The sequence below is a fragment of the Amborella trichopoda genome, chromosome 3 (genome assembly GCF_054954075.1).
Source record: "Amborella trichopoda isolate Santa Cruz 75 chromosome 3, AtrichopodaSantaCruz75HAP2 v2.0, whole genome shotgun sequence".
NCBI classification, from domain to species: domain Eukaryota; kingdom Viridiplantae; phylum Streptophyta; class Magnoliopsida; order Amborellales; family Amborellaceae; genus Amborella; species Amborella trichopoda.
In genome coordinates, this window is record NC_142338.1 from 4,056,295 (window position 1) to 4,128,257 (window position 71,963).

Here is a 71,963-nt window from a genome sequence, read left to right on the forward strand (position 1 = left end):
CATAGATGCACAATTATTTTTGTCCCTTAATTTCAAAATGGCTGGTTGTAAAAGTACAATTGAATAGATACAAAGTTCTAAAACAAATTTCTTGGACTTATGACAAACCCCAAACCATACAATTTAACATCTAATGAGTGGAAATGATTGTAACCTCTATGTACAAAAGATAAATTGTTTCTTTGTAAACAAACCCTAATAAATATAGATATACATTCATCAATAGATGAAAGCCATGTTGCCATTTGCCCATCAATCTCTAGAATCTTGTACATTGTCTATGTCCAATAATATTTATGCTCTACATCTAAATTTCAAATACGGCAGAAAATAGAAGGAAAATGCATATATAAGGTTGCAACTATATACTATTGAAGTAAGTTGGGCCTAAAAGACCCTATAGAAGAGAGAGTTTCGGTGTTGGAGAACTCTCCAATTGATCATCTCAACCTCGAGATGTATGGACATAAAAACAAAAGATTCCAAGTCCAAGAAATAAGGGAAAACTCTACATAGAACCGAGGCTCTAAAGAATCGAATTAGAGCATACCTCAAAAATATCACTAGAAGAGTTTGTTTTGATACACAAATATCCTCAAATTGATCATCTCGACATCAAGATGCATGGATATGAGAAAAAAATGGATTTCATGTTTTGAAAATAGTGTATTTTGTATTGCATTTTTGAACCGTCAATTTTCAAGATTTTTAAGTTTTCATAGATCTTTTGATTTACAATATTTTTTAAACTTTATAAATAAAGATAGAAAATATATTTTAAGGCTATCACAAAGATTTTTAATGTTGAAACCACATTTCTCGACACTATTTGAAGGTAGGCTTTAATTTGATTGTTTAAAGCCTAGGCTCTATGCAAACCGTATCCAAGAAATAATGCATCTTGTAATAAGTTATCTAGATCGCTCAATTTGTATCAATTTTGAATTTTAAAATTTTAATTAGGGATAAAAATAGATTATGCCTTCATAAAGATTATGACACCTAACGATACAAGAGGTATGGCTTACTTCGGTATAACGAGGTAACCTTCTAGGAACCACACCCAAAATGGTAATGATAAAAACTAATCTAAATTAAGAAATACGGTTAATATTAAATAAATATATACTAATCACCATCTCGTTTTCATCTTTCATTTCATTTAAGAGCTACTGCCAAAACTCTTATCCGAAATCACTATTTTTTAAAATTTTCAAATTGCCATGTGCCCAGCATTGGTTGCTCATTAATTAGAAAGTAAATGACATGCGATTCACGTGTTCTAGGGCAGGATGGATTTTGGCTTTTGTAAATGGGTCTTACTATTTCTACATGAGTAACCTACCCATTCATACCTTCAATGGGGTAATTTTGTATCTCTTTTGCACGCTTAATGCTTCTCAATTTCATTCTAAATTAGAAAATTTTTTTAATTGGATACATTGGATCCGTTCGTTTCATTTTTGTAGTTGTTGTATCATTTTCCAATAATTTTTTTTGAAAGAAAGAAAAAAAAAAATTTAATAAATTCTCTTTCATTCGGAATGATTTTTTTAGTGAGAATTTAATGGTTGGTTCCCATTGTCCTTGTCTCCAAGGCACGTGCACTACAATTAAAACATTTACTAAATGCCATCACAAATGTTTCAAAAAAGAGAGTACACGCCATCAATTTCTTGAGAACTCCAACGACGGAATGTATAGAGTTTGAATAGTTTATATACGGTGTCAAGCTTATACTGTAGAAATAAGGTGCACCTCAAATACCTATTTTATCACAAGAAAATTTTTCAATTGATCATCTTGACCTCGATATACACATACATATGAAAGAAAAGTTATATTTCAAGTCCTAAAAATAGTATATCTTGTAACCCATGATAGAATTTTTTGTAATCCATGATCGAATGTTTTGTAATACATGATCGAAATGTTCGTTTTTTTTTTGTAATCCATGATCGAAATGTTTGTTTTTTTTTTTGTAATCCATGATCGAATTTTTTGTTTTTTGCTTTTTTTGTAACCCATGATAGAGTTTTTTGTAATCCATGATTGAATTTTTTGTAATCCATGATGGAATTGTTTTTTTCTTTTTTTGTAATCCATGATTGAATTTTTTGTTTTTTTTTGTAATCCATGATCGAATTTTATGTAATCCATGATCGAATTTTATGTAATCCATGATCGAATTTTTTGTAATCCTTGATTGAATTTTTTGAAAATTTGTGATTTTTTTTTTTTTAATCCATGATCGAATTTTTTTTTGTAATCCATGATAGAATTTTTTGAAAAATTGTGATTTTTTTTTTTAATCCATGATCGATTTTTTTGAAAATTTGTTTTTTTTTTTTTTTAATCCATATTATTCAAAGAGAAAGTGAGAGAGATGAGGATTCTGAGGCCACCCTATCCCAGCCATATTATTCACATATCGAGTCCCAGCAGGAATAGTATAGGGATGAGCACGACAGTGCAGGTGAGCATGAAGGATGGACAATCTTCGAGCGTGCAGGATGGACAATCACGACAGTGCAGGTGAGCGTGCAGGATGGACAACAAAACACTAACACTCAGGGATTTGGGAATAGTCAGACGCCTGCTAATATCGATGATTCGTTTTTAGATCGAATCAATGAATTGTTAAACGAATTCAATCAATGGCACCAGCGTGACCAAGAAGAACAATAGCGTCGTCTATCATTTTATTTTTAGATCATATGTTACTAATTTTATACTTTATTGTAGTCCATGTATGTTGATATACTTATTCCATGATAATTATATGTTTATCCTTTTGTGTGATGTAAATTAAATGCTGAATGGCGGTTTATGCAGGGAAAAAACATATCAATATTCGCATATTCATTCAAAAACATGAAAATTATTAATGGAGTACCCTCATTTCTTATTGAATTCCTAAAAATAATATCTATAATGAATTTTAATAATTTTTTCGGATTTTTTTTAAGCTTTATTCTGATCGATTCACCAGATTCCCGATCCGGATCGCCGATTCGCCGATCCAGATCGATTTTTTGGAAGCCCGATCCGGGTCACCGATCCGTTTTTTAAACCATTGGTTATCTCATAGCTAAGGATTCACATCGATTGGATAGAAAAAAAAAAAAAAAGTATAAATTTTTTTTTTTTTTTTTTTTTTTATATTCATGATCATCAATAGATCATGGATCTCTCTAAATTTAGATCCAAGATCTCTTTCTATAAAAGAAATAGGTGTAAGAGGGAGCCCACACGAGAATTGTATGAGTAGGGGACTCATAAAAAATGGAGTCATTATCTTCTATCAATTTCTCGAGAACTCCAACGACGGATTGTATATAGTTTGAAAAAGTTTATATAGGGTTTCACCCTTATAATGTAAAAGTATGGTGCACCTCAAAAGTTTGTTTCATTACTAAAAAATTATCTAATTGATTATCTTGACCTTGATATATATGAATATGAAATAAAAGTTAAATTTTTAAGTCTTAAAAATAATGTATTTTATAACACATTATCTAGACTGTCAATTTTCAATATTTTCGAGTTTTCATAGATCCACCAGATTTACACAATTGTTTGAACTTTCAATTTCATTATGGGGTGAAAAATAGATTTTTAAACCATGATAAGAATTTTAACACTAAAAATACATCTTTTAATGAGATTTTAAGATGCACCTTTTGGTTGTTTAAAGTTGATACCTTATACAAACGTTACCCTTTTTTTAATTCTTTATCTTTTGGAAAAGTGTGCCGTGGGTCAGCAGGCTCATTCGCCCATTGACTCACAAACGTCATCTTAAAGATGGAGATGGATCTCCACAACTAAGGATTCCCATTGATTGGATAGGGGGGAAAAAAATTATAAAATTTTATTTTAATTTAATTTTTATATTCATGATCATCAGACCATGGATCTCTAAAAATTTAGATCCAAGATCTATATAAAAAAAATAGGTGTTAGAAGGAACCTACACGAGAATAGTCTGAGTAGGGGACTCATAAAAAACTGACTCATTATCTTTTATCTTCTTCACGTAAAGCATGATCTGGTTTCGTATAACGTGTATCAAGTGACAATCGATTGTCCACTAGGTGTGATTCCCAAAATATTGCGTCATATATCTATTAACATAGTCAGAGTCAAGAAACGATGGGGATAATTTTAACATGGGTTCAGATAGCAGCACAAGTATTTTTTTACTACTACCTGACACTTGAGGGATGGATGAAATTATATGTAAACAAACGCTTTCGTAAAAGACAAAATTGCCATTGCAGTGAAAACATGGGAGAAGTTACTCGAGAAAACCTAGAGAATTGCTTTTGTTTAGGGTTTTTTTGTTTGGGCCAATTTAAGTGATCAAGTAAGAAAAGTGATACAAATACCCCTCCCTCTTGTTTTGACACCGAATTCATAATATGTTTTTTATTCAATAGCAGCTACTGATACGGCTAGGACACACAAATTAAGTTAATGATGAAATTACCTTGCTTGTTCCATATTTAGAACCTTAAAAGTTTATTTTTACATTAAAATCTCTTGTTTTGGACCCAAACTAAGTTGTATTAATATAAACCGGCGAAATTAACAAAGTACAACTTGTTTTGAGTTCCAAACTCGAAGTTAGAGATTTTAATGTAAAAACACATTTTCGCAGTTTCCAAGTCACAACAACAACGACGCACTTAAGTTGAACCATAAACTATCCTAGAGTTGTTGATATTCGAAAAGAAAAATAAAGAATTGTTCCTATTTGCTGCAAATTCCAAATTAAGATCAAGAGATTTTTGTAGGAAAAAACATGCCCCGAGTTTGAAACACATGACAAGAAGGCGCCTAAATGTCGTTTGGCTATGGCCCCTAATTTGGCTATGGCCCCCTAAAATATATAGATTATATTTTTTGAAATGTTTGAATTTATTTTTAATATATATTTTTATTTTTTAAAAAAATTAATTTTGTTTTTATTTCTTTATAGCCTTTTGGTCCGACTGGGCTGAGTAAAGTCCCGTCACATTCGTAGAAAGTGTTAAATGAAAGTAAGATTTGCAAAATGGGTCTCTAGAATCTTAGCATGTAAGAGTACTTATGTAGGCTAACTCTTTTCCCTCTGGTTCCTGAAGAGAGAGAAACGGAGGCAAAGTCAGAAATTAACTCAAAGGTGCTGTTCCCATAGAGATGCATCCGTAGCTGTAGAGGTAAGGTAAGGTGCACATTCAAATTTTATCATGGTATATAATTTTGATGTAAAATATTTTTAGGGTTATCTCAAAATATACTTTTATATCTAATTATAAAATTTTAAATTTTAAAAATGTTTAAAATCAAGTAGATCTATAAACATATAAAAATCTTGAAAATTGACGGTGTAGATAATATGTTGTAAAATGCACTATTTCTGAGACTTAAAATGTTTTTATTTTTCATGGTCATACATCTCAATGTCGAGATGATCAATGGATTTTTGAGGTCCATCCGTAGTTCTATATTATAAAGATGCATCCTTATATAAACTTTTTCTATTAACTCAATAAGTTGAGAGAAAGAGTTCAACATTTCACCTACGGAAGGGCAGCATGGGCGTGTGTAGAAAGATTCTTTGTGTAGCAATAAAATAGGGCTGGCAACTGGCAATTGAGGGTCGAGCCAGTCTTGGCCTTAGCCTGGCCCTAGTCCCTATACAGTTAGCCCGAGTCCGAACTAGGCCGAAGGCCCTAGCCGTGTCCAAACTGAGCAGACTGGAAAAAAAAAATTAAGCAAAAAAAGAACTAGGCTGGGCCAGTTGCATCGTGGCCTTGGCCCAGTCCTAGCCCAACCCTCTGGCGGCCACACCCACTGCAAGCCCCAAGTAAAAACGTTTTTCATATGGAATCTAGGGCGGCTCATTGGTTGCCCTACGTAAAAACATATTTCACATGGATTCTAGGGTTCACACTTGAATTTCTTTTAGAAAATCCACAACCATGCCTCTACCAACCAACCCACGCCTTAAGCGTTTCATGAAATCTCTGTCAATCAATCAATTCCAAACAATGATTTTGATGGAGCGCGTATCCTTCTTTGTGACCACATGGAATGAGACCCTAGGCCAAAAAAGGAGAATACCATGTAATGTTTTCGCTCCCATTTTTTTTTTGGAAAAAGGTTTCTATACTACCTCTACCCCACAGAAACTCTATGTTTTGGCATCAAATTTTGATCAAGAGAGCTACTCACCATTCGATTTTAGATCCGACCTCGTAAAGTATTTTATTTTTAGTTTTCTATACAAATTGTATGAATATTAAATTTGGTAAGTGCTATTTTCTCATTGGGACGCACCTATAAAAAATATTAAAAATAATTTTTTGATAAAATATAATGACCAAAATATCCCTTGAATCTTTCAGGGGTATTTTGGTCATTTTATATTATTGAAAATATTTTTTTTATATTTTTAGCTAGTGCGAGTTTAATAGAGGATTCGATGTACAAAATTTAGTATTAAAATAGTATGTAGAAAAATAATTAAAAATAAAATAATGTAGAGATGTGACATTGTGATTAGGACAATCTCAGCCCTTCATTCAGAATGGACAGTTAGATAAAGGGAAGCATATAAGTTTTATATCGTAAGGGAAGTATAGAAACCTCGTCCTCTTTTTTTTTTTCTTTTTTTTTTTTTTCATTCATGATTTTGATGGAGCGCACGTAGGGTGTACCCTCCTTAGTGGTGGGTCACATGGAATGCTACCCTTGGCCAATCCATATCTCTCTTATATCTTGAGAGAGGAAAAGAAGAATAACATGTTATGTGTTTGCTGCTTTTTTATTTTATTTTTTATTTTTATGTTTTAAAAAGATTTTAGGTCGTACATAAAGCTCAAAACTACCCTAAAGATTGAAAAATATTTTGACGCCCACATGGTGATATACACTAACGCCCAAAAAAGAAATATGAGCTAGACGCGTAGAGCAGCACGGGTGTGATCAATGCGCAGCATGCATGAGTCAGCTGAGTGTGATTAAAAAATTGTTTTAAGAAGAGTTTTAGGTTTAGGGGGTAGCCCCACTTGTGTCCCGCTAAAAGTCTAGGTTTCTATTTTCACGGTAAGAATTGCTAACGATTTAAAAAATGTGTAAGGGCTCATCATCCTCACTGAATTACCCATTAAAAAAATATTGTGATTTTCAAGTCCATTTATAAGGAAAAACTTCATCAAATATTTTAGTCGACAAGATTGTTTTCATACTAGAAAATCATAATCTTAACCTCCTCCAAGTACAAGGATTGAAATTTTTTTGAAAATACTTGAAGTAGTGTATCTCGCATAATATAAATGGTGGAAGGGCGTGAAAGGACTTGTATGATCTAACAGGAGTATATGTGAATGATTTCATGCAACGGTTGTATAGTAGTATAATACAATCATCTTCAAAAACCATGTTAAAGACATATGTTTGACATGAATTTTTAAATGTACACTCTTTTCATTTATTGGAAAAACTTCATTTAATAGTCCAATCAAGAAGGTTGTTTTGATACTATAAAATCATTGCATTAATCTGAATGTGCATGGATGTGAAAAACTTTTTGAAAATACTGCAATTAGTGCATCTTGCAACACATTAGATATACGAGAAAGCCTCCCCTCCACATAATATGGATGAACAATGGTTTAGATTAAACATAGCCACATCCAATGGGCATAACAGAGTTTCGTATTCCATATTTTATTTTTATTTAAGAATAATATTCATTCAAAATTTTATTTGTTGATGTATTTCTATGTGCTAAGTGTTTAAAACACCCTTAAATTATTTTAGAGTGTGTGTTGGTCATTTTTTGTTCAAAATATTTTTCATTCTTTGAATTAGGTTCTCCGTATAGAAATAAATTCATATCTAAATTCTCAACAAGTATCATTTATAAACAAAAATAAAAAATAAAATGTGAAACTCTTTTTGAACCATTGGATGTATGTGGTTCAATCTCAACCATTGCCGCCCTATATAACAGAGAGGAGAGAGATGCATCTTGTGTACGTGAGAGAGAGATGCCTATGTATAACCAGAAGATGAAACGATAAGGAGATTATAAGTACAGCAAACATATAATGCAATAGGATGACACAAACCATACTACATAACACTTGAATAATAGCTGGGCGTTATCAGGTACGTAGTTTGTGGACCAAAAGCCACTTATTCGAACAAACATTAGAGATAGAGCATAGTACTAGAAAGACAGAAAGGAAAGCAAGAGCAAGCAAGGGCACAAAGCATTGCAAATTTGCCACAATGAGTAGCTTATTTGGATTTTTTGAAGTCTGCAACCTCAATCACAGGCTTGTCCAACTTCATGAAATTGCTGGTCCTCCTTGACACAAAGTATTCCCCCCATTTGTATTCACCATAATGTGCAGGGTTTTTGTCTTCATCAACCAGCTCTTCTAATGGTTTCACAACGGCATTGTAGGAAGGCACAACCCCAAGGATGGCTGAGAACCTCTCGACTTGAGAGTTCACCACAACTCTGTGGACTAAGCTATCATAAAGGTCGTTGCTCAATACCTGTGAAGGTCATAAAACATTATCACTCCCACAAAGAGATGTAAAGGAAAATAAATAAGCATACTACATCTCCTCTATAGACCCTATCGTCTAGTTTTTCTTCTCTCTCTCTCTCTCTAGACCTATATCGTCTTCTTTTTTACCCCCCTCTCTCTCTCTCAACATCTTGACATCTCTCTATGAGTAAATGATATGTTGTTGCCAAAAGATTTCATGCTCCAGTGGGAGTATATTGTTTATTTACTCTCTCGAGTTAAACTCAATCTAAAAGCACTACTAGTACAAATCCAAATTTGGGGATGTAAGTCTCTTAGGTTAACTTCAATTAAAAAAAAAAAAAACAAAAAAAATTTAAATAACACTATTGGTGGCCTTGAAAAAAGTAATGTTTGAAAATGAAATATAAACTATCCATTTTTTTGAAGGTGAGATCAAGGTGTTAGTGAACTCGAAATTAATAATTTTTTTCTTTTGAAATAATTATCTAGTAATTATTAGATGGTTCTGAAAACTTCATATTATAAGAAAAAAAAAAAAAAATTCCTACCTAGCAGAGAAAGTTTATAGGATATGCTCATTTAAAAGCATGGTATGCAAAAACCTGCACCTCAAAACTCATGTAAAGTTTCTAGCGTCAGATAAGCTTCAAGTCAATCATCTCCGCCATGACCATTATGGCCATGAAAAAAAAAATTATTTCAAACCCTAAAAATAGTTAATACAAAGTCTAAACCATCAATTTTTAAGTGCTCATAAATCTGCAAGATCTGCACTATTTTTGAGCTACAATTTTCATAATCGGTAGTGGAGCTTGGTTTTAGAGTAATCATAGAAATTTCCCTTGTCCAAAGTTGGTGAGGCTTTCCTTGAAGGCCTTATAGAAACTGCATCCATACCTGAAGCACGTCACCGGCAACAATAATGTAAGAGTTGGGTATGGGCCTGAGCCTTAGCCACTGACCGTCCGATTTTCGTTGAGCCTCCAATCCACCGACCTCATCAGTGGTTAAAAGGGTAAATGCACTTGGATCTCTGTGAGCTCCTTTGCCTAAAACCAACTCTGGGTTATTGCACGATGAGTAGTGATTAGTGCGAACATAGCTTAAGCTCTCTTCGAAATAAGGGTGCAATCGATGAGATGGGAGACCCAAGCTGAGAGAAATGACTTCCATCAATTGAGACATCAACTTTAAGCACCCTTGGGCGAAGTCGTGGCATATTTTCCTGTGGGAGAGGGAATAGTGAGTGAAATCTCCTCTATCTTTTCTCTTTTTTAGGGACCAAAAACAAAAAAAATCCAACCCCCCTCCCCCAAAAGAGGATGAGATCCGAGTCCTTGGAAAATAAAAAAGAGAGAAATCTCCTCTTTTGCTCTGAAGCTTTTGGTGATCTAGCAGTACAAGTGCACAATAAGCATTGACATCAAGAGGATATGGGAAAGAGAGAAGCACACTTAAAATGTTCTAGCTTACAAGAAAGCACAGACAACCTAGAGGGAGAGCGACAATGGAGTCGAAAATCTAAGAGAGAGTGAGAGGATGAGCATATCAGAGAGAGAGAGAGAGAGAGAGAGAGAGAGAGAGAGAGAGAGAGAATCCATTACTTGTAATCCTCTGGCTTTTCCGGCCACATGTTTTTTATAATCCTGGTCTCCTTGCAGTCTGCATCCAGGTTCTCTGGTAACTCGAGCTCGTCTCTTTCTGCCATATAGTCGAACACTTCACACCAATCTCTGATATTCTTGGTGAAGTCTTCATCATGGTAACCCCAAGGGTTCTTTACATCTCTAGCCGCCTTCTTCTTCTCCTCATATGGCAAAGCTGAGAAACCAGCGATAGCCTTCTTCAGATTAGACCAGAGATCAGGCGACACACCATGGTTAACTGCGACAAAGAAGCCCCACTCTTTGAAGGCATTGTGCACTTGCTTTGCAATGCTAGCCTTGGCCTCATCCGTGGAGGAATTCTGGGGCAATTGAAGTGGTGCTAGGTCGATTATTGGGACATTTTCTAAGTATTTGATTGAACCTATGGATGGACGAGTCTCTACGGGTTGAATTTGAGATGGATCAATAGAGGGAGCCATTTTATCTTGATGCTCGGTCTCTTGATTCATGGCGAACCCGGCTCACCTCTTTATAGTCTCTCAGGCTCTCTTTTTACCACTTGGAAACGTACCACGTGCCCCCGCTGTCGTTTTTAATTACTTGGACGTGTAACACGTGCTAGGATTTTGATTTGAACGGAATATACGACGATCAAAATTAGGGCTGCCATCGGGTCGGGTTTGACGAAGACCTGCCCTAAAAAAGCCTGAAAATTTTGGCATGCTGGAAACGGTCTAGCTCGGAAATCATGTTTTGGGCCATGATATGGCTTGGACCAGAAATATTTTTCTTAAGTCCGGCCCTGGCCGCCATTGGCCTGAAAATAATTATAGAGAACAAACTTTTTTTCCTAAATGTGCTCATTTAGGAGCACTAAATTTTTTTCCCAAATGACATTGCCTATATATATATATATATCAGTGTGTGCGTGTGTTAAGGGTAAGATTTCTCTCTTGAAATTTTCCACTCACAAAAAAAAGTGATTTTCAATGAAAAACATTATATCAAAGTATTTTTTTTCCAAGAGTTCTCTTTAAGAGTATCAAACCCTAATAAAATCTAGGGTCAAATATGGAAACCTCCCTCAAAAATGAATTTTATAGACATGCTAAACCCCTCTACTTTTAGTATCACACCCATGATCTAGTTACTGTTTTTTCTTGGTTTTATCCTCTTATCAAAAAATCGTTGCCTACCCATTAAATCTCTCTCTCTACATGCCCTCTCCTCATTCTCTCTACCCTCTCTTTCTATCTCTTTCTATTGGGTAGAGGGAGAAAGAGAGGGAGAAGAGAGAGAGATTTAATGAGTAGGGTCAAGGAAAGATGTGATAGTTTACACTTTAAAACAATGTCTTTTTTAATTGATGGAAAAAAGTAAGAAAAAAATAATAATTGGTTCATGGGTGTGTTACCAAAAGTATTGGGGTTAGAATGTCTATGAAGTTCGGTTTGTAAGGTATCCATAATTTTCCCTAACATATAACAAATAAATTTGATTTTCGAAAATATAAAAAAAGCTTCCGAGAAGTTTGGAATCACGTGGTTTGCAACCACTAAATGCCCATCACTTTCCTCCCTCGAAAAATACTTTTTGGAAACCTAAAAAGGCATTGGGGAGTATGTTGGAGGTAGTCACCCAACCATTAAATGCCCCCCCATGGTTTGAGCCCCTAGCCCCTTTCCTCTCTCTCTTCATCTCAAGTCTCTTATTTCTTTCTTCTTGTTAGAATTCGTGGGAGCATACATGTACAGACATTGAATGGAGCGATAAGAAGAGAGAACACAATATTTATGCGGTTCAGGCCGAAGCCTTACATCCACGGATCCAAAGCACAACTGGCTACATCTTCATAATTTTTGACGATTGTTTACATCAATATGTTCCTCCATATCTAGAGAACAATCACACGATTACATGAGATAAATATTATATGATAACTTGATGACCAAGTAACTTGGTCTCTATCTTCTATATAACTAACCTAATCTTATCACGAGGTATATACATATACATCCATAATGATGTATATCAATATGAATCTAAGATATCTATATCCCAATACTCCCCCTTAAACTCAAGATGCTTTGACACAAAATAGTTGGAGTTTGAAAAATACTAAGCTGCCAAAAAAAACGAGTAGTGATCAAATCCATGTTCGCAAGTTACCATAGTTTTTTAAGAAACAACCTTTCTTGAGCTCTCTACTTTCTTTAGAGACTTTCTCTCTTTAGGATCATATAAGAAAGTTCTTTTCTTGGGCTCTCTACTTTTTCTCTCTAGGATCTTCTTCTCTGAGAATCCTATCACTCTCAGAGGCTTCTTTTCTTTGTAGAGGCTTTTTCTCTCTAAAAGAAAAGGATCATCACACAGGATGGAGCAACAGAAAACTCTATCATCCAATATGATTGAGTAACGAAAAACTTAATCATTGAAACATACGCATCTGGAACAAATAGGATCGAGTAGACTCGATCACCACACAGGATGGAGCAACTGAAAACTCCATCATCAAATGTGATCAAGTAACGAAAAACTTGATCATCAACCATGATCGAGAAATTCAATCATCTTCATCTCCTCATCTGGAGATGAAACTCTTGATCACCAACCAAGATCGAAAACTTCGATCATCTTCATCTCCTCCTCTGAAGACAAAACTCTTTATCATCAACCATAACTTCCCTTTGCACAGTAGTTGGACTGATCCAGTATCTAGATTTTCTTGTCCACATAGCGGCTACATTAGAGATGTTGACTTCATCTCTACTAATCTCATCTCCATATCTCCTATACTCTCTCCCTCAAGTTGGGTGTGGATGCGAAGAAACACCCTACTTGCAAAATACATATTTTTTTTTTCTTTCACCACCGCCAAACACTAGCCTCGTTTTATTTTTCTTCTCTACTTCTTCAATATATATATATATATATATATATATATATATATATATATATATATATATATATATATATATATATATATATATATTTCTTTTAACCATAAAATCCCAAGTCAATCTGTCTCTCTCTTTAAAAACCACCACAAACGGAAACGGATATACGAACTAACCGATCAACTGGATTTGTGAAGACTGATTTTTTGTAGCAAACTGGTTTTGCACATCGTGAAGACTGAATTTCCATTATTTGTTGCAAACTATTGAGTGGACCACTGTTGCAAAGCAAAGGTATTGACTCTGCAAACTAATTTGGCATTGAGCGGATGTCTCTCTTGTAAAAGAAAGGTTGTGTTCATTGCTTCCGCCATTGTTATCGGCAATGCTGTCGTCTTTAGCCAAACATGAAAGACGCACGGTTTCCCTGCTAGTGCTCAAAGACCAAACATGAAAGAGGCACGGTAGCCCTACTCGTGCAAGTAAGATTTGTGGCCTAAAGGTACAAGATGGTGGCACTTTCTTACATGCTTGCATATACATCTAACCTTATCAAGAGGTATATGCATATACATCTATAATGATGTATATCAATATGAACCCAAGATATCCATATCCCAACACTTCTCACCATGAACCTTTATCTCGCCAAGAGTAACACACCTGGTACCAACGCCAACCCCATAATTTATGTTTTCTCTCTCTCACTACCTCTGTTTTTTGTGATCAGCGCAGAGCTCAATTTGGTTTTATATACAAAAGGGAGAGAAGCTTTGAAAGCTCGGTTGATTGCATGTGCAGCATTGAGAATCACTATTTTCTTCTTAGCTTTACAGTGGAGCTTCTCGTGCAAAATGGTGTGTCGAGTTTTATTTCTCCAGTACCAGATAAAGAATACTAGCAGAATAACAAAAATTAGTAGATGAAAAAGAAGAAAAATGAGAAAATGAGAGAGAAATAGAGAAGTTTTAAAGTGGGGAAGCTGGAGATAATAAAAAAGAAAATGTTGAGTCGCAGTTGGTGTTTTGTAAATCAAGTTTGGAAATCAAACTTTGTTTCTATGCTTTCTCTCTCTTTCTTTCTCATTATTTTAACTTCTCTTTGAAGCCATAATCAATAGGGATCCACGACACCAACCAGTGGATTCTCTCTGTGTGAGAGATTAGGGAAGTTTGGATAAGAGAGAGAAGATGGAGGCAAGAGAGGGAGAGGGAGAGTAGATCGTGGGTGCAAAGAAATTAGGAGGTTTAAGAGAGAGAGAGATTGGATTTTAGCGGGAGAGAGAGAGAGGGCTATCTTCAAGCTTTCAGGCCGATTACGAGCCAATTTTACACGGCCTGGCTCAAAACATAATGGCCGCTAATGGCCTGGCCCGAACCCAAACCAAAAGCCAGATACAATAGATTCAACCAATATGGACTTTTCTCCCTATAAACTAGTGTTCTAAAAAATCCCGGCCGATGCCTAAGCAGGCCAAGGGGTCTAGACCATCCAACGCTTGGGCAGCCTTGGTTCAATAAGGGAAAGGGACGTGTTCACCAATCTTGTTTTACCTCAAGATTTTGTATTAAAAATGCATATTCATACATATTTTATAATCCAAATTAAAAAATACAAAAAACTACCCCAATCCATGGGTATATTTGCACCTACGAAGGTGCAATCCGCTAGGGCTGCCTAGGCAGTGTACTAACGGGCGCCCAAAGACAACCTGCCTAGTTGGTCCTCCCAGGCCCCTTAAGGTTGCCTAAGCCTTATGTGGGCTGCTTTTTGGATCAATGCTCGAAACTAAGAGCACCATTACAGAGAAGAGTTAAGTCAAACTATAAAAAAAGGTCGTTGCAAATTGTGTTCATCCATATTCTCCAAATTCTACTAAATAAGTATTTTGCATGGAAGAGTAAATATAGTGTCATCCCCTGAGTACAATGCTTGCATTGTCTTCTTTTTTTTGACAGTATTTGAATAATTCTATTAATCAATCAACATGTTAGTAAATGCTTTTTCTCGCCATTACTGAAATTTCATCAAATATTTGGTGAAACGATTTCTGCATGGGAGTGCCACATGTTGGTGTATCCAGCCAACTCCAACTTATTTAAATTTTTTTTGCCAATGTGAAACAATGAGGTTTTGAAAAATACATAAAGTCTTCATATGAACTGACTAATATACATGATTACTAGCCACCAAACTTGGCTTCACACTCTTTTTGAAACAAAATGCAATTCTAATTGGTACTTTTACAAATCCCAAACATGAACTATAGCCAAACATAACACAATTTTCAAATAGTCAACTCCTAATGTATATAACACTATATAAGATATATACTCAAAATTTCTCATCACGTACGAATTACCACATACTCAAACTTTCTCATCATTTATGAATTACATCAAACACTTCAAGACCAATATCCACCCAATGGTTTGTCTCGTTCTCTATCTAAATTCATAAGATGATCTTTTAAGTTAGAATGATCCTTATGTTGTACTTATATTAAGTGATAAGTTGTAAAGTGACCGTAGCCCTTGGTGTTCTTGATCTATGGCACATGAGAGGCCATGATCCTATCCACTCATCTCAATCCAACTATCAAGATGTAGAGATGAGATTTTGATACCATTATCACCCCCTTTAAACCCTAGGTTGAACCTTTTACGCTGTGGTCCTTGTCCTACAAAAAAATTCACTTAAGTCTATTGTAAAGATTCCATAAAAGCCCTTAGGTTTTAATAAAATCAATAGAGTACTATATGGACAAGGGTGTGTCTTTTTAGTCAATGAACATCCAATGGAATTTCAACGACCAACATTCTTCACAAGGCTCGGGCCTATAGGTCACATGAGAGATTCAGACATGCCAAAATATCTCATATGGATAAGGATTTTTAATTCAAAATATTTCACATATAAACTTGGCATCACACATGCCAAAAGGGTCACATTTGTGTGAAATAAGCATGTGAAAATTTAATAAAAAACTTAATGATACTAAATCACATATTACACAACACAACGTTAAATAACAAATACTGCAATTCCATAAAAGGTGCATCTAATTAAAATATTTAAAAATATTCAAAATTATAAATTAACCAAAATACCTCAAAACATTTTAGGGGTATTTTAGTCCATTTGATTTGTCTAAATTATTATTATTAGATAGTTTTATTAGATTCGCCTATTTCTTTATACTAGACACTCCAAATTTTAAGTGATTTGGGCTAGTGAGCTAACTTCTACCTCTGAAAGAGCGAGAATGACTGCAAATTTTTTTATTTATATATATATATATATATATATATATATATATATATATATATATATAAAAGAGGGTATGTGAGAGCGAGAGTGACTGCAAATTATATTTATATAGAAGAGAGAGCGACTGGAGATGACGGTGATGAGATGAGAAATGAGTACAAAACATTTAAAACAAATGAGAATGGCTCAGTAGAGAGAAAAGGTTTCGTTTCTCAAAAGACAGGCAATTATAATATATTTTTGGGTAGGTAATGATAATTGACGCGAAAGGGCAAAATGCAATTCTAATGGGTCCTTCTACAAATCCCAAACTTGAACTATAGCCAAACATAGCACAATTCTCAAATAGTCAACTCCTCATGTATATAACATTATATAAGATATATACTCAAAATTTCTCATCACGTATGAATTACGACATACTCAAACTTTCTCATCATTCATGAATTACATCAAACACTTCAAGACCAATATCCACCCAATGGTCTGTCTCTTTCTCTATCTAAGTTCAAAAGATGATCTTTTAAGTTAGAATGATCCTTTTGTTGTACTTATATTAAGTGATAAGTTGTAAAGTGATCTTAGCCCTTGGTGCTCTTGATCTATGGCACATGAGAGGCCATGATCCTATCCACTCATCTCAATCCAACTATCAAGATGTAGAGATGAGATTTTGATACCATTATCACCCCCTTTAAACCCTAGGTTGAACCTTTTACGCTGTTGTCCTTATCCTATAAAAATTTTCACTTAAGTCTATTGTAAAGATTCCATAAAAGCCCTTAGGTTTTAATAAAATCAATAGAGTACTATATGGACAAGGGTGTATCTTTTTAGTCAATGAAAACCCACATGTGCGAAAATAATATTTTATGACACATCCAATGTAATTTCAACGACCAACATTCATCACAAGGCTCAGGCCTATAGGACCAAGTCACATGAGAGATTCAGACATCCCAGATAAGGATTTTTAATTCAAAATATTTCACAAATAAACTTGGCATCACACATGCCAAAAGGGTCACATATGTGTGAAATATGCATGTAAAAATTTAATAAAAAACTTAATGGAATTAAATCACATATTACACAACACAACGTTAAATAACAAATACTGCAATTCCATAAAAGGTGCATCTAATTAAAATATTTAAAAATATTCAAACATGTAAATTAACCAAAATACCTCAAAAACCTTTAGCAGTATTTTAGTCCATTTGATTTGTCTAAATTATTATTATTTGATAGTTTTATTAGATTCGCATATTTCTTTATATTAGACACTCCAAATTTTAAGTGATTTGGGCTAGTGAGCTAACCTCTCTCTCTGAAAGAGCGAAAATGATTGCAAATAATATATATATATATATATATATATATATATATATAAAAGAGATTCTCTCTCCGAGAGAGAGAGACTGTGGGAGCGAGAGTGACTGCAAATTATATTTATATAGAAGAGAGAGCGATTGCAGATGACGGTGATGAGATGAGAAATGAGTCCAAAACATTTAAAACAAATGAGAATGGCTCAGTAGAGAGAAAAGGTTTCGTTTCTCAAAAGACAGGCAATTATAATATTTTTTTGGGTAGGTAATGATAATTGAAGCGAAGGGGCGAAAGGATCCAACACGTGAGGTCCGTTTTTATTTGTTTTTTTTGCTGAAAGGTAACCTATAATTTAAGCTTTAGTGAGGTTAATCGAAGCACACCTCAGGTCTTTGACAAGTTAGGTCGATATCTTCGGGAGGAATTGTTAGTTGGGAGATGACCGCACCAATCTTGAAATATTGATTAGACGAAGTTCAGGGTTTAAGTACAATAATTTAGACCACTACATGATGAACCTGAAATAATTATAGGATTTGGACCTTAAAAAATAATATTTTAATTTGGGTTTGGTTTGTATGTGGTTGCAACGTTGGACAATCAAAGTAAGGTGCACTTCCAAACTTTGTCATAAGACGTAATTTTAGGTAATTTTAGTGTCGAAAATTTTTAGAATGACTCAAGAATCTATTGTCACATCTAAGTATTAAAGTTTAAACTTCAAAAATGTTCCAAATCAAGCAAATGTATAAATACATGAAAATATTGAAAATAATCAGTTTAGATAATGTATTACAATATATACCATTTTTAGGTATTAAAATCTTTTTTTTTTTATATCAATATTTTTCATAATTTCAATGTCAAGATGATCAATTAGATGATTTTCCAACATCAAAATAACCTTTTTTGATGGATTTTTGAGGCACATCTTAATTTTATAATTTAAAGCGTCAACCTTATGAAAACTTGTCCTTTTAAGTTTTGTTTTTAGACGGTTTATATTGGTTTTGTACTAGCATCACATCTATTTTTGAGCAAAAATAATAGATCTAAAGTGGAAATGCATCTACGGTTATTTAAGGTGCATTTCACATCCTAATCTATCTCTAAGATGAATTTTGTAAAGCATGAAAAATAGATAAGGGTTACTACAACATCATGGAAGAGTACGAGTAAAGAAGCTAGTCCAAGAGAATCGGATTCGTCTAGCCACATGGAATGTAAAACCACTTGCAGGTACGGAGTAAGTAGATACAATGTGACGAATGAGGGTAAACATAGTCTGTCTATAAAAAACTAAATGGAAAGGAGAAAAAGCTAAATAAGTAGATGAGTATAAACTCTGGTAGACAAGAAAGGATAATAATAGAAATGGAGGAGGCAAAATAGTAGACAAAGGTTTAAAAGAAAAAAGTAGTTAATGTCAAAAGAATAGGTGATTGGATTTTATTAATTAAATTTATATTAGAGGAAGAGATAATTACCATAATTAATGCTTACGCACTACAAGTAGGATTATATGATAGAATTAAGAGAAAATTTAGGGAAGACATAGATAGAATAGTCTAAGACATACCAAATGGAGAGATGAACTTTTTAGGAGGGGACTTAAATAGTCATGTAGGAAAGGATAGTAAAAGATATGAAGGGTACATGGGGTATATGGGTTTTGGAAAAAAAATGTAATGGGTGAGACTATTTTAGATTTACTAAGGCCTACGACTTAGCAATAGCTAATATTTACCTTAAAAAGTTAAATGAACATTTAATAACTTATAAAAGTTGATCACATAAAACTCTGATAGACCTCTTCCTAATTAAGAAGGTAGATCATCCATCGTGTAAAGACTGTAAGCTTATCCCAGGAGAGAGTTTTACTACTTAACATAGGCTCGTGGTCACGGACGTTTGCATAAAGACATAGAAAATAAGGGGCAATGTAATAGGCATCCCAGAACTAAGTAGTGGAATTTAAAAAATGAGAAAATATAATTATTTACAGATAAAATAGTTGAATAAGGAAAATAGAACTTTGAAAATGATGTCAATGTAATATGGAATGAGATGACAGATTGTATCAAGAAAGTGACAAAAGAAATTTTAGGAGAATTTAAAGGAAAAAGTAACTCTGATAAAGAAACTTGCTGGTGGAATGATGAGGTTAAAAAAGTCATTAGAAAAAAATGATCAAGTTATAGAAGTTGGTAGTGTAATAGAAATGATAAAAACTTATAAAAATATAAAAATGCTATGAAAAATACTAAACAACTAGTAAGTAAAGCTAAACTAAAGGCATATGATAATCTATACAATAAACTGAGAACAAGAGAAGGTGATAATCTATACAATAATCTATACAATAAATCTATACAATAATCTATACAATAATCTATACAATAATCTATACAATAAATTCGAAAAAATAAAAGTGAAAAAGTGTAGGAATCTAAACAATATTAAATGCATTGGAAGTGACGATTTTAGTGAAGGATGACGACTTCAACGAAAGGTGGAGAGTTTATTTTCAAAAATTATGAAATGACAAATACAATAGGAACCTAGCAATAGAATGAACTATTGGTACGAATGAGAGTGGAGGTCATAGATACATTCGTAGGATTATGATGTCGAAAAAAAGCTTTGAAAAGAATAAAGATACGAAAGGCTTAAGGACTAGATGATATCCTGATAGAGATTTGAAAGTGAATGGGGGACTGACATTGGCTGGTGGACGATGTTGTTCAACAAGTTGTTGAGAACAAAGAAAATGCCAGACGAATGGAGGAAAATATTGTCTATTTACAAGGACAAATGATACATACATAATTACACAAACTATCAAGGGATCAAGCTTATGAGTCATACTATGAAGCTTTGAGAGAGAGTGAGTGAGCAATGACTAAGGCATGAAACGAGTGCATTTGGAAACCAATTTGGTTTTATGCTAGGAAGGTCAATAACGAGGATATTTTCCTACTTAGGCTACTTATTAAAAAGTTTAGGGCAAAGGGAAAAGATACAAATATTCATTATTGATCTAAAAAATGCTTATGATAGAGTTCCTTCATATTTGATTTGGCAGGTTTTGAAAAAGAAGTGAGTCTCCAGACGCTACATCGACTTGGTGAGAGATATGTATGATGGAGCGCTAACTAGTGTATGAACAATTAGTGGAGGGATGAGTGAGTTTTCAGCGATAATAAGTGGAGGGATAACTAGTGTGCGAACAATTAGTGGAGAGATGAGTAAGTTTTCAGTGAAAATAGATATACATCAAGGATCAACATCGAGCATGTACGTCTTTGTCTTAGTTATGAGCTGACCTAACTAGGCACTTACAGGAAGAGGTACCATGATGCATGTTATTCGCAAATATTAGTTTTGGTCAATGAGACCCGAAACGATGTCAACCCAATGTTAGAACTTTGGAGCGATGCTTTAGAATCCAAAGGTTTCAAAATTACCCGGACTAAGACAGAGTATATGAAATACAAGTTTAATAAGAATAGGAGCAGAAGCGAGGAAGTAGTTAAGATTGACGGTCGGGAAGTACAAAAGAGATTGCACTTTTGTTAACTTGGGTAGTTAATCAATGAAAATGGAGAAATTGAGGTAGAGGTTCCACACAAAATTAGAGTTGGGTGGGTAAAATAGAGATGTGTAATTGGAATTTTTTATGATTGCAGCATTCAAATAAAACTGAAAAGCAAGTTCTATAGGACAGCGGTAAGACCAGCTTTGTTCATATAGGATAGTATGTCGAGCGGACGAAAAATAATATACCCATAGAATGAGAGTAGCAGAGATGCGAATGTTGAGATAGATGAATGACAAGACAAGAAGGGATAGAATTTCAAATAAATCCATTCGGAAGAATTTAGGTGTGATACTAATATGCGATAAGATAAGAGATAGTAGATTTAAGTGGGTTGGCCATGTATGGCACCGACCAAGTACAACACCTGTAAGGAGGTGCGAATTAGTTAAAACGGAAGGACAGAAAAGGGCAAGGGATAGGCTCAATAGGACGTAGTTCGAAATAATCCGAAAAGATATAGGGATTTATGGCCTCACTATGGCCATGGCCTTTAATAAACTAAATGACGGATCAAGGTTCGTGTAGCAAACCCTAATTAATTGGAAAAAGGCTATGTTGATGTTGATGTTCCACATTTGTATATGACCTCATGTAAGTGTCTCAAAATGAGTAAACTAAAGATTTAGGTGCGTCTACTGTAGTGAGTCGCCGCTGAAAAATAGTTAGTAATGGAATCTCAAACTCCACAATTCTATAATAAATTTGAGGGGAGTTTAAGCTAATATTCTGTATGTTTTTCAGGACCCAATTGTCTTAATTTATGCTCATATCCCCCCTTTTTTTTTTCTTTTTTTTTTCCCCAAAATGCCATTGGTTGAGACCTTAAAAATCCTAACCAAAGCTATTAACATATCGTTTCAGAAATTGAAATTCCAAATGAGTTTAGTGAATCTATGACAAGTGAGGTCCATATCTTCGGGAGAAATTGGAGGGAATCCTACCTTGACACAAATATAAAACAGTGCATCAAAAGGACATTAAGTCGTCACTTGTTTTTTGGGCGATGACCGTATCAAGAATGTAAGTATTGATTAGATAAAGGTTAGGGTTTCAGTAAAATAATTTGGACCACTAAACCATGAACCTGACATAATTATAAGACTTAAAAGAGAATATTCTAAGTTGGGTTTGGTTTGTAGGAGGTTATAAGGTTATAAAAAATTTGAGGGAAGTTTATGCTAATATTTTGTATGTTTTTAGGCAGTAAAATCTATCCCCAAAGTGTCTTAATTTACGCTAATTTCCCTATCTTTATTTTTTTATTTCCCCCAGAATACCATAGGTTGAGACTTTCAAATCCTAACCAAAACCATTAACATATCGTTTGAGAAATTGAAATTCCAAATGAATTTAGTGAAACTACCAGTTCAGATTTTCATAATTTTAACGGTTTTATTTGAGTTTTGGATTCGGATTTTCAAAATCCGACTCCCCATCCTCTCCTACTTAACTCAATTCTTTCTCCACCAGATTTTCAAAATATGAATACTAGTAGGTTTACAAAAAAACCCATTCGGATTTTCAATTTCCAAACTGACATGTTAGTAGTTTTGGTTCGGATTTTGAAATTTTGAACCAATAGCATTTTGGGTGGAAAAAAAAAATGAAAACATGGAAATGAGCGTAAATTACAATGGCCATGGATTTTTAGTTTGGAAAAGAATGGGCATAAACGTCCCTCTATTTTATGCAAGGAAAATATTTCTATGTGACCCCAACAACGTATAAATTATAGGGAAATATTTCTATACTTCCCCTACAGCATAGAAGATCCATACTTCCCCTACCATCCAGCCGTCCAATTGTGATCAAGAGATCCACTCACCGTTTGATCTTAGATCCGACGTCTCAAAGTATTTTATTTTTAGTTATTTTAATACAAATTGTATGATTATGAAATTTGGTACGTACCATCTTCTAATTAGGGCGCACCTATAAAAAATATTACAAATATGTTTTCGAAAAAAATATAATGACAAAAATACCCCTTGAAACTTTCAGGGGTATTTTGATTATTTTTATTTTATTGAAAATATATTTTTTTATATTTTTTGCTAGTGCAAGCTTAATAGGAAAGTGGATGTCCAAAATTTGGTGTCAAAATAGTTTATAGAAACAAAATAAAAATAAAACAGCGTAGAGACGTGTCATTATGATTGGAGCAATCTTAGCCATCCATTCAGAATGGACGGTTGGATAAGGGGAAGTATATAAGTTTTATGTTGTAGGGGAAGCATAGAAATCTTGCCCTAAGTTATATGTGACCCCACTTTTTAGCCTTTCGATTCAAAATCGACAGCTACAATTGTTCATGCCACAATGTTATACTTAATTTTTCATTTTTTTTTTACAGAACATTTTTAGATAGTTTTTGGTGTCCCATCATAAAATTAGGGTGAACCTGAAAAAATAAAAAACAAATATTTTCTATAAAACTAAATGATAAAAATGCCCATGAAATTTTCAGGGGTATTCTAGTAATGTTTTTCCACCAAAAATATTTGTTTATTATATTTATCATGTGCGCCCCTGTCACATCTATGTATGCCCCAAATTTTGTTTCAAAATTATTTGTAGAATAAATATAAAAAAAATAAAAAACTATGAGCCGTCCAACCAAGATACGATGGTTACGACCCAATTTGTGACATTGTGATTCAAACCATCTCAACCATTTACTCAATTCTGACGGCTAAGATCAGGAGTCACATATATAGTTTATGTGGGTGGCGTTACATTAAAGGCTCTCCCTTATCTACTTTTGTTGTTTCTTCTAAATGGTTCATCTTTACTGAAAAGATATCATATTTGCACAGCCTTTCAAGCTCCTGAAAAGATATCATATTTTCACTGCCTTTCAAGCACCAAATTCATCCATGAGAATTTGAGAAATGTTTCAAGTCTAAAACCTTGACAATCAGAGCACATGAATGAGTTGACCGACTCAACCAACACCTTTTCCAAAAATAGTGTACAATCGTATATGCTAAGAAGGCAATATCTTCACTAGAAATTGTCATCTTCTATCTCAGATCTCCACCAAATCTGGAGAATTTTGAATGAAACAAAAACAAACGAAGCAAGGTGATATATGAACAGGTATGGAAGCGATATATAATTTTGTTGTAAACCACGATCGAATCTATGGAAGCATTGGTGTATACAATCCTGTTGGTATCGACTTTAGGAATAATTTTTTTTGCTATCTTTCTTCGAGAACAGGCTAAGGTTCCGAATAAAAAAATGAAATGATTTTTCATTATCTCAATTTTAATAATGAACCTCCTGGACTTTGCACCTTCCTATCCACTTATAAAAGGAGGAGGCATTGGGCAAAATGCACACATTGATCATAGGAAACCAGTGCTTCAGTAAAGAGCTACTGAGAGAATACTTTCAAGTGCTTATGAGAAGTTTCTTGAATGTGAAGTTCTTATTTTTTTTCTCTCCTTTTATCTTTTCCCTCTTTTTATCTCCAGTCCTTTAGGCTTCAGCTTAATGGTAGGCATTTCGTGTATCTGCTGCTTAGTGGTAGATATATCGGGTTTGTGTGAAGAATGTCTAGGGTTCGAAACCTTATAACTTGTCCTAAAACACCAAACGTGCAATGCAGGCTGCTTTTTAATAGAAATTAGCCTATTGGGCAAGATATTACTGAAAAAAAATCTATTAGGACAAATTTCTAGTAATAAAAAGTTATTAGAAAAAATCCAGAGGCAGAAAACACCTTAGGAAGAAAGAGAAGATGCCTACAGCCGTCGACTCAACCGTCATGCTCCCACCACCCATTGAGGCCTCTACCATGGTACCACCTCACCTCCGGCCAAAGCCCGACGCTGTAAAATACTTAGAAGACGTTCCTGTAATTGACCTTTCACCACTCCAGACGCCAAATTCTCATGACTTGGCGGACATTGTCGCTCAAGTACACAAATCTTTAAAGGAATGGGGCATCTTTGTGGTTGTAAACCACGGAGTGGCGCCAGGCCTTTGGCCCGAAGTTATAAGAGTTATGTCTGAGTTTTCAAAACTTTCATTCGAGGAGAAGCGAAAGGTTGCCAGAAACCCGAACATGCCATGGGGTTACAACGAAAGTGACCACACGAACAACATAAGGGACTGGGCCGAGATTTTCGACTTCATGTTGAAAGAAGAACTTTCGATCCCAGCATCGTTGGAGCCAGATTGCCAAGAGACATCGACTCTCCACAACCAGTGGCCAGAAAACCCGGCAGATTTTCGGTATCTGAGAAGCCCATTCTCTCTCACACACACCCCCACACACACTTCCACACAAGAACATATACAAAACTCCTTATCTCTTCCTCAATTCCATTATCTATCCTACCATCTTTATAACCGAAGGTTCTATTAAAAATTTAAGCTTCATTTTAGGGATGACTAGGATATTTTGTTTAGGATAAAATAGGATTCAAATGTTCCACAAAATGGAGGCAACTTTTTTTTGAGCATTCAAAATGGAGGCAACTTATAAACTAACATTAAGATCAGCTGTAAAGCTCGAATAAAGAGCTCATCTATGCTGCATACTAACTGCCTGATTGTGTGTTTGTGGATCGACAGAGAAAGGATATTTGCTTTAAAGAGTGATGTGACCCCGTATCCTCTCTCTTTATTTTCTCTTTATTTTTTCCTTTTCATGGAGATTGGCTCATATGTGCTTTTTTCTTAGGAAGAATTCTCGTCTTAAAAGTATCGAGTATTGACTAATTTTTATTGCTCTCTCTCATTACCATAGAAGAAGTTGGGTGCAGTTTATACAAGGTATCAACCTTAAACAGCCAAAGTAAGAGCAAAAGCAGTTTTGGTCCCAGATTCCTTGAAAATCTATTCCTACTATGAATTATGAAATGAAACATCTACGTGGGGATCAGTTTTTTTCCCCTTTATTACAATATGCTCCACATTATTCCAAACTTACATGGAGCTCCTTTCCCCCCGTCGACTGTTCGCCTTTTTTAATTTTTTATAATTTTACCCCCCATCCAATATTTCCAACATCGGATAGGTGGGAAATTGGCTTTTTAATTTTTTTTTTATTTTCATTGGCTCGTTAAATATCATTGTACCCTTATTTCTTAGTCTATTCAATATTGATGATGTTGGACCATCCTAAAACATACGTTGTGTTCAACATTTGTGATATTGGATATCTCCAAATCTTTGCCTTTGGGCTATTTGATATTTGCAACAGCATATGTTGTTTTCAACGCTTGTCATATTGGACATCTCCAAATCTTTGTCTTTGGGCTATCTAATATTTGCAACAACGGCCATGTCTCATACCTAGGATTGAGATGTTCGGTGCTAGCAACATCTGACATTCTAACATGTTTAAATCCCTGGCTATGGGCTGTCTGATATTTTCAACGTTGGACACGTCTCTTAACAACAGACGAGGTGTCTAGTATTAGCAACATCAGACAACCTAACATCTCCAAATCCTTGCCTTTGGACCGTTTGATATTTTCAACATCGGATAGGTCTCTTGCCTTGGACAAGGTGTTCGATGTTAGTAACTTCAGACATCCCAAAGCCAAGGATTTTGAGATGTCCATTATCACTGACATATAAGCTTGATCATATATATATATATATATATATATATATATATATATATATATATATATATATATATATATATATATATATATATATATATATATATATATATATATATATATAAACACTTTTTTTTATAGCTATTGACCTCAAGATTGAAATAACCAATGGGAAGTTTTTTCAGCACCAGAACAATTTTTTCCAATGGGCTTTTTGGCATTGGCCTTACTTTTTATAATTTAAGGTTGATGCCATATATAAACCTTCTGGAAGAACTTTGTTCCTACTCCTTAGATTTCTATATACTTAACTATTTTTGAGGATCTGCGTAGTTTTTCAATCATCAATAGAGTTCCAATATTTAAAGTCCACATATGGGAATGCGATTTCATACAACAATAGAGTTCCAATATTTAAAGTCCACATATGGGAATGCGATTTCATACAACAATAAGTATGAAATCATTTTCCCATACTAGAGAAAGAATTTTCCCATTAGCGGTCTGCTTTCCTATGAATCAAACATGCGAAAGCAGTGGTCTGCCGGGATTCTCTTTCAAATAGAGATTTCCTACGAACGAAGCTTGCCCATAGACTAGGTTTGGTTTTCGTTCTTATTACTTATATAAATTTGGGATTTGATCCATGATGTTCCATATTGGTGAGTTTTCACATTTTTATCATATGTGATTTTGGGATTGCTAATTTTGTCTTTTATTTGAGTTTAAAAATATTTTTTCCTTTTTCTTAAAATGAATTCCAGGTCCTTTACGGTATAAAGTTGTGCACATTTTCTTTTCTTTTTTTTCATCAAGGGTGTGGTTTCTATATATTTGGAACCTTCAACAATCCAATTAAGGCGCAACTCCAAATTTTATTGTAATACGAAATTTTTGTGTAAAAAATTTTTAGGATTATCTGAAAATCTATTTTCATATCTAATTATAAAATTTTAAATACTAAAAATGTTAAAATCAAGTAGATCTATAAATATATGAAAATCTTGAAAATGGACGGGCTAGATAATGTGTTGCAAGATGCACTATTTTTGGGATTCAAAATAATTTTTTTTTCTTTTTTCATATTAACGCATCTCGATGTCGAGATGATCAATTAGAGGGTTTTTCAACATTAAAATAACATGTTCCGATGGATTTTTGAGGTGCATCTTTAATTCTACATGTTAAGGTTGCAACCTTATACAAACTTTTTCCTTTAATAAATTAGATGGAAAGTATAGTATCCTGAACATTTAAAGGGTACATGGAACTCTCCCAGCATTTCATATTTAAAAAAGCATTTCATACTAAAAAAAAAAAAGAAAAGAAAAGAAAATGGGCAGTCATAATTATTTCTGCAAGTATGTTTAATTTGAATTTAAAGGAACTACGAGGCTCATTCAGGAACACTTAAAAATTGACCAAAATACTCTTAAATGTTTCAAAGATATTTTGATCAATTTTTATTTTTTAAATAATTTTATATTTTTTAGTTGAGCCTAAGGGGCGCACAAACACCTTTAATATTTCCTGTCAATCCAATTTGTAGAGAAAGCTATTATCTAAGTTTTGTCACACAACCAGGACATCTATTTTTTTCTCTCTTTTTTTTTTCCTTAAAATACCAAGAACCTCATAAGGTTTTACACCTATTTCTCCATAAATAGCATAAATTTTGAATTTTTTCCATGACAGGAAAGTCTGCAAGGAATTTACTCAGGCTGCTTCAAAATTGATGTGCCAATTGCTAGAGCTCATCGCCCTCAGCCTAGGCTTACCAGCTGATGGCTTCAACCGTTACCTTGAGAACCACATGAACTACTCTTGAATCAACTATTTTCCAATATGCCCTTCTCCCGAATTAGTTTTAGGCAAAGGAGCTCACAAGGACCATGCTATCTTGACCCTCCTGACCACAAATGAAGTCAGTGGGCTCGAGGTGAAGCAAAATCGGACGGTGAATGACTCCGACTGAGACCCATTCCTGATTCAGTGGTGGTCATCATGGCAGGTGTTCTACAGGTATTAGACAAAAAATACATGCGTAGTTAGCTAGACCTTCCTTTAGTGGTTTGGGAGGAAATGCATAACAAAACATCCAAAGGTTAAAACTAATCTAGCCTTCAGTAAATAGGAATGGACATAAGGCATAGCAGTCAGGGTAATTGGTGCCACAACATGAAATCTTCTGTTTCATTCTGTTTCATTCCTACCATGAGTAGTGAATTGTTTCCCCTATGATCTGACCCAACCCCGTCCCCCTTAGCCTTTCCCAAAAATGAAGAATGGGACAATGGATGAATCGGTTATAAATTATAAAAAGAGTTGTTAAAATTTTATGTGTTTATTATGAGATCATTACACGCTCTCATAATTACCAAATTGTTCCTTTAGATTAAAATGAACCCACTATCCATTTAGTACCAAAATATATTGGATCAGGGTTTACATCGAGGTTTTCATGGTTGCAAACATGTAATTTACTCTATGAAGGTTCAACTATTTTGGACACTCATATACCCTTATTTTATAGCACAATTTTTTTATAGTAAGGGCATTTTTTGTTATTAGGAACAGTATGATAAATATTTCTATAAAAAAGTAATTGCATTTACTGCTGGTAAAAAAACAATCATTGCTCCATGTGGGTGATGTCATCCTGCACTATAAGTAATAAATGCTCTTATTTTTATCTAAAAGTTCGATTTTACTTATGTTTAATAACCTAAAATACCCCTAGGCAAAAAGGTTACTATGTGGAGTAAGAGTATTGAGTGTCAAAAAATAGTGAATAGATTAAGTTAATATGTATAAGTACCTTAATATAACCCTTACATGTAAAACTATACTTTAAGCGTGAAATTAACATAATTATAGAAGTAGCTCTTATAAATATATGTGAATATCTATTTTGGATCTTGTTTGGTTGTTCCCTTTTATGGAGTTTATTCTTAGCCTATTCAATATTTTGGATACTTGATATCTTAATGTACAATGGAACAAATTTAATTTAGTAGCGTTTTAGGTAACTAATTAAGGGTAAGAAGAAATTTTTGTGGTACGGAGTTGTTTTATTAACTATCCTGGACAGCACCCCACTTGGGATGCATAACAGCTTCATTACTTGCGATGTTACTCACAAAGTATTAATCAGTCAGATTATGATAAAATGTTGTTCTATTCATAAAAAAATATTTATTCTACCCCTTACTAATAAAAATAAGTGCCCTTACTTGAAAATCTTTTGTATCACAGAAAAAGAGTAAATGTCCAATGAGTGTTGAGTAATTTAAGACAATACTCCGTGTGAAGGAATAATCAAACATATCCCATCTCTATGTATAACATATACATGTGGGTTATTTTTTATCTTTAAGTATGCACAATTAACACTTAAACATAAAAACATGTTAAGGATTGTTTGGAATTATAAACTTTTCCACCTCTAAATTATGCCAATGAGCTTTCTTCAACTATTTTCATTGTGTTTGGACTACAAAATTACACTGATCTTATATACATTTTAACAGGTTTGGAGCAACGACTAATATGAGTGCATCGTGCCTAGAGTTGTCGTAAACTCGGAGAAAGAGAGGTTCTCGATGGTCACTGTAGCTTCACCTTCATATCATGTGATGGTTAAGCCTATTCAAAGAATACAAGTGGGGAGATTTCTTCATGTCGAGGAGGGTCAGCAATCTTGACAAGACAAAGACTGCAATTCAAATAACTGACTTCAAGTTAGGAGAGGAGCGCAAGCCTCATGTCTAAAGGAGTAAACATTGAGGTTGTTATCAAGATTCAAAACATGAAATCCCTCTATGGTTGTAGGTGTCTTTTCAGTCTTCCTCTTAATATGTTCAAATATTTCGGTCCTAAGTCGGCTGTATTTCTGTGCTTTGTTCTTATTGTAACTTTTGCGTGGCTCTGAAATAGATTTCCAATGTATTTTGAAGTACTTCCTTATCTCTTATTTCTTTCATGTTACCTCATGGCATTATGCATTTCTCATTTTTCGGGTGGATTAGCTGGAGTTATAGAGTGCTTTTGGATGCCCAAAACCTTGAATTAACCTTGAGCTGAGCTATACTTGTGTGTGCCCTCGAGTTGTGATCCATCCGGACAGGATTATATATTGGTTTTGTTCTCTAACTGTAGATAGAAAAACCAAAATAATGTAAAAAATAAAGATGTCCTGAAAGAAGCTGTAACATCCTCATGGCTCATCCATTGTAACCATTAATCACAACCACATGTAAGAGTCATAGGGACACTTCTGTTTAATGAAAACTTCATATGTTCAAGAAGGAACACAAGACATTTTTCTGGTATGGTATCAGAGCAATAAGGGCCTTGTTCCTTCATCCACGATCGGAGGTAGCTTCAATTCACAGGTTATCTTTTATCAGCGAAGTTCACTATTTCCGCTATGGAAACCTCAGATTGTGCCTATCCTAAGTAGTCAGAATCTCAACAAATTTGTATACGACTCTCACCCGGCTCGATGAAGCTTCTCAAATGCGAAGAACGTAATAGAAACTAAAAATCATCCAGATTACTTAACTTGGCTTTTGTTTGTTTTGAGTGGGATTAACTCAACCTTAATGGACCCTGTCTTGGCACAAGTTGTTGTGTGAAAAAATTATAGAACAAACTAAACTGTTTTTTAACATCCCCACCCAAAGACACATATTCTCCAACTTCATTATGAGCTACGAACTATGAACAATCCATGAGTTATTATCTAAAAAAAGTCAAATCTATTGCAGTTGCACTTGCAGGAGCACAAGATCTAGTTCCAAATTTAGATTTGGCCATCCACACACTCATCGGCTTAAGTATTGAATATGAAACTTTCATTACTTAAGTTGCTACAGGTTATATCTACCCTTCTCTTTTGAATTCTTTGCATTACTTTTGATGCGTAGAAGAAATAAATCATAAAGCAGGGTATAAAAAATCGACTCGGCCAAGGTACTGGGACTTTAGCCAAGACAAGTTACTTGGGTGTGTCCAAATACCTCGTCCGAGTCCTGCTCATCTTTTCTTTTAAAGAAAATAAAAAGAAAAAATTGATATATTATAATATGAGCACCACTTTAATGAAGCAAGTAGCAAGTGGACTTCTTTACAAGATGTTTTGACTTCCATTCTTAGCAGTCTACATTTTGTTCTCCAGTGGAATTCGAATTTTGTTCCCATTACCTATGGGATTCGAATTTTGTTCCCATCATATAAAAAAATTGGATTTGAGCACCGACCACATTAGAAGAAAAGCAGGAGGACTAGTTGTAAAGCCATTCAAGGACATTTGACTTAAACTTGACGTATTAATATAATTAAACTTTGAAAAACTGTCGTGCAGCCTACTCCCCAAAACTACCCGGCCGAGTCCAAGTGGCTCTACCCGAGTCTCAGAACCCTTCCATAAAATCCACGACACCTGTTTTTCTATGAAGAAGCCAAAAACAAGAAGTTTATGTTTTCACAACTACTTATACATTCAAATTGGAAAATGTTTTGCACTTCGGATGTGCCTATTTAGACAGCCTACTTTGGCTAAGGGAGTTTCTAGGTAACCACAACCGTAAGCTCTAGGGTTCACACCTAGCCACATTCCTAGACCTACCCGGGACCTAAAACCCGGTTTTTGTCCACCTAAAATATCCTTTTCCTACCCTAAACTACACAATGGACCATACAAGCCTATTAATCCATACAGCACTACATCCCATACTCCATGCACTCTAAAAAACAACTAAAAATACAATAAGAAGACCCTTAGTGAAACCCTAATTAGATAGCCTTAAACCGACTTAGTGGACGAAGACTTTAAAAATTAGCCCAGATCATTAGTAAAAACTTCTGAAATTAGGTTAAAGAACTTCCCAGTAACCAACTCTAAACCTTCTAAACGAAAGCCAAACATAAATTAGGAGACCTCCAACATGATCACGATTTAGCCACTCTCCTAATTGCCCAAACCCTATGTTTGACCTGGTAACTCTTTTAAAATGAATAAAAATAATAATAATCAAAAAGCTCTTAAAATAAAATTATATAATAAACAAGTACCAAAAACCCAAAAAAATGCCTCAAAATCCCAAGAAACAACCAAAAAAGAAGTAGGAGAAGGAACCATCTCAATCCGGGCCCACCACCCATGAACACCGCAAAGCGCAATTTTTTTTTTTGGGGTAATTTAGTTGGAAAGACAAGCCTTACCCATTTTTTCAAGTAGATTAGGGATTACTTTTTTGAAGGTGTTAATAAGGTGGTGATAGTAGTGAGAATGGAAACCACAACGTAATGACTAAAGTATGAGTGCTACCACCACGACCTTACCCCCATTCCCCCGCAAAGCACACTGTTAGAGACACAAAGCTCATCATCAAGTATGTGATTCACATCATAGGTATATGGATGGCTCGGATTGAGCTGCCACTTGGTCAAGTCAAACACACGCTTTTTTTATGGGGTTTTTAAATGCATTAGGTGAGAATGAGTCAGATACAAGCCCTAGACACTATAGATACCACTTCAAACCTCAATTTTATGGTTAGAATTCTAGGGTTTCGCAACGTTGTTCATTGTTTTACCCCTTAAAACCTGAAGTCCTAGATACCTCTAAAATATTAGCAACTCAAAAATCCCTCCAGTTGAGTCTATGGTGTATTACATGGACACTAGACTAAGGTACTCAAGCCTCCGAGCCCTTTTCAATCGCATTCCAACTCCAACAGAAAGCCTTCCTGGCTCAAGGATTGTGGAAGACTATGGGAGCAGTTACCTCGTACTGCGTCTTTCTGAGGCCCCAACATTAGGTGTCGAACTGGTGGGCTGGGTTTACTAAACCCACATTTCTCTTCTTTATCCTTTTATTTGTTTCATTTGCGAACCTTTCTCCATTTCCAATGTCTTCCAAAAATCCCCATTTTTTAAATTATTTCTACATTTTCTTTTCAATTTTTGGTGAAACTTTAGCCAGTGCGGCCAGTGGACTGTAGAAAGAAAGTCAAATGCAACCCCTTAGGGTCCCATAGGGTCTGTAATTTGATGGGGACCCTATTTCTATCTTATCCTGCTAATTTAATTCTTCACATACTAAGGTGGAGGAAGATATGTTCTTTCTAGCCGTAATTTTGGATGTAAACATTTTAGCATCCACCAAGGCCTATCAAACTCAGTCTCCACCAATAACCACCTAAAAGCAACCCCTAAAACCTATTCAGGGGCTGAATTCAAGCTCAGAACCCAAAATTCTGTCTACTAAAAGTCCCAAAGTGGTCCCCTGGAATTATGTGGAAAGCATGCTTTTACGTCTTTTCTGAATTTTAATATTACATAGCCAAAAAAATATTTTTTATTAAATCTTCTTAAAAAAAAAAAAAAATCATAAAATAAAAGATGATTTTTCACAATCAGGAGTGAAAATAGATTTTCAAAATATCCTAAGAATTTATGGCATTGGAAATATATCTTCTGGCAGGTTTGGTGGTGCCTTCTCTTTGGTTGTTTGATAAGGATGCCTTATGCAAACCATACCCTAAATTAATTGATACACTCCTAAATAAATGAGCATGGTAAAACATTTTATTACATTAAAAAAATATTTGTTTTGAACAACATTGCATCGGACAAAATTCATTAAATATCTTTCACTTAGTAATCTAGTTATCTTTAACATAAGGAAATAAGATGCAACAAAAGAGGGTAAGTTCCTTAAGCCTTTGGGTGGGTGTTTTGATGAGATAAAAACTCTGTTTTAGGGCATTGGGAGAGTTTGTAAATCTTTGTATTCTTCATGCTTGCATGGTATTTTTTTTATTAGTTAAAGAGAATGTTGCTACCCCGTAGGCAATTTTGCCGAACCATATAACTCATTGTGTCATTCTCTTTTAATTTTCTGTACTATTTCTCTTTTTGTTATTTTTCTCAAACCTTGTTTTTTTATCCTCTACGCATGACACACCCCAAATCATCCAATTTGACATCTAATGGATAAGAGCAATTGTGATTTTCTTGTAATAAAGATAAATGGTTTCATGGTATTCAGTCTCTTAACAAAACTAGGGAGGAAAGTGGATACATGCATTCAAAAACCAAATCTTAATAATGTTGACTTTTTAAGAACAAAATTAAGATTGTTAAATATTAATTTTTATTTGTATACATTAGGTTAATATGAGGCCTAGGTTTTGTGATAAAAAAGTAAAACCACACCTCGAAACCTCCTAAAAAATGTAGATCCTTTGTTGGAAAACCTTATAATGGCTTGAAAACGTCCGGATTACAAAAAGTTGAAGCTCCAAACATGGTGTAGATCTCAAAGATCTGAAAACACTTGAAAATGTAGAGTTTAGATAAAATATACCTAGATTTGAAATCCATAGATTCCACATACATAACAATTGAGGTTGAGACTTTCCATATGTCAAAGCTAAATTTTCTAATGGGATATGGAGTGACTCTTTACATGTTATCGGAATGCCTGGGCCTCGCTAACTCTTTCCTTTTTAAATTCGTATATTTTGGAGAAATTTTGCTCCCTTGGATTATTAACCTTTAGTTAGCATTGTCAATGCGTTGTTGAATCCTTGCCCTTACAATGAAGCGTAATGGCAGGGTGTAGTTTATATTGTTAGCGTATGGATATGTATCGTATGGATAATATGGTATGATACGTATCTATACAATAACATATATATAAGGTCTCCATCGTAACCAATTAAAGTAAGGTGTACTTTCTAAACCGGCTAGAAGATGTAGTTCTACCAAAAAATTTTATGATGGCATGAAAAAATTTGTTTCCACACCTAATTATTAAATTTAAAAGCTTAAAAAATAGTGTGGATCATGACAAACTAAAAACACTTGAAAAAATCTTGAAAATAGATTGTCTATATAATATGTTACAAGATGTAATGTTTTTAAGAGTTGAAAAAAAAAAAATTTCTTTTTTTTTATGTCCATATATCTTGATATTAAGATGATCAGCTGAAAGGCTTTCCAATGTTGAAAAAGCATTTCCCGATGGATTTTGAGGTGCACCTTACTTTTATCTAAAAGGTAGACACGTTATATAAACTTCTTCCAAACAAAGGGCTAGAAGAAAAAACACAATGAAATAAAGCAGAAAAATAGAAATCACCATTATGTTATTTAAGACCGTAGGCGAGTACGATAGGACACATCATTAACCGATACTCCATAGATTCGGACACTAGAGATAGATTCGGACTCGTAATTGATTCATAGGGGAAAGTGGGCTAATCTCTAATCTTGTAGGCACTTATTTGAAGAACAGGCTTGTCCAACTTCATGTAATTGTTGAGACTCCTAGTGATGAGATACTCTCCCCACTTGAATGGCCTATACTTGGGGGGATCTTCCTCATGAACCAGTCCTTCAAGAGGCTCCACAATTGCATGATAGGATGGTGTAACTGTAAACAAAGTGATAAAGGAGAACCTCCCCTGTTGGGAGTTCAGCACCACCCGATGCAACAACCCATTATACTGGTCATTTGTCCAAACCTGCAAAAATTTTCACACACCACAGCCATTTGCTTGTAAGAACATTGACTAAAGAGCAAAAGGCTGGAAATCCCAACAAGGCATTTTGAGTTTTGTTTTAAGAAGACTATCATTTTTTTTCGAGTGGTGCGTTTTTTTATCCAAAAGGAGCTTTCCCATCACCTTGGGAAAATATTTTAACGGAAAAGTGCTTTCTCATCAACTTGGGAACAGCATAGTTGGAAAATGCTTTATCGGCGATTATATTATACTCTGCTTTCCTAGAAAATAAACATGGGAAAGCAGTAGTCATTCAAGAGAGACTTTCCTCACAAAGTTTTTTCCCACAAAACAAACGTACCCAAAAAGATTGAAATGAATTCCAAGTTTAAAAACAAGTGGGTGAATTCGAACGACGACAGGAGTTGGTCTCGGTCTCGGGCTTGAGAAATCAGCAGTTAATGTCAAACAATGATACGTCTCAAGTTCGATTCCTATCGTCAAACTACCCAAAAAAAAAAAGTAAAAAAGAAACTTGGGGTTTTTCATTATACCTGGAAGGCGTCTCCTGGCACAAAGATGAAGGAGTTAAGTGTGGGGCTGACCCGAAGCCACTCGCCATCGGATTTACGCCTCACTTCTAATCCGCTAACCTCATCAGTGGAGAGTAGGGTGAAAGCACTGGTATCAACATGCGGACCTTTACCCAAGGCTAGCTCAGGTGAGGGGCAAGGAGGGTAGTGGTTTAAGCGAACAATGGTCATTGTCTCTTCAAAGTATGGATCAAAGCGATCGGCCGGCAATCCAAGAGCCAGAGCAATGGTCTCTAGCACCTTGAATGCCAGTTTCGTTGTTTCTCGACCGTAGGCCTCGCATGCTTTCCTGTAACAGAGAAAAAGAAGGTTATTTAGATGAAAGCTTCATAATCTTAAACGAGGACTAAGATTGGATAAGGTTCGACTCCACTCCACCATGGTGATTTCGAAGGACGAATCATCAAAATCCCTTCAGAATTCACTGACTCCACTCCACTCTAGCCACCATTAAAAATAGGAAAAGAAAAAAATTCTCCCCCAATGCTCAAGGGATTGCCCCATTTTTATGCTCTGAATCAATCAAAACTTCATCCCCACTTTTAATCAATGTTTTAAAAGATGGATCGGCCAAAAAATGGAACAATCCCTTGAGAAGTCTGAACCGGATCAGCCTTACCCAAATGGGAAAGTGTTTTCAGAACTGGTTAGAACTTTGAATAATCCTTAATTCTTAAACTTCGGGCGGAGAGAGAGAGAGAGAGAGAGAGAGAGAGAGATTCTTACTGAAACTCCTCGGGGTTTTGAGGCCACAGTTTCCTTGCAATCAGGCTCCAGATTTGCAGGAATGTCAATACCCTCCTTCACAACATAATCAAAAACCTCAACCCAATCCCTGGTTTTCTTAGTGTGGTCCTTATCGTGATATCCCAGAGGGTTATCTACATCTCTGGCTGTCTTCTTCTTCTCCTCATATAGCAAAGCTGAAAACTTTGTCATTACTTTCTTCAGATTTTCATATAGCTCAGGAGGTAAGCCATGGTTAACAATAACAAAGAAATCCCACTCTTTCCATGCTTTTCTCAGTTGAGAAAGAAGGCTCTCTAGGTTGCCACATTCTGGCGAATGGATGACGGAGAAGTCAATCACCGGAGTTTCTTCGAGGTGAATGACTTTCTCCAGCTTTGGCCTAAAATCGACGGGAAGAACATGCTCTGCTTCAAAGGAAGGGCCCATTTCACTCTCTCTCTCTCTCTCTCTCTCTCTCTCTAACAACAAAGACTCTCTCTCTCTCTCTCTCTCTCTCTGCTTTGAGAGCTAACATCAGTTATAGAAGAACAGGGGAGGTTCTCAGCGTCTTTATGATCTTTGTGAGGGTCAAAGCTTAACAGATGAAATATACGCGTGATTAATTTTGGATTCAGCACATGTATAAATATATATTTTTTGGAAAACTCTTTCCCTCAGGCTGGACAGCATTTCTACACATATGGTCCAAAAAGTGTAAAGCATCCATATTAAAGATGGATGCTAGTAAGCGTTCCATCTAAAAACAATGCAAACTAACCGTATAAATATTTGTTTATTAGAATTATTATTTGTAGTGTTTAAAATTTATTTACTTTTTCATATTTATGATCTCCATGTAAGATATTACATGATTTTAAAAATTAAGTTTTAAAATTCGTCTTAAAAATAAATTTATTAAGAGGCCCACATTTCTGCATATGCAAACTTTGCCGCATCAAAACTACGACTAGATAAAAAATATATTAAAAGTAATAAAAAATAAAAAATGCATCGTGCAAATAACCAAAAACAATGTTTGATTCATGAGCATTGAGAACGGATTGGGTTTTATATAGCCTTTTCCCTCAACAACTGGGATGGTATATGCCTCAAGTAGTATGGAGTTATAAATAATTAATGAGTAAATGGGCAGTGACTTAGAGGAACGCTACATGCTGGGCTCATAATGGGCCAACCGGCCCTGTCGGTCAGGCCCTAAAAAAGTAAGGCCTGGGCTGTTTGAGGGCCTGGCTAGGGCAGGGCCCTGAGTTAAACCCGACTCAACCTTCTTGTTTTTGTTTTTTTTTTTTTTCATTTGTTTTTGTTTTTGATGCGGACCGAGGCCGACCTTAGCAGGGCGAAGCCGGGTTTGGGGTAGCCCTATCGGGACAAAGGCCAGCCAGGGCCAAGATTGGCTTAGGCCAAGCACGGCTTATTGCTACCCTTAAGCCACATGAAAGGCATTTTGCACTTGGGTTTTAGACAAAAGATACGGTAAAATTTGACAGCTATTATAACGTGATAAAGAGTAGACAGAGAGAGAGAGTCGATAAAGATATTTGTGTGGTAATGGTTAGAGAGATACTGTGATAAAGAAATTATCGCAATGGAAGCAAGCGGGAAGAGAAAGTAAAAATAGATAATACGATTGGTGAGAAACGAAGTCGAAGGAACTATTCTTTTTAAAAAATAAAGAATTTATTTGTAATATGTTTTTTATCATTTTTATAAAGATTGAAAAATATTTTGACCATAAATACTAATTTTTACATCTTTTTCATCTTTTGTAGATTATTTAAAAAATACCCTCAGTTAAAAGTTGATTTTTTAATATCTATTTTTTACTCATTTTTTAACTTTATTTTGATGTGTTTTGCTTAATTTTACTTTAAACATATATTTTTTAATTTTTGAAAGTTTTTAATTTTTTTCTGCTACAGTACTAAGCCCAACTGCAAGGGTACTGGGCCCACTTGGCCAGAGTAGTGGTTTGTAAGAAATATTTAGCAAGAAAAATTATGAGGAGAACATTCAACGTGGGGTTTCCATGTCCGTTTCTCGAGCCATTTATTTGTAGAAAATTTCAAACCATAGTGGAACCCTTTGCTTCCCATGAGTGCTACACGGAAATAGACTATCTTCTGTCCGAATCTCACTCTCATAAAAAACGAGAGGAAATCATCTTTCTCTCTCTCCCCTCATATTGTAATCACATGATCAATCTTTCTCTCTCTCCTCATAAATTGCTCTCTCTCTCTCTTTTTTAGCCTACTCTCTCGTGTGTTCGGACGATAAACTTGTTCTCTCTCTTTTTGTGGATTGCGTTTTTTTTTAATGGATTACCGTCTCTCACTACTTCTTCTTCTTCTTCTTCTCCTTCTTTTTTTTTTTTTTTTCCTTTTTCTTTTTTTTTTTTTTTACAACCGTACCATATGGATTTGATCGAACAAAAGAAGACTTTCGATTTTCTCGACCAATGTGGACTACCAAATAGCCACACTGATCTACAACTAGTACCAAGGCAACACAGCTCATGCTTTAGAGTTTCACACTATAAATCCTCTTTTCTCTTTAAGCCCTCACAGATTGCACCCTCTTATGTAAAAAAATCGTTCTTTCTATCTATCTATCTATATATATATATATATATATATATATATATATATATATATATATTACACTCTACACCTCTCTTTGGCGAAGCATATGCCTTTACATTCCTTTCCCTATGTACATTTTCAAAAGCACTCTCACAACACCTATAAAGAACTGTCCTCCACACAAATGCGGTCGCTCTTTCATTATATATAGAGTTTTACAGATGGATCCTAATTTTTTTTCTAAAATACAAAATGCACCATTTATTGGTGGAAATTACAAAAAAGGTTAGTCAACTTTTTTTTTTTTTTTTTTTTTCCAAAATTGTCCCTCAATCCGTAGACATCCCCAGACTAAATTTTAATTTTTTTTGTTAGTAGGGCACTACCCGAAAACTTGGGCCACTGCCTTACTAATGAAAAAACTAAAAAATAAAATAAAATTCGGACCAAAGATTTCATCCTCCGATCAAGGGCCAATTTTGGAAAAAAAGATAAGCAAGTTGACCAACCTTCTTTGTAATTTCTACCTATAAACTGAGCATTTTGTATTTAGAAAACATTTTAGGGCCTGTATATAAATCACTATGGTAATACAATTGTACAATATATAGTTTTTTATCTTGCTACATGCAATATTTACTTTTCCATCTTGCTACATTCTCTCAAAAAGGAAAGAGCAATATTTTTACTGTGTCCTTTCAAAAAACTAGGATTGTTGGATTTTTTTTATTATCCCACACATATCCGTAATCTTCAAGTGGAAGGACTGGAAATGGCAAGGGGTAGGATTAAAAGAACGTGGTTGGAAGTAATCCGAAAAGATGTGGGGACTTATGGCCTCACTAAGGGTATGATCTTTAATAGATCAGAATGAATTCATATAGCCGACCTCAATTAATTAGAAAAAGGCTATGATGATGATTACACATATCCATAATCTCCTTCCATAATAGTTTACATGCCCAAGGATCAATTGTCTCATGGCCACCACATCTAATAACATTCATTGAATCGCCCTCCACCACAATTTGAGTCTCGCACTGTTGCTTTGGACAACAAGTCACTAGATGAGGTTTAGATTGGTAAACTTGTTAATTATTTTTTCCTCCACGTTTTTCGATGTGATACATACTCTTTGATTCTAAAGGAGAATAGAACTATGTTGGATGCAAAATCCAAAAAATGTATTATTCTTGGCTATGTAAATGGTACGAAGGAGTACTGATTGTTGGATCCTATTGACTACAAGATTATTGTTAGACCCATGAGAACCAGTTAAATGGTGTTCAAGGCCAAGAGCCGGAAATATTCCAAGAGCTTAATGAATATTTACGTGGTGTTGAATTGAGAAGATTTGTAAAACCTAGAAAGGCTCCTAAAAGGCTTAATGATTATTCTTGTCCTATGCTTTCCTCGTAGAGGACAGTGAGTCAATTTCTTATTGTAAGGCATGGGGGAGGGTCGATGAAGCAGGTCAATAGAGAGCATTCATGGGAGAGGAGTTGAAGGCCTTGTGAAAAAATAAAACATAAACCTCATCGAATCCAAAGAGGGGCAAAAAGCAATTGGTTATAGGTGGGTCTTTAAGAAGAAAAAAGATCTCAATAATGTTGTTGAAAGGTACAGAGCTCAATTGTCTATGAAAGGTTATACTCAAAAGTCGAGGTTGACTTTAATGAAATTTTATCTCATATTGTGTGCATGACCATTATTAGAGTTATTTTGGCTATAACTGTTAATCTTGACTAAGAGTTAGAACAATTAGATGTGAAAATTGTTTTTTTATGTAGTGTCTTGAAAGAAGCAATTTTTATGACCCAACCAAAGAGTTTTATTGCGGAAGGTGAAGAAAATTTGGTTCGTAGGCTCAAGGGTTAAAATAACCATCGAGGTAATGGTACAAACAATTTGATTCTTTCATGTTGCTCTTGAATTTTTGTAGATGTGAAGTTGACTATTGTACTTATTTTTAACGTTACTTTCATGGTTATGCCAATGGCAATTTTATTATCTAGTTATTGTATGTTGATGACATGATTGTTGTAGGATCAAATAAGGAGAATATTTGATATGAAAGATTTGAGAGCCATTAATCAAATTACTGGGATGAGTGTACTTAAGGACAGGAACAACAAGAAAATCTAGTTACCTCAAAAGAATTATGTGGCGAGGGTTCTGTGGCACTTTAGTCAACCAATTAGCACACCATTTCCTTCACATATGAAGTTGTCTTCAAAATAATGTCGTAGTATTGTAACAAATAAGACATAGATATATCTAGTATTGTATTCGTCAATAGTAGCGAGCCTCAAGCTTGCTATGGTTAGCACCAGATCTAACATGGCACAAGCAGTAAGAGTTGTGAGCTCTGTTGTTAAATTAGGTTCGCTTTGGCCGATAGGGCCGAAGCCTTTGGTTTTACTCACTCAATCAAAGAGAAGCGAATAATTAAATGCCTTGACTCCAAAATTTAACATTTTATACTGAAATCTGTGTATTGCGGCAGAAGAGACATATAATGTTGATATGTGTTAACTGAAAAGGTAAAAGCTTTAGTTATAATGATAAGGATTGGACTTTGTACTGATACAGACAATTTCAATGGTGCACGGATTGGTTTTTTATTCTTTATACGAACTTAATGAAGTTTAGAGGGATATAAGTTGGGACTAAGACAATATATTGGGACTCGGATGATATATTGAATGACAGTTTGAATATTTCGGTGAGGTTTCCCCGAAAGGCCAACCGACATTAAGTCATCGGATGTTGTCTGTCATTTCAATGTCAGTTTATATTATATATTTATATTTTTCATTTGTAAAAACTTTATTTCTAATTATATTTTTTTAAAAAAAAATTATAAAATTATAAAAATTTCTATTTTAAAATTAAAAGATAGAAAAAAACCTCGAAGTCTTCCCCCGAATTAGTCGAAGCAACGAATTGTTTCGTTTTTTAGACCAGACCAAAGCAGACTCCGAAGTGATCATGACAATGTTGGTTGTCAGCAAATACTTGGCTAACCCTAGTTACGATAACTTGACTACTATGAAATCGATCCTTTGTTATTTGCAAGGAACTTATGATTATGGTATTTACTATAGTGAAATAAATTCAAAAGACGTCAATTATGTTGATGCAAATTTTGCAAGGGACTTGGATAAAACAAAGGTCTACTACTATGTATGTTTTAGGGAGGTGGTGCAGTTAGTTAGTTATCGAAGTTGCAGTTTGTAGTGGTTTTGTCTTCTACAAATACCGAGTATATGTCACTTACTCATTCATCTAAAAAAGCAATTTGGCTAAACAGGTTATTTAGTGAGTTTTGAATTGCGCAAGAATGAAAACCACTTTATTGTGATAACCAGAGTGTCTTGTTTTTAGTAAGGAATCCAGCCCTCCATGATAAAACTAAGCATATCGATGTTCAGTATCATTTTGTTCATGACGTAGTTGAAGGTGAAAGTATTGCATAAAATTCAAACCAATGATAATCTAAGCTCATAGGGGAAGTTCACTTGGTATAAGACTTCCTTGAGGTTTATGGTTTCTTGATAATTAGTAACTGACGGGTAGCTTTTAGAACTAATTATTTATAATCGAAATACATCTTCAAATGGGAGATGTTAATACCGTGAAGCCCATGTTTCATGGGTTTTCTATTATTTGGGGGATTAGTTAAAATCTCATAATTTAATGGAAGGTTTTGTATTCTTGTTAGAATTCCTACCATGTGGGGATGTAATACCCACATATTAGTCCCACAGATTTAAGAAACCTAAGACTATTAGGAGAGGGGTGTTACATGGGTATCTCCCTAGGTGCTTCTCTTTACAGAAAGATGTTTAGTCGGAGACAAATTATGTGCAATGAAAAGGGAGAAATGGTGAGCTCTCTTCGTAATTATTCTAGAGAGAAGAATCTTGTTTCGGGCCTTGTAAAATAGGGTTATAAACTTTTGTATCTTCCATGCTTGCACTGATTTTCTAATTAATAGAAAAGCAGGATTGCGGCCCCACAGTGTAGGCAGTGTGGTACCACATGAATATTGTTTTTTTACTTCTTTTAATTTTTTGCACTATTTATCTTTACCTTTATTTTCATTGTTAGGTACAATGAGTAGGTGATCAAAAATTGGTATAGCTAACCCGCCCATTTCTCTTTCTTTAAATTCAATATCCCTCAAGCTCTATTCCCAAATCAATAGAAAAAGAGATTCAATGTAACAAGTAAAGTGCATATTCATTAGCTAGAAACTCTTAAGTACAAACTGCAAACAGACACCAACCATAGAGAGTACAGTTGAAAAGGATTATAGCCCTTGGTTAGATTTTCTTATTATTTATTTTCCTCTTCCTTATTCCTTCTCCCTTTCGAGTACCATATATCACTAGGCTAAAAAGGTTCGAACCGAAAGAAACTGAACCTCAATGACGAAAAGCTCAATCTCTATATGGAAATGCTAGTTGGAACACCCTTTCCAGTGACTCCAGGCTCAGAGAAGGGCTTCAAGAGCTCATATGGCACCACGCCTGCACCTGTCCGGTTCCTCAATTCAAGATCAGTGTTCCTCTGGTCTATGATACCCTCTATCTCCTTCATCCTACCACTAAACTTCTCAAAAGCTGCCCTAATTTCTGGCACTAAGGCCCATTCAGGCTCCACCTGACCTCCCAGATACTCCTCCTCTGGAGAGTGAGAGGATAACACATCTAGTATAGTCATCACCTTTGTTGCTTGGAGTTGAGATGGAAAACTTGACAACAATGTTGTTTCTGGTTTCTCGAGGAATCTCTTGAACTCAGCGCAACTCTCATTCTCTACTGGCAAATTGTTCCTAGTAATAGTTGGGCGGTTCGGGAAGTAGCCCCCGTAAGGATACTGACCGAAATTTACGGCCGCATGGTGGCCAGAAACCACCCAAACTATGGTGCTTAGAACTTGAATGAGGTCATCGTTGGTTTTCAATACTGGCCACCAGGGCTCATCTTTCTTGTCTTCATGGCCCTTGGTTCTCACTTCTTCCCAAAAAGCCTGGAGCTCAGTGTCGGATTGCACTGAGCCAGGGTTAGAGTAGTAGTAGGAGACATAGTCTGTGACCCATTGCTTTATCGCAGACCATATAAGGAGGCCGTCGTTGGCAAAAGGGTAGTCCTCAATCACAAGCTTTACGCCATGCTCCGCAGTCGGATCCTCCTCAGCCAAACCCCTGTATAAGAAAAATAAAAGCGACATGACTGTTTTGCTCAAACTTACATTAGAAAGGCATACATAGAGACCATAATTCACAAATTCTATGAGGGAAAGTATGGTATAAAACAAGGAGACATTCACGGTCCGTTCCCTTAAATAGATGGTGGAGATGAGCCTTAGCAGACAGCTGATTGATCTCCACTATGCAATGTGGATAAGCCACAACCTTGTGTTCAATGTTTAATATTTCTTTTTAAATTAACTTACAGGTAGAAATACAACACCTACGAAAACTCATTGGTGAGTATTTAACAAAGGTTGGATAGATGGCTGAAAAGCCAGTCTCAGTGAAGTTTAATAGATAGTCACTCGAATGGAAAACATATTAGGATAATACACCCCCTATTCCCACTTCGAATGTTTGCTTGTTTTACCCCATCCATGTTACCTTTTGATGAGATCTGCAGGCAAGGCCTCCTTGTCGAAACGCCAGGTCAAATCATAAGCATAAGAGCTAAGTTCGATGGAGTACTTCATTGGCGAGAAGCACGACTCAATGATCCCATCTGCGTTGATCAGGCTCTGCCGAGCCAGGGCATTGATCTCCATTGTGTATCGGAAGTGGGGTTGCAGCAGCCTATATATTGGGTGCATGGCACTCAGTTGACGGTTAGCCGCGATCACGTATGGCTCGGTGCAACAGTGTGTCCTCAACCTACAAAAGATTAGGAGCATTTTGGTCCACTTAGAACAGAAAAAGGCAAATTGGTCTTTTTGACCCCTGCAAAAAGGGCTTTTCTGAACATACAAAAAAAATTTGAATGCACATTCAACACACACAAGTAGTACATGTATATATCGTTTCCATATAGAAGTTTAGGTCAGGGTGATAAATGACCAGAGTACCAGACATAGGTTTGGATCTAGACCTGCCTGTTGGACTCAACAACTCTGATCTGGGGTCATCTGACATGAATTAGACCAGGTTTAGGTCCTAGTCTGCATCTAAAAAGGACCAAACCGGGAGGAGTTCAGCGTGACCCATCTGAACCTCCACACACACCCACTTGTTTATTTACTAAAATGGTAAACTTCTGAAAAATAACTCAAAGCAAGGAGTTTGTTAACAAGTTTGAGAGTCAAGGTTCACAAAGACACAGTAAAATAAAAATCCTACCGGTTTAAATTAATGATAAGTCACATTGTAAACAAATATAAAACTAACAAGCGAATTAAACAAGTGACTATATGTTCTACATTTATTAAGCCTTTATTAAGGGTAGGGACAGATGGCCTAGGTCCCTGTAGAAACAGAGACTTTAGGGTAGGTTAGTTGGGGCTCTGCAGAGGAGGAGTTTAACCTACTCTTTAATCCAACTCAATCTCTATTTCATCCAATAATAAGCATTCCGTTGGTAGCTTAGTTAAAAATATATAACAAGAAATCCAATTGTAAAAGTAGCTCCCCCTATAATAGCTCTCCCTATAATAAATATTTATCCCATTTCTATAATTATTAACTTATACTGAAAATTAATCCATAATCTTCAATTTTAGGGAATTTTTGGAATAAAATTTACATTTTAAAAACATTCAATGCCATGTGCCTCTTGCTAGTTCATGAGGAAAATCGTGCTTCTAAGTGTTTTCACCACACATTCAATTGATAGGTGGTGATGTTGAGAGAATGGGACCTATCAGTAGGCCCCATCGTGTTCTCATGGAACCCGCTCTTCGTCACTGTCTATCAATTGATTGGATGGAGTTAGGTAACTGTAGCTTTTTAATGGTTGTATGGACCACAACATGCTTTCTAAATAAACTCCAGAAATATGATCGGAATCCATGAAATTCAAGTAATTGCCTACCAGTGTGAAACTAGCTGGTGCATGCCAGAGTCATGTGCAGCAACATGGCACTTGGCCAACTTCCACAGCCACGCGGTCGTGTGATCAATTCCCTGTGTAAATACCTTACGCCAAGCATCCTCAGTCTCAGAGCGTGGCCTTACAAGCTCAATGGCCACCGGTTGTAGGGTGCCTAAGTGGGTGAGGAAGAAGACGGTCCGGGACGCATAGAGGGTTGTCCCCTCTAATGCCCGCACCTTGTTCACGTAAGGCATGAGTATGTCGTGGTAGTCTAGAACAAACAGCTTCTTCTGCGCCACCGCCTGGAAACCGACACGTGCAAGCATGTACTTAGAGATAATCCTTCGAATGGAAAGCTAACTAAACCACACCCTTAAAGTCTCAAGCATCAACATTGAACAGTTTCAATTTAGGGGTCGAAATCACCCTGTAGGACCGTTTCCTACAGGATTTATATAGGATCTCAATCTCCACCATCAGATCCCTGCCACTGAGAGTGAAGATGATCCGAAGGTCCTTTTGATGTATGATGGCAGATACGTCACATAGAAAGGGATCGACCATAGACATTGAGCTCCTATAAGTATCTTGTAGGGCATGATCTTATGAATCATTTCCCAGATTTTAATTTCCGAAATATTACTTAGGAAAAGCCCGTTATATGCATCCTATTTTGCATTAATTCATATTATTAATTGAATATGCAGTACATACTACTATTTACCTCTTCAACTGTCATGACTCCTTTGATTTCTCGTTCAATGATTTCCTTCGTTATTGCAGATTCAGTTGGGCCGTAGATCTTCGGATCCAATGTGCTCACAAAGGGAAATTCCTGAACCAATATAGTCAATAAATATGGGCATTTTTTTGGTACTTAGAAATATTCCCTTGTTCTTTTCATTTTTTGTCATAGTCACAAAACTTAGCATACATTTAACTGTAAGAATGATTGTCTAAAGGGAATGTATACTACAAGACCAATTATATATGTAACAAGAAGGTCACAATCAATGTTGGCCATCAGTTATAAAATCCAAAAACTTGGGACGTGTTTCGAAGTTCTAGAAATTTACTTTGAGCAACCCCAAGAGGATTTCGCATCTAATAGGTGATTGTGATTTATTTTACCAAAAGTATATGGTCTTTTTGAAACACTTTAAAAAAAAAAAAAATTGCAAACTTTTGTATGGGCTTCAAACACCTAGGATATTTTTATTTTTTTATTATTATTTCTATTTTTTTTTAAAAAAAAAAAGATATTTGTAGGGTGGTGTTAGTGGGAATAAAAATTATAATGTAATGAGTATGGTGTGGGGGTGCTACCACCATGTCCCAGCCCTTTTCCTAGCCCAGGAGGAAGAAGAGTGTATATGAAACGGATATATTATTCTAGCATGCTTAAGAGAGCTAAATATTCCATACAAGTGCCCCAACAATGTAACTATGGGTGCCTAGCCTTACGCAAAGGCAAAATGCATTCAACAAAGTAAACAAAGACGGGCCCGGTTGAAACTTGCTTTTATACAACCTAGTTTCATATATCCAAGGACGTTTATCCGTTGTTATTAAGACCGAACCAAACCGGCTAATCTGCCGGACCAAATTGCAGAATGGTTTCTTAAACCAAAACAAAAATTGAATTTGATTGAAAATCAATTAAAAACAATGTTTAACTGGTTTCGACCACTTGACCAAATAATTTGACAGTTCGGTAGCTTATCCGATCCAGATAGCACTCGATAACATTGTGTTTGTCACTTTTTTGGGACTCAAGTGAAACTTCAAAATAAGCTCAAGGAAACCCTGCTGCCAAAAATTGGGTTTTTGAAAACCTGGAATTTGGATAAAACCTTCCTTTGTCCTTTTTTTTTATTATTTTACCCCATAGCCAACTGACCCATGTTTTTTTTATAGAAGTTATGCAATAATTCCGAATAAAATTAAATGATATCAAAAATTTAGAATTTAGAAAAAAACTATGTATTTTTTGGTAATTTAGACAACAATTTCAATTTAAAATGAGAAATTTTAAATATGAGTTCTCACCTTAACCAATTCAATGCAATACGGGTTGATGCCAGCAATCGTTTGACGTGCAAATTCCTCATCTCGCATCCAAGAAAACTTGTCCCCTATAATTATAAAGCCTCTATCAACAAAACTTAAATTATGCTAAATTTCACAAGAAAAATGAAACACGTTCTAGATTCCATGAGAAAGGGGAAGAATTATGCTTGCTCACTTGCTAAGCTTATACTGCATTTCCAGAATACGGTTTCTATTTACTGGAATATCTAAAACAGGCAAATGAATAAAAAGTTGGCAATCCGGATCAGACATGGTTGGTCACAACTCTAAAATGGCTTGAATGGGTGAACCAGACTTGCTATGAATCACGAAATTTGTTTTTGAGAAGTCTGACGAATTTTTACCTAAATTAAGGAGCAACTATTTTTCAAAAATGGGTGATTTTGTTGAAAAAATAATGTATCATTTTCCCCCCTTTTTCATCTTTTTTCCGCTGTTTTGGGGAAAATATGGATAATCTTTCCTACATCACATTTCAAACTACTGATTAAAAAGTTGGAATCAAGAAAATCCTCTTAAGAGGGTGTTTTTGCTCGAGGGAGTAAGCGCATCATGATTCATTAGAAGTACAGTACAGTATACATGCTCCATATTTATACTAAATCCCTTATAAAACCCCCTAAAAACTAAAGCTAGCAAAATTGACACTAAGCTTAAAATCTACTATAAAGACTTAAAAATCTTGAGAAGAAGCTTAAAATCTTCTTCTCAAGATGGGTATGGACTATAGACTTACGATCCATAATGGATGGCATCTCGAATTGCAGGACATCGCTTCCTCCATCCACAGCCTTCTTCACAAGCCTCGGAAGGAGCAAAGAGTTCAGTACGCTACCTTCCCCATCTGTCTTATGGAATTTAACTCCATGCTTGAAGAGGAGATCGATATCAGTGAAGAAGTCGAAGCCCATGTTTTTGTCTTCTACAAAAGCCTCGACACCAGGGATGAGCGCGTGTAGGACCGATTTCAAGGTCTTCAATCCGAATTGTGCCTGTTTCAATTCCGAGAATGCTTCATCCCTCGGGACATAAGGTGAATCCACTAAAATCTTGAGTCGACTTTCTGACAGAGGATCTGCAAGTGCCATTAGCAAGAAATGTCATTTATGTATGTATGTATGACTGCAATGCCTGCATGTATATATGTATGTGTATAGAGATTCTAATACATGTTTATATATGCGCAGTTCTGTATGCGTTTTCATCATGTACGTCTAAATTCGGCATGTCTAATTCGAATATCATAGCTTTTCTAAACTTCAAGATGTTCATGATTGTGTCCTTGAGGTTGAGGCTTGAATGCAACCTTACTTACCAACTAAAAGAAAGAGAAGGACAAGTGAGTAGGCTATAAGGGAAGGCATATGTGATCATCATGACCAGTTAGAACATGTGGTCATAGAAGTCATCATTCTACGCTCAATAAATGATGACTAGGGCTGAGAATTTACCTATTTTGGATATGAAACCTGAATTTCGGATCCTATTCGGATCTGGTTATGGATTGGATCTAACATATCAAATCTAGATCCAAATAGTAATTCAGATCTGATCCAAGTACATGAAGATCCGGTTTGGATCTGACCCGGTTATTAAAATATTATATAGTATTTTATATATACCTATATGCCATATAATATTTGTTTGTTATATGTTATTTTATCGATATGAAATAGAATATTTGTTTGTTAATATGTTATTTATAGATATGAAATACTATATATAATAATTTTTTTGGACCTGATTGGATCTGGATCCAGATCCGAATCAGATATACACTTTTTTTTTTGGATCCAGATCCAAATATCTTGGATTTGACCAGGTCCAGATCTGATTGGATCTGGAACCAAATCACGATGGATCCGGACTTGATCCATTCCGTTCTCAGCCCTAATGATGCCATAGGACGAGAACTTGGAATGACTTTGACGATGGGTCCAATCTCTCCATCACCGTCGGCCCTGATGACCATGGTGGCCACAAGTACGTGGTGTCATGATACATGACATTTGGTTTTCCATGGAAAAAAAACGTACATTTATCACATGCACATATGCTCTCAATGGGAATTCAGAGGTATACACATTGTATTTTTGGATAATTTAAAAATCAAATGGATGTACAGATTTTAGTTGAATTTGATCTCGCTTTGCTTGCCATTCCATGTATGCACCGAACCAATGAAATTGCTATATGTTACATTCACAATTGAACTTAGGGCTGAAAAAAGCGCTGGGCCTGCTCTAGGCCTGGCCCGCTCCTAGTCCCCATAGGGCCGGTGCCAGGTTCCAAGAAACCCAAGGAAGAAAGGAAAAAATAAAAGGATAAAACATGGGTCGAGTCGATATGGGCAGGCCTTGTCATGGCTTGGCCCTCATTTCCACATTTGGAGGCCAAAGCCCTAGTTTTCTAGGGCAGACCAAGTCGCTTTGCCGATTGCCAGCCTAGTGGCACTTGTATTGCACAATACTCCTATTGAGATATTTGGAAAAACATAAGGTTACTTTTAAATTTTAACTAAAAATAGATATTTTAATTCTGTCTATGTGTGTTTCTAAGGCCTGGTTGGACCGAGTAGCCAGGCCCATGGCCAGCACTAAGGGCACATGCATTGCACGATGCTTCTATTGAAGTATTAGAAGAAAATAAGTTTAGTGATAAATTTTAAATCAAAACAAATATTTTATTTTGGAAGCATCTACAAAACACATATAGGTGAAGTTCTATAGTATTTCACCTATACCTCATCTCCGTCCAAAGTTCATCACACGATCACAGTTGTCCAATAGTATTTGAATTTTAATAATTATTTTACTAATTAGATTTGCCTAAAATTTAGGACGTGTGTACATATGACCAAGTCTCACCAAAATAAAATATTTAAAAAATAATAGTTATAAAATAAAATGATGAAATTACCCTTGATACTTTATAGGGGTATTTTGCATAATTTTTATTGTTCAAATTTTTATATATATTTTTTATTCTTGTGCATCTCACTAAAGCGCACACAGCTACAAAATTTCATATCATTATGATTTGTAAAAAAAAAAAATTCAAACACTATCCAACATATGTGACAGTGTGATAAACTTTGAACGGTGATAAAACCGTATGTGAAGTACTGTAGAACTTCACCTATAGTCATTTGTAGTGTTTTCCTTTAATTATTATTAAAAAATTTATGAAAAAAAATTGTTGTTACCCCAATGATCTAGATTGAATCTGGGTCCATCTGACGGCCACAACCTCATTTCGTAATATAATTTTAATTTTGTTTCTACAAATCCAAATCACATGAAATTCTAGACGTCCATACTTCTCATGAATACGCACCTCATAAAAATATTAAAAAAAATAATTCATAAACAATAAATTAACAGAAATACTTTTGAAAAGTTTCAAAAGTATTTAAGTGGTTGAAATTTATAACATAATTGGGGGAGATTTTGTAAAATACCTGTGCGGGTCATAGGGCGCCCTGTCCTACAACGCCTAGGATATGGATGATCTTTGCCACCAAGGACAGGCCTTGCAGTGTCTGCATCATCAGGGTTGCCAAGATCGTTGTATTTGTCATAGTCATAAATCCTCTCAAAATCCTTTCTCTCCCCCTGCCCATTCCCCCTCAGCGTCTCGAGCTCTTTCTCTCTCAGCTTCTTCAACCCTGCTGGGGTCACCGGTGGCAAATATGACTGTTTCACATGCAAAACCACACACGTTTGCAGTTGTCAGTGGTAAGGACATTAAGAGAGATGGTGCTTTGTTGTTTTCGGAACTGCCTAAGTTGGATTGGGAAGAGGTTCCCACCCGTGTTCGACTACTTGGCCAAGTTTGAATCGATTAATCGGGCGAGTTCCGCTCTCGCCTGCTCGAGTATCCTTGAGTTGAGTGTTCAACTCCGGGATCTTAAAAGAAATTCAAAAATTCAAAAAAATAAGAAATCAATTTTTAATAAGTTTTTGTTTTTTTTTTTTTTTTTATGTTTCTATCATTTTGACAAATGATTATGATTACTTGCTTTTTATATTTTCACTTCTTTTTGGATTATTTCGAAAACACTTAAGTCACAAATTGATTTTTTCAAATTTTTGGTTTTTACTATTTTTTTAACCTCATCTAGATGTGTTTTAATTTTACTTCAAACATGTATTTCTTAATTTTTGGATGTTTTTAGTTTTTTAACATTTTTTGGCTTGAACAATACTCGGGGCGAGTATTCGGCTCATGCCTCGGTCGAGTACTCACCTAGAGTCATTCAATTGAACATTGGCTCCTAGTTTGAGGAACCCCAAAATTACCCCTTCTATGAGTTTTCTATTTTTCTTTTATCTTTACCTTCTTTGTTATTTTGTATGTCACAGATTCATGGTCTAGATAGGGTTGGCAATGGGTTGGGTCCAGTCCCGGTCCTATAAGACACGGGCCATGACACGACAAACCAGATGACACGACAAACCCGACTTGGACCGCAAAAATCAAAAGATCTATGTATTTAACTATATTTAAATATATTTCATAAATTGGGACCCAAAAAATATTACCGGACCTAGATCCAACCCACCGGGTTCAATTTTTGGACCCATACCCGAACCCGGATTGGGTCTACCCCTCAGGTCCCAGGTCGGATCTGGGTCCATGCCACCGCCAAGTCTAGATCAAAACCATGGGTCATGAAAGAGTATAATTATTGAATAGGTTAAACACCATAATTAAGCAAAAAAGAAAGGAACCAAAAAAGCGACGAGTAAATTTTTTGAAAATGAGAGCATTTTTTGTCCGGGTGAGAACAGGTCGGATCGGGTCTGGATCTGGGTTTGAATGGATCTGGATCTGGATCTGGATTTGGATCCAAATAGTATATATTGGATCTAGATCTAGATCCGGATCCGTATCCAATTGGTCCTAAATATTCGGATCTGAATATTATACATTAGATCTAGATCCGGATTAATATATATATATATATATATATATATATATATATATATATATATATATATATATATATACTATTTTAAAAAAAATTATATATAAAAAATAAAAATATGCTATTTAAAAAATTGGGTTAGATTTGAATTCAGAAGTGGATTTGGGTCAGATCCAGATCGGATCCACCTGCACCTAGATCTGATCCAAATTTCAATTTGGACATGACCTTTGGATCCGGATCCGAATTTCAGATCTAAATTTAGAATCCGTAACCAGATCTAAATAAGATCCGAATTTCGGAATTCAGATACAGATGGGTCAATTCTCACTCCTACCGGCCACACAAAAAAAAGCACAACATTTACGGCCTCAACATACTCAATGACGGTATCACCGCCCCATCAATGTTTAACGGTGGAAAGTGGATCGCAATGTACAACTCAATAAAACTTGTCACCCTCATGGTCTAGCCAGTTGCTTGTACAGTGAAAAACGACATGTATAGAGATACGGGTAAGGTTTGCGTGAGGTGCCCACCCTGCACTATACAAGTGAGGGGCGCTTTTAACTTTTGTGGAAAGATGTAGTTCTGGTGTTAAAAACTTTATGGTAGCTTGAAAATCCATATTTAACTTTAATTATGAAATTTAAAAATTTAAAAATAATATGTTCATAAACTTGAAAATTTTGAAAATAAAAGGTTTAAATAATTTGTTATAGATCTATTATTTTAGTACTAAAATTTCTTTTTCATTTATTTATTTATTTATTTTATTTTATTGTTTTATTTTTTGTTTTATCTATATACATTTCAAAGTTCAAGATGATTAAGTGGAAGGTTTCGAAGCAACGCTCTTTTATATGTTTTTGCGGTGGGCCTTCGCTATGTGAGGAGGCAATTTAATATGAACTTTTTCCTAAGGGTCATGAGAAAATAAGTACAAATGGGTTCGTACATGCAAAAGTCGTTGGCTTTTGCATAAAAGGGGCGTCACAAAAGAAAGTAAGGAAAGCGCGTTATTTTGGAGATGTTGACAATAAAAGCAATGTTTTATGTTAAATAATCCACTTAACATTAGAGCAATTGTCGATTTCTTTATGATAGTTTCGTTTGTTTTTTTTTTCTTTCCCCACTTGTCCCTTCTTAACTCAATATTGTTATTATAAAATGGAAATGAACAGTCCTTACATTAAATAATAGACGTTATCTCTTTGAGAAAGGCCTAATTGACTTTTTTATTGGTAAAACCAATAAATAATATAAAAAATAGGAAATAGGCATATTTTTAGAAGGCTACGGCCACCAGAAATATATTAATATGGGTGGGGTTTGTACCGAGCCTAGGCTCTAAACAATCAAATTAGAGCCTATCTTCAAATAGTATCGAGAAATGTGGTTTCAAGATTGAAAATCTTAGTGATGGTCTTAAAATATATTTTCATCTTTATTTATAAAGTTCACAGCTTCAAAAATAGTATAGATCGACAGATCTATGAAAACTTCAAAATATTAAAAATTGACGGTCCAAAAATGTATTACAAAATACATTATTTCCAAAACTTGAAATCTATTTTTTTCTCATGTCCATGTATCTTGATGTCGCGATTATCATTTTGAGGACATTTGACCATCAAAACAACTTCTTCTAATAAATTTTTTGAAGTAGGCTCAGATTTGATTATTTAGAGCCGCAGCTTTATATAAACTTTTCCCTATTAATATATTATCAATCACATGTATATAAATTTTCATCAAACTGAAAAACTATGTGAGGAACGTTTGTGTCTCGTGTGACCTCAAGTAATCAAACACACAATCACTCCTCCGAATCAATCTCAAAAAAAAAGAAAAATAAATAAAGAAAGGCCAAATTCACATCTTGAAATTTTCAAAATTAGTCTGATGATGATAATGATGATGAGCCTCGCTTGAATACAAATCATCCAATTGATTGATATTGAGACCAGCCTTTGATTCTCACCTTTGATTCTCAAAACTTATTGTCCTTTTTAAATTGTATTTGTCAGATAGTGATAACACTCTCTACATAAATAATTAGGGCAGGAGGGACCGCCCAAAACATAAGGTCAGTGGGACGACTTAATGCCTAAATTTTGTCCTCTTATCAATCGGATGGCCTACAAAATAAAAAAATACATTTCTGGGACCATACTTTTTACCAACTCCCTAGGTTAAAAGACTTACTTGGGAAATTATTTAATCTAAAATTTTGGCAACCAACTAAGATTCCATCAATTATTATTTTCAGAAAAAAAAAAATCAAATCTTGACATTTTAAATACTTCAATCTCACCATCTAAAATTTGAACGGGTCTCTCAAGATATTAGCTTTTTTTAAATGTATAGAGAGTGCAAATTTGAAATCTTTTTATTCAGGTTAGTTTATGATTAAAGAGGTTATATCCCCAGATTTTGGGGTCTTGAAATTACTCCTCACCTATTGTTGTGAGGCCCTCTAAAATCATCTCAAAGTTTGGAATTTTGGTCCAAAAAAATTTTAGGATCTGCTAATCTCAATGCTTATGAATATGAAATTTCTTTTTTTTCCAAAAAATATAAAGGCAAGCTTTCTATTCTTCCCCTGCAGCATAGAAGTTCTATCGTGCCCCTTATCCAACTGTCCATTCTGAATGCAGGGCGAGCTAAGATTGCCGTATTTTTTTAAAAAAAAAAATTAATCACGATGTCACATCTCTACACTATTTTTTTTAAAAAAAAATTCTATAAACTATCTTGACACCAAATTTTGGAGGTCCATTCCTCGATTAAACTCGCACTAGCAAAAAATATAAACAAATATTTTTAATAAAATAAAATGACCAAAATACTTCTGAAAAGCTTCAAGGGGTTTTTTTGGTCATTATATTTTATCAAAAAATTATTTTTAATATTTTTTATAGGTGCATCCTAATGAGAAGCTGGCACGTATTGTGAGACATCAGATCTAAGATCAAACGGTGAGTAGCTCTCTTGAACAAAATTGGACGGCTGGATGGTAGGGGAGGATAGAACTTCTATAATGTGGAGGAAGCATAGAAACATTTCCCAAAATATAAAGAGCATTTTTCAAATAATTACTTCAACCATCTATTTTAACTTTTGAGATGCACCATTTTCTACGTATCTTAGAGATAGTTGCTCGATGCACGAGGGGATCACATAACAATATTAAGTCAATTGACTCAATAAAACTATGTCATTTTATTTTTATAATAAGCAGGCCAGAGGTATAAAGCATTTATCTTACAGATGGATGTAAATAGGTGGTCCATCTAAAAACAATTGTAACTTATTTTTTTAAAAAAAAAATTCTATAAACTATCTTGACACCAAATTTTGGAGGTCCATTCCTCGATTAAACTCGCACTAGCAAAAAATATAAAACAAATATTTTTAATAAAATAAAATGACCAAAATACTTCTGAAAAGCTTCAAGGGGTTTTTTTGGTCATTATATTTTATCAAAAAATTATTTTTAATATTTTTTATAGGTGCATCCTAATGAGAAGCTGGCACGTATTGTGAGACATCGGATCTAAGATCAAACGGTGAGTGGCTCTCTTGAACAAAATTGGACGGCTGGATGGTAGGGGAGGATAGAACTTCTATAATGTAGAGGAAGCATAGAAACATTTCCCAAAATATAAAGAGCATTTTTCAAATAATTACTTCAACCATCTATTTTTACTTTTGAGATGCACCCATTTTCTACGTATCTTAGAGATAGTTGTTCGATGCACGAGGGACCACACAACAATATTAAGTCAATTGACTCAATAAAACTATGTCATTTTATTTTTGTAATAAGCAGGCCAGAGGTATAAAGCATTTATCTTACAGATGGATGTAAATAGGTGGTCCATCTAAAAACTATTGTAACTAACTGTCCAAGTGTTTTTTTGATATAATTATTATTTTTAATTTTAAAATTTTATTTAATTTTCATATCCATGATCCCTATGTTATATAGTCTCTAAAAATTAAGATCAAATTATATTTAAAAATATATTTATGGCCAAGCTCATATTTCTACATTATGCAGGCTGGCCGCATGTTAATCGCGTCCTTTGTTTAATCTAAAATTTTGGCAACCACCTAAGAATCAATCAATTATCATTTTTAGAGAAAAAAAAAGTCAAATATTGACATTTTAAGTACTTTTATCTCACCATCTAAAAATTGAACGGGTCGCTCTTCATTGTTGAGAAATTAGTTTTTTTTAGATGTATAGAAAGTGCAAATCTGAAATCTTTTTATTGAGGTTAGTCCATGACAAAAGAGGTTTTATCCCCAGATTTTGGGGTCTTGAAATTAGTCCTAGATTTTGTTATGAAGAAGTATTGGGTGAGTGGGCCACGTCACCTATTGTTGTGCAGTCACCCTCTAAAATCATTTAAAAGTTAGACTTTTGGTCTAAAATTTTATGATTTGCTAATCTTAACATGAACATGATGCTGCTTTTTTATTTTCAAAAAAACTTTAAATACTGTTTTTCAAATTGCTTCTTCAAGCACCCTTTTTAACTTTTTGGGACGCACTATTTTTTTGACGTCCATCGCGTTTGATGCACAAGGGGTCCGTACAATAATAATTTCGGCTGACTCACCAAAAACATGCCCTTTGGTTTCACTATTACTCTGCCCCAGAGAGGATTGTTTTGGAAAATATACATGGATCTAAAAAATATTGAAAAAATATCTTATTACACTTTTATTTTTAGGTTTCATATTACAAGATTTTAAAAGATGTATTGCATAAAAATTGTAGATTTTATTTATTTTTTACTCTTAAGCTAATTTAAATTTATTTTTTAAGTCAAATAAATAAATAAAAAACATGTCTTTTTTAAAAATCACTCTCCTCAATTATTAGATAGACAGAGGACTTCATGAAGGTTAGAGGTCACCCGGAGGAGACAGAGATGTGCTTAAAAAAATACGGAAGTAGAAAGTATGAGAGAGATAGGAAGAGAGAAAAATAGAGAAATTTAAGGTATATGAGTAATGAGAGAAAAAAGATTGGATTTAAAAATAACATGTCTCCTTCATATTTATTTAGATTAAAAAATAAATTTAAAATGATTAAAGGGTTAGAAGATATATTTTTAAACCATAAATTTATCAAAAAATAAAACCTAAAAATAAAAGATATAGCTCTCTCCTACCTTGTCAGTAAAAAAAACCCTATCCTCGGGATTATCACTGCGAGCATGAACCCATGAGTTGCATGTGATTTGGATAGGGCCTTGATCAAATCCATTGAGCACTATGCTCTCGAAGTACATCTCTTTGTGGTGCTCATTCCGAACCAACACCGCGCCCACTGCCCCGAAACTGGGGCTCACCTTGAACTCACCCTCATACTCCACCACGTCCAAGCCATTGAGGCCTATTTTTCTGTGTAAATACCCCTTCATCGTCGGCTTCTCAAGCCCCGTTTCTGAAAACAGAAGGATTCTTTTACAACTCTCGAGAGATAAAAAGAGATAGAAGCGAGAGAGGTAAATCAAAATAAGATATCTCCAAATCATGCACACAAGAATGCAAAAAAGACAAAAAAATGAATACCATTAAGACACAAGCACAAACTCAGAGAGGACCTTCAATAAGGTTTTGATATCCTCCTCTCACTCACTCTTTGTAAATTTTGATATTTTCTCCACTTATAGACAAAAACAGAAGAATACCTCTGTAAATTTTGATATTTTCTCCACACACACTGACAAAAATAGAAAAAATTCCTAAAGCATGTTTCCATACAATACAATGTGGTAGAGGGGGAGAGAGATTTCCACTTACGAGGATCCAACTCTTCACTGACAAGCTCCAACCTCACCGATTTCCCCAACACCTCCAATAAATCACCCACCCCTCTGCCCAACCCAACGTTCGTCAACTCCCCGCCCACCGTCACCTTAACCGTCGCCTTCGCCTTCACCGTGATCACGTTGTCCCCCGTCTTCTTGCTCACCGAACGGTCCCATATCACCGCAAAGACCTTGCCCATACCCACTTTCCGGCGGTTTCCCGGCCATGATCCCGGCCGATTGAGCCGGACCAACGAGTCACGGCTCGGCCTCAAAATCGGATTCGGAACCACTAATAAGGCTGAGCGTGAACCGGCTTGGACCTGTGAGTTCATCATCTTTGATCAACCCTGTGAACTCAGGTTTGGGATCTATTGGCTGCACTTTTCTACTAACCTCACTTCATACCTATATATAGACAAGCTCCACCCTCAACTCCATCTTGCTTACGTCATTAATGTCCCTTTGAAAATGAAAAGTTTTCAGTCCTTCCCGAATTAAGTTCAAAGTTTCTGCAAATCAAATTTTGGCTTCAGATTTCGGTGCATTTCGGCGAATAGATGAATGGTATATATTATGATTGCTAAAAGATTCCTCCTTTTATGGAGGATAATATCTACTTCCTCCCTTGGGCACAACAGTGGATTTTTGTTCGTGGAAAGAGGATAAAGGTAATTGTTATTTGGGTGCGGTTTGTAAAGAGCCTAGACTATAAACAATCGAATTATTGATACCGTATATGAATCTCATCTGTTTTTTTCTTTTTTTTTAGATTCAAAAAGTGAGGTGGAGGAAGGAAAACTTTCCCCCCAAAAGTTTTACTTTAAATATCCAATTTATTAAAAAAAAAAGCATCTCGCAGTTTTTTTTTTTTAAAATAAAAGTCATAATTATTATTGTCTCTTAAATTTCAAAATGACTGGATATAAAAGTATCATTGAATAGATACAAAATTCCAAAAAAAAATTATTAAGCTTGTAACGAACCCCAAATCATCAAATTTAATACCTAATGAGTGAAAATGATTGTAACCTCTATATACAAAAGATAAATTGTCTATTTGTAAGCAATCCCTAATAAATATATAAATATATACATTTTTCAATAGATGAAATCCCCTTTGCCGTTTGCCCATCAATCTCTAAAATTTTGTACATTGTCTACATCCAATAATATTAATTCTCTATATCTACATTTCAAATACGACTGAAAATAAAAAGAAAATGTTTATATAAGACTGTAACTTTATACTATTAAAGTAAAATAGACCAAAAGAAACCTATAGAAGAGAGTGTTTTGGTGTTAGAGAATCCTCCAATTAATCATTTCAACCTCGAGATGTATGGACATAAAAAAACGAAGGACTCCAAGTTCAAAAAAGAATGCATTTTCTAATAAGTTATCTGAACCATCTATTTTAAAGTGTTTATTGATCTACTCAATCTATACCAATTTTAAAATTTAAAATTTTATAATTAGAGATAAAAATAAATTAAACCTTTATAAAGATTATGACACATAACGATATATGAGGTATGCCTTACTTCTACAGTATAAGGAGGTAATCTTTTAGAAATCACACCCAAAATGGTAATGATAAAAACTAATCTAAATTAAGAAATACGGTAAATGTTAAATAAATATCTACTAATACTCATCTCCTTTCCATCTTTCATTTCATTTAAGAGCTACTGCCAAAAATCTTAACAGAAATCAGTATTTTTTTAATTATTCAGTGTCCTGTGCCCTGCATTGGTTGCTCATTCATTAGAAAGTAAATGATATGTGATTCACGCGTTCTATGGACGGAATGGACTTTGGCTTTTTGTGGCTGTGATTATTTTACTGAAAATTTGATGGACGGTCCCCATTGTTCTTGTCTTCACATTGACCAGACCACTACTATTGTTATGGCCTTCCATTTCCAATTACACATTTCAAGGCACGTGCAATACCCACTACTATTGTTATGGCCTTCCATTTCCAATTATACATTTCAAGGCACGTGCAATACGTTCAAAACATTTAGTAAATGGCATCACAAATGTTTATAAAAAGAGAGCAAACGCCATAAATTGTTTTGAGAACTCCATTAACGGAATGTATATACTTTGAAAAGGTTTATATAAGGTGTCAACCTTATACCGTTGAAGTAAAGGGCACCTCAAAAACCTGTTTCATCACTAGAAAATTTTTCAATTGATCATTTTGATATCGATAGTTATAAAAAGTTAAATTTTAAGTTTTAAAAATAATGTATCTTATAATATATTATTTAAATTATCCATTATCAAAAAAATTAAATACTCATAGATCTGCTAGATTTTCACTATTTTTTTAGCTTTTAACTTCATTATGAGGGTGATAAATAGACTTTAGAGAATGATAAAATAAGAGTTTTGGCACTAAAAATATTTCTTTTAATAAGATTTTAAGGTTCACCTGAGGGCGGTTCTTGGCACCTTATATAAACGTCACCCATTTTCTAATACTTCGTCTTTTGGAAAAGTGTGCCGTGCGTCAGGCTCATTCGCCCTCGGAGTTACAAACGTCCATCTTTAATATAGAGATGGATCTCCACAACTAGGCATTCCTATCCAATGGATAGCGAAAAAATGTTATAAAATTTTATTTATTTTTATTTTTTATATTGATGATCATCAATAAATCATGGATCTCTATAAATTCAGATCCAAGATCTACATTAAAAAATAGATGTTAGAGGAAACCTGCACGAGAATAGTATAAGTAGGGGACTCATAAAAAACTGAGTCATTATCTTTTATATTCGAGCATGTGCTGGTTTCGCACGATATGTATCAACCGACGATAGGTTGGTCACTAGGTGTGATTCCCAAAATATTGCTTCAATAATACAACTTCATCTAGTCAATGTCAATAATTGATGGGGATAATTTTACCATGTGTTTAACTGGCAGCACAAGTATTCTATTACTACCTGACAATTGAGGGATGGATGAAATTAAATGGGGATAGATGAAATTAAATGTAAATAAACGCTTTTGTAAAAGACAAAATTGAAACATGGGAGAAGTTACTCAAGAAAACATATAGAACTGCTTTTGTTTAGGTTTTTTCATTTGGGCCAATTTAAGTGATCAAGTAAGAAAAGTGATACAAATACCCCACTTGTTTTGACACCGAATTCATAATATGTTTTTTCTTCAATAACAGCTACTGCTACGGCTAGGGTCACCCAAATTAAGTTAATGATGAAATTACCTTGCTTGTTCCTTATTTAGAACCTTAAAAATGTATTTTTACATGAAAATTACTTGTTTTGAGTTGAGGACCCCAATTAATCATGAACACTATTGTAATTTGGCCAACTAATATAAATCCGTAAAATTACCAAAGTACAACTTGTTAGTTAGAGATTTTAATATAAAAACACATTTTTGCAGTTTCGAAGTCACAACAAGAAAAGTAGTTTCATCATTTGGCACCAACGCACTTAAGTTGAACCATAAACTATCCTATAGTTGTTAATATTCAGAAAGAAAAATAAAGAATTGCTCCTATTTGCTACAGATTACGAGCAAGAGAATTTTTTTTGAGAAAAAACATGCTCCGGGTTTGAAACAAGGCGCCTAAATGTCGTTTGGCTATGGCCCCTAAATTGGTTATGGCCCCCTAAAATATATAAATTATATTTTTTAAACTGTTTGAATTTATTTTTAATATATATTTTTATTTTTAAAAAAAATTAATTTAATTTTTATTTCTTTATAGCCTTTTGGCAAGACTGGGCTGAGTAGAGGTCCTCTGGCCGAGGCGAGGCGAGTCTGGTTACATTCGTAGAAAGTGTTAAATGAAAGTAAGATTTGCTCTAGAATCTTAGCGTGTAAGAGTACTTATGTAGGCTAACCCTTTTCACTCTGGTTAGTCACAAGTTGAGAGAAAGAGTTCAACATTTCGCCTACGGGAGGGCAGCATGTACGTGTGTAGAGCGAGTGTCTTTGTGAAGCAGTAAGATAGGGCTGGCAATTGGGTGGGGTTGAGGGCCGAGCCAGTCTTGGCCTCAGCCTGGCCTTAGTCCCTATACGGTTAGCCTGAGTCCAAATTAAGCCAAAAGCCCTAGCCCCGTCCAAGTTGAGCAGGTTAGAAATACAAAAATTAAGCAAAAAGAAAGCTAGGCTCGGGCAGCTGCATCGTGGTCGTGTCCTTGGCCCTGGCCCGGGCCCTACCTTAGCCCTAGCCCAACCCTCTAGCGGCCACACCCATTGCGAGCCCCAAGTAAAAACGTTTTTCATATGGAATGCAGGGCGGCTCATTGCTAAAAAACTTTATTTAGATGGAATCTTCATTGGCAGCCCTAGGTAAAAACATTTTATCGACGTTTCATTAAATATTTGTCAATCAAACCATGGAGGCCGTACCCTCCTTAGTGGTGGACCACATGGAATGCGACCCTTCTCTCATATCTTCACAGAGGCAAAGAAAAATAACATGTTACGTGTTTCCTCCTTCGTTTTTTTGCTTTTGTTTTTTTTGGTCTCAAACCTACTCTAAGGACAAGTGAGAAAAAGAAATATGTTGAAGTAATGGATCATAATAGTGTTTGACTACTCGGTCGGTCCGAGCTCGAGTTTTTGCTAGTTGGGTTTCCCGTTGGGGGATATTAAAAAAATCATAAATATCTCAAAAAATAAAGAATTTATTTGTGATATGTTTTTTATGTTTCCTATTATTTTTATAAATATTGAAAAATATTTTGACCATAAATACTTATTTTTACATTTTTTTCATCTTCTTTGGATTATTTAAAAAATAACCCCAGTTAAAAATTGATTTTTTTAATATCTATTTTTTACTGTTTTTTAAAATTAATTTTGATCTTAATTTTACTTAAAACATATATTTCTTAATTTTTGAACTTTTGATAAATTTTTAACTATTTTTTCTGCTACAGTACGAGGGACCTATTGCGAGGGGTACTCGACCCACTTGTGCAGAGTAGTGGTTTGTAAGGAAGATTTTAATAAGAAAAATTGTAAAGAGAACATCCAACCTGGGGGATTTAGTAATTTTCCATGTTTCTTCCTCGAGCTTTTTATTTTTAAGAAAATTTGAAACGATAATGGCACCAACGAGGAAATAGAGTGCGACACGGAAATCGAATCCGAATCTCTCTCATAAAAAACGTGACACAAACGAGAGGAAATTATCTCTCTCCCCTCATATTGTAATCAAATGATCAATCATTCTCCCCTCGTATTTTAATCACATGATCTCTCTCTCTCTCTCCTCATAAAGTTGCTCTCTTCTCTTTGATTCTACTCTCTCTTCTCTTTCTCTCTCTCCTCATAAAGTTGCTCTCTTCTCTTTGATTCTACTCTCTCTTCAGAAGATAAACTTGTTCTCTCTTTTCTTTGACAACCGTACCGTATGGATTTAATTGAACGAAAAAATACTTACGATTTTCTCGACCAATGTGGACCACCAAAAACCCACACTGATCCACAACTGGTACGAAGACAAAACAGCTCATGTTTTAGAGTTGTACACTGTACATCCTATTTTCTCCTAAAGCACCCTCTTCTGTAAAAAATCATTCATTCTCTCTCTCTCTTTCTCTCTCTCTCCCGCTATATATATATATATATATATATATATATTACACTCATATACCTCTCATTGCCAAAGCATATGCCTTTACATTATTTTCCCTTATGTACATTTTCAAAAGCACTTTCACAACACCTATAAAATACAACATTTTCAATTATGGTGGTTCTTTCATTATATATAGAGTTTTACGAACAAATCCTAAATTTTTTTCTAAAATACAAAATGCTTCATTTATAGGTGAAAATTACAAAGAAGGTCGGTCAACCTATTTTTTTTTATTTTTTTCAAAATTTTCCCTTAGTCCCAGGACATCCTCAAACTGAATTTTAATTTTTTTTGTTAGTAGGGCACTACCCTAAAGCTTAAGCCACTACCCTACTAACGAAAAAACTAAAAAATAAAATAAAATTAGGACCAAAGATTTCATCCTCAGATCAAGGGCCAATTTTGGAAAAAAATAAAAAATAAGTGGGTTGACTGACCTTCTTTGTAATTTCGGTAAGGTTTTCTTGAAAGGCCAACCGACATTAAGTCACCGGATGTTGTCCGACATTTCAATATCAGTTTATATTAAAATTTTATATATTTCATTTGTAACAAGTTTATTTATTTTATAAAATTATAAAAATATCTCCTTTAAAATTATAAAAAAAAAAATAGAAATAAAAATAAAAAGCTTGAAGTTTTCTCCCGAATTAGCTGAAGCACCGAATTATTTCACTTTTTAGATCAGACATAGCAGACTCCGAAGTGACCATTACAATACTGGTTGTTAGCAAATATAGGGCTAATCTTAGTTACGATAAATCCTTTGTTATTTGCAAGGAACTTATTATTATGGTATTTATTATAGTGAAATAGATTTAAAAGTTGTCAATTATGTTGATACAAATTTTGCAAGTGATTTGGATAAAAAAAAAGGCCTACCATGTATTTTTTGAGAGGAGCCACAGTTAGTTATCAACATTTTTGAGAGGTGCTACAGTTAGTTAGTTATAGAAGTTGCAGTTAGTTAGTTATAGAAGTTGCAGTTTGTAGTAGCTTTGTCTTCTACAAATGCTGAGTACATATCACTTACTTATTCATCTAAAAAAGCAATTTGGCTAAACAAGTTATTTAGTGAATTTTGAATTGCGCAAAAATGAATGCCACCTTATTGTGATAACTACAGTCGCTTGTTTTTAGTAAGGAATCCAACCCTCCATGATAAAACTAAGCATATCGATGTTTAGTATCATTTTGCTCATGATGTAGTAGAAGGTGAAAGAACTTTATTGCAAAAAATTCATACCAGTGATAATCGAAACTCATTGGGGAAGTTCACTTGGTATAGGATTTCCTTGAGATTTGTGGTTCTGGTGGGTAGCAATTTTTTGGAACTAATTGTTCATTATCGAAAAACACCTTCAAATGTGAGATGTTAATACCGTGAAGCCCATGTTTCGTAGGTTTTATATTATACGGGGGATTAGTTAAAATCTCATTATTTTAGGGAAGGTTTTGTATTCCTATTAGAATTCTAATACCTACAATTTAGTCCCACAGATATAGGAAACCTAAGACTACTAGGAAAGGGGTATTACATGGGTATCTCCCTAGGTGTTTCTCTTCACAGAAAGATGTTTTGTTAAGAGACAAATTATGTGCAAGGAAAAGAGAGAAAATGGTGAATTATCTTCGTAATTGTTCAAGAGAGAGAAGAGTGTTTCTCTTCACAGAAAGATGTTTTGTTAAGAGAAATTATGTGCAAGGAAAAGAGAGAAAATGGTGAATTATCTTCGTAATTGTTCAAGAGAGAGAAGAATCTTGTTTTGGGCCTTGTAAGAGAGGGCTTATAAACTTTTGTATTTTCCATGCTTGCACTGTGATTTTATGATTTTTTTAATTAATAAAAGAAAAGGTTTGCTGCCCCATAGACATAGGCAGTGTTGTACCACATGAATCTTGTGTTTTTGCTTCTTTTAATTTTCTGTATTATTTATCTTTCCCTTTATTTTTACCTCAACTGCCGTTTCAAGAAATAAGGAAATAGCACCTTTAAAAGGCCTATTCCCAAGCCATTTTTGTACCCAAAACTTCTTCTATCCCCTCTCCCGGCCAAGATTTCTCGAGTTTCTCAAAAAATGGAGATCTCTCTCTCTCTCTCTCTCTCTCTCCATAGTCTAGTAGATCCTCATTTTTTGCAGATGTAGAATGGTTGATGCAGTAACCCAAAGAAAGAGAGAGGATGTCTTTTGTGCGTGTGTGTGGTTGAAAGATGTAATTTTGGTGTCAATTTGAAGGATGGTGTGAAAAACTAATTCATATCTAATTATGAAATTTAAGACTCAAAAACTGATATAGTAAGAGTATATCTACAAACAGTTGAAAATCTTGAAACTGAGCAATTTAGATTATGTAGTACAAGATATTCGACTTTTTGGACTTTAAAATCTATTCTTTTTTATATCCATATATCTCTAGGCTGAGATGATCAATTAGATTTTCAACATCGAAACAACTTTTTTTTTTTATGGATATTTGAGTCGTGGCTTTTTTTTTACAATATAAGGTTACATCCTTATATAAATATTTTCCAAAATATTTTCCAAAGGTAAAAAGGTTCGGATTGTGGGCACACGGATTGCGGTGTACTGGTCTTGCCAATTTTACCTAATATCCTTTGAATTCTAAATGTAAGAAGATAAATATTTTATAATTTGAATCCTAAATGTAAGAAGATAAAGATTTTATAAATCGAAGAGCTTACAATATTGCCCAATGTCAACGGCCCATACTCAAGTAAATGGAATATTTGGGGTATACACATTTTGTCCAATATTTTGAGAGCATATTTGTTTTACTGTTTATGGGATTAAATATTAAAATACCCATGAAAATTCTACTACTTAACAATCTACCCATATTTATTTATATACTTTTAAAATAGCCTTCAAAATACGCATGACCAAATAGATTAGATGCTGAATAGAACATCTCTTATGTATACTTTAATAAAGTTTTCCTATTTTTAGTTTGTATAATTGTTTTTAAGATAAATATTAAAGTACCCATGAAAAGTCTACTACTTAGCATTCTACCCATATTTGTTTATAGAATTTTAAAATACCTTTCAAAGTACGCCTGATTATGATTGAAATAGTCGCAAATAGATAAGATGCTGAATAGTATTATCCATGGATACTTCTAGTTGGGCTCATAATATTCGATGTGACAGGCTTGTAAATTATATGAAAATTAGACTCCATGAGAAGTCCGAGAACTATAATTGATCAAATCAATTATTTGATGCTCTGACTCGTTACGAACTATCTTTTTTTTTCCAATGGTGACGCCTCACCAACAATCAATCGCATCTATGAGGTATAATGATGGAAACATAAATTATGTCCATTTTTCAATGCGTGAAAAGCATGGGTATAAAATGCGAACGATTTTCGATCTAGATCGTCGATCCAAATAAAAATTAGTTGGGGCGACTTGTTTCCGGAGGGTATGGGTTCTTGAGCGGTTTTCCCTAAAACCAACCCTTTATATACATGGAAAAAGTTTATATAAAGTCGAAGCTCTAAACAATTAAATTAGAGCCCACATCAAAAATTTCACTAGAAGAAGTTGTTTTTATGCTCAAATATCCTCAAATTGATAATCTCAATACAAAAGTACATGGATACAAGAAAAATATGGATTTCAAATTATAAAAATAGTGTATCTTGTAACTCAATTTTAAACCGTCAATTTTCAAATATTTTTAATCCAATCTGATGAATGACTTGGCCCAACAATCCAAATTTTAAAACATAGAGCAAAAGAAAAGAAAATGCATGTGTAAAGCCGTACAACAAAATCACCCTTATTGCTCGATAATTTTTGGCAATGGTCCCAACAATTCTCATAAATTATCAAGCATTGATGATGATTCGCAATAAGAAAACAGTAAATTTGAATAATCAATCAATCAAGAATTAAATAAATAAATGTTACGGGTCTGTTGACGTCTGATGCTGCATTTAATATCATAAAGAGACATAAATGTCCTTTCCATTTCTTTTTTTTTCTTTTTTTTTTGGTGTTCTCTCGTGATGTCCCATGCCAAGATAGATCTATCAGATAAGGAGAACACGTATCCTATCCTGATAAACTTTACACCTTTTTTATTTTGGTTAAGTGTTTTCTATTTCCAAAACAAGTAAAATTGAGATACTATTGTGGAAAGATTTGGTCGGTTGGGTAGGTGCATGCCATGTGGTGTATGTTATGGAAGGGCATGGGGAATCGTGTCATGCAGAAAAAGGGTTTTTTTTTTTTTTTGTGAATTATAATGTGGAACATAATATGTTATCAAAATATATCTAAAAATTGAACAACTTAATATTTTACCTTAGATGTAATTATATAAATTTCAAAACTCATTTTGATGCGTGCGATGCAGTATTTACAATTTGATTAGAATGATGATGGGTTATCTGAAGCATGATTAAAATGTGAAAGGATGGGGTTTCTATGAGTCCGCCGACTCATCAGTGCAAATACGCCCCCCTCTTTAGAGTCCATCTTAGAGTTGGATTTTGGATCTAAATTATTTACAGAGCCAAGATCTAAGGCATGATGATCCTGAAAACGAAAAGAAAATTAAAATTTTAAAATGCAGAAATATTTTTTTAACCTTTTTACACCATATATTCAATATTTTAGTTGTTAAAGATGAACGTTGGATAGCTAGATGATGCATGGTTCCCCTGACTCAAGAAACTTTTATATTGGTAAATAGCCCAAATATTAGATGTCACTTGATAAATTTCCAAAAAAAAAAATAATCTTGTAGGGAAAAACAAGATAATCATGTAGAAAGTGGTCATCAAGCTTTTGGAAATAAGGCCCTGGAAATTTATGGGTGGGTATATGGTCTTGAACTATTCATGATATCTTGTACTATAGAGTAGCGTATCTTACCTAGTCCAAATTTGAGAGGAAAAAGTTTATATAAGGTGTCAATCTTACTTATAGAAGTAGGTTGCAGTAATTTACACTATCTATTTTATTTAAACATTGTAAAGTTAATAGTATATTAAAAGGAGTATTGCTTTATTATATTATCTTAAAAAAAGTGTTCAATCTACATTACCTAACTATATTATGCAGGTGTAGAACATGACAACTTTACTTCTACAAATAAATGTTGCAACCAATGGTTTAAAAAACGGATCGGTGACCCAGATCAGGCTTCCAAAAAACCGATCCGGATCGGCGAATCGGCGATCCGGATCGGGAATCCGGTGAATCGGTCAGAATAAAGCTTAAAAAAAAATCCGAAAAAATTATTAAAATTCATTGTAAATATTGTTTTTTAGGAATTCAATAAGAAATGAGGGTATTCCATTAAGAATTTTCATGTTTTTGAATGAATATGCGAATATTGATATGTTCTTTCCCTGCATGAACCGCCATTCAACATTTAATTTACATCACACAGAAGGATAAACATATAATTATCATGGAATAAGTATATCAACATACATGGATTACAATAAAGTATAAAATTAGTAACATATGATCTAAAAATAAAATGATAGACGACGTTATTGTTCTTCTTGGTCACGCTGGTGCCATTGATTGAATTCGTTTAACAATTCATTGATTCGATCTAAAAACGAATCATCGATATTAGCAGGCGTTTGACTATTCCCAAATCCCTGAGTGTTAGTGTTTTGTTGTGTTCCCAATCTAAAATCCCCGAAGATTGTCCATCCTTCATGCTCACCTGCACAGTTGTGCTCATCCCTACACTGTTGCTGTTGGGACTCGATATGTGAATAATATGGCTGGGATAGGGTGGCCTCAGAATCATCTTCTCTCTCATTTTCTCTTTGAATAATATGGATTAAAAAAAAAAAAAAACAAATTTTCAAAAAAATCGATCATGGATTAAAAAAAAAAATCACAAATTTTCAAAAAATTCTATCATGGATTACAAAAAAAATTCGATCATGGATTAAAAAAAAAAATCACAAATTTTCAAAAAATTCTATCTTGGATTACAAAAAAAAATTCGATCATGGATTAAAAAAAAAAAATCACAAATTTTCAAAAAATTCAATCATGGATTACAAAAAATTCGATCATGGATTACATAAAATTCGATCATGGATTACATAAAATTCGATCATGGATT

At 34.6% G+C, this 71,963-nt stretch overlaps 5 protein-coding genes across 5 annotated transcripts; 1 reads left to right on the forward strand and 4 right to left on the reverse strand.

Moving 5' to 3' along the window:
• Nucleotides 1-8,113: 8,113 nt before the first annotated feature.
• On the reverse strand, nucleotides 8,114-10,667 carry LOC18446770 (protein LATERAL BRANCHING OXIDOREDUCTASE 1-like). Its single transcript, XM_088862912.1, has 3 exons — nucleotides 10,163-10,667; nucleotides 9,456-9,783; nucleotides 8,114-8,559 (listed from the first exon to the last, which is right to left on the reverse strand). The coding sequence occupies exons 1-3, from the start codon at nucleotides 10,642-10,644 to the stop codon at nucleotides 8,296-8,298; spliced, it is 1,074 nt and encodes a 357-aa protein (XP_088719038.1). The 5' UTR covers nucleotides 10,645-10,667; the 3' UTR covers nucleotides 8,114-8,295.
• Nucleotides 10,668-25,010: 14,343 nt separating this feature from the next.
• Nucleotides 25,011-28,675, forward strand: LOC18439846 (protein DOWNY MILDEW RESISTANCE 6). Its single transcript, XM_006850003.3, has 2 exons — nucleotides 25,011-25,507; nucleotides 28,543-28,675. The coding sequence occupies exons 1-2, from the start codon at nucleotides 25,011-25,013 to the stop codon at nucleotides 28,673-28,675; spliced, it is 630 nt and encodes a 209-aa protein (XP_006850066.3).
• Nucleotides 28,676-35,975: 7,300 nt separating this feature from the next.
• On the reverse strand, nucleotides 35,976-38,199 carry LOC148782689 (1-aminocyclopropane-1-carboxylate oxidase 5-like). Its single transcript, XM_088862913.1, has 3 exons — nucleotides 37,682-38,199; nucleotides 36,917-37,244; nucleotides 35,976-36,383 (listed from the first exon to the last, which is right to left on the reverse strand). The coding sequence occupies exons 1-2, from the start codon at nucleotides 38,129-38,131 to the stop codon at nucleotides 37,146-37,148; spliced, it is 549 nt and encodes a 182-aa protein (XP_088719039.1). The 5' UTR covers nucleotides 38,132-38,199; the 3' UTR covers nucleotides 35,976-36,383; nucleotides 36,917-37,145.
• On the reverse strand, nucleotides 36,117-37,126 carry LOC148782690 (protein DMR6-LIKE OXYGENASE 2-like). Its single transcript, XM_088862593.1, has 2 exons — nucleotides 36,917-37,126; nucleotides 36,117-36,383 (listed from the first exon to the last, which is right to left on the reverse strand). The coding sequence occupies exons 1-2, from the start codon at nucleotides 37,124-37,126 to the stop codon at nucleotides 36,117-36,119; spliced, it is 477 nt and encodes a 158-aa protein (XP_088718719.1).
• A 6,311-nt stretch (nucleotides 38,200-44,510) lies between the features above and the next one.
• Nucleotides 44,511-60,581, reverse strand: LOC18439847 (linoleate 13S-lipoxygenase 2-1, chloroplastic). The gene is made up of 9 exons (XM_006850004.4): nucleotides 60,192-60,581; nucleotides 59,558-59,832; nucleotides 52,900-53,134; nucleotides 50,176-50,514; nucleotides 49,398-49,483; nucleotides 48,073-48,183; nucleotides 47,349-47,650; nucleotides 45,929-46,195; nucleotides 44,511-45,496 (listed from the first exon to the last, which is right to left on the reverse strand). Exons 1-9 carry the CDS (start codon nucleotides 60,535-60,537, stop codon nucleotides 44,737-44,739), a joined length of 2,721 nt encoding a protein of 906 aa, XP_006850067.2. The 5' UTR covers nucleotides 60,538-60,581; the 3' UTR covers nucleotides 44,511-44,736.
• Between the last annotated feature and the right edge of the window lie 11,382 nt (nucleotides 60,582-71,963).

Bases quoted from the DNA above. Each gene is read 5' to 3' on its own strand.
- LOC18446770 (XM_088862912.1), bottom strand. From the start codon at position 10,644: ATGGCTCCCTCTATTGATCCATCTCAAATTCAACCCGTAGAGACTCGT. The intron at 9,784-10,162 runs GTAATGGATTCT...CCTCTCCCACAG, and splicing joins GAAAAGCCAGAGGATTACAA to GAAAATATGCCACGACTTCG. The intron at 8,560-9,455 runs GTATGGATGCAG...TGACCTTCACAG, and splicing joins TTGCCGGTGACGTGCTTCAG to GTATTGAGCAACGACCTTTA.
- LOC148782689 (XM_088862913.1), bottom strand. From the start codon at position 38,131: ATGGGCCCTTCCTTTGAAGCAGAGCATGTTCTTCCCGTCGATTTTAGG. The intron at 37,245-37,681 runs GTAAGAATCTCT...TCTCTGTTACAG, and splicing joins CAAAACCCCGAGGAGTTTCA to GAAAGCATGCGAGGCCTACG.
- LOC148782690 (XM_088862593.1), bottom strand. From the start codon at position 37,126: ATGACCATTGTTCGCTTAAACCACTACCCTCCTTGCCCCTCACCTGAG. The intron at 36,384-36,916 runs GTATAATGAAAA...AAATTTTTGCAG, and splicing joins TGCCAGGAGACGCCTTCCAG to GTTTGGACAAATGACCAGTA.
- LOC18439847 (XM_006850004.4), bottom strand. From the start codon at position 60,537: ATGATGAACTCACAGGTCCAAGCCGGTTCACGCTCAGCCTTATTAGTG. The intron at 48,184-49,397 runs GTGAGAACTCAT...ATATTGGTTCAG, and splicing joins ATTGCATTGAATTGGTTAAG to GAATTTCCCTTTGTGAGCAC. The intron at 47,651-48,072 runs GTAAATAGTAGT...GTCGGTTTCCAG, and splicing joins GAGTCATGACAGTTGAAGAG to GCGGTGGCGCAGAAGAAGCT.
- LOC18439846 (XM_006850003.3), top strand. From the start codon at position 25,011: ATGCCTACAGCCGTCGACTCAACCGTCATGCTCCCACCACCCATTGAG. The intron at 25,508-28,542 runs GTATCTGAGAAG...TTTCCATGACAG, and splicing joins GAAAACCCGGCAGATTTTCG to GAAAGTCTGCAAGGAATTTA.